Source organism: Nycticebus coucang, chromosome 6 (assembly GCF_027406575.1).
Source record: "Nycticebus coucang isolate mNycCou1 chromosome 6, mNycCou1.pri, whole genome shotgun sequence".
Classification (NCBI taxonomy): Eukaryota; Metazoa; Chordata; class Mammalia; order Primates; family Lorisidae; genus Nycticebus; species Nycticebus coucang.
In genome coordinates, this window is record NC_069785.1 from 33218581 (window position 1) to 33290093 (window position 71513).

General features: G+C 41.2%; 2 protein-coding genes and 1 pseudogene across 15 annotated transcripts; 2 read left to right on the forward strand and 1 right to left on the reverse strand.

The window, feature by feature from the left end:
• Window positions 1-36408: 36408 nt before the first annotated feature.
• Window positions 36409-38344, forward strand: RNASE1 (ribonuclease A family member 1, pancreatic). 5 transcript variants are annotated; one of them, XM_053594866.1, is made up of 2 exons: window positions 36409-36645; window positions 37600-38344. In XM_053594866.1, exons 1-2 carry the CDS (start codon window positions 36557-36559, stop codon window positions 38096-38098), a joined length of 588 nt encoding a protein of 195 aa, XP_053450841.1. In that variant the 5' UTR covers window positions 36409-36556; the 3' UTR covers window positions 38099-38344. The 5 variants fall into 5 exon arrangements, with proteins under 5 accessions (XP_053450841.1, XP_053450846.1, XP_053450843.1 ...); XM_053594871.1 differs by lacking the exon at window positions 36409-36645 and adding an exon at window positions 36811-36900; XM_053594868.1 differs by lacking the exon at window positions 36409-36645 and adding an exon at window positions 36840-36945.
• A 13431-nt stretch (window positions 38345-51775) lies between these two features.
• On the reverse strand, window positions 51776-55818 carry RNASE6 (ribonuclease A family member k6). 10 transcript variants are annotated; one of them, XM_053594884.1, is made up of 4 exons: window positions 53958-55711; window positions 53742-53767; window positions 53126-53231; window positions 51776-52735 (listed from the first exon to the last, which is right to left on the reverse strand). In XM_053594884.1, exon 4 carries the CDS (start codon window positions 52728-52730, stop codon window positions 52281-52283), a length of 450 nt encoding a protein of 149 aa, XP_053450859.1. In that variant the 5' UTR covers window positions 52731-52735; window positions 53126-53231; window positions 53742-53767; window positions 53958-55711; the 3' UTR covers window positions 51776-52280. The 10 variants fall into 10 exon arrangements, with proteins under 10 accessions (XP_053450859.1, XP_053450856.1, XP_053450852.1 ...); XM_053594881.1 differs by having other exon boundaries at window positions 53126-53340; XM_053594877.1 differs by having other exon boundaries at window positions 53126-53513.
• Window positions 54417-56360, forward strand: LOC128588638 (protein max-like; annotated as a pseudogene).
• Window positions 56361-71513: the final 15153 nt, after the last annotated feature.

Below are 71513 nucleotides of genomic sequence, written 5' to 3' on the forward strand. Positions count from 1 at the left end.
GCTGGGTTTGAACCCGTCACCTCCGGCATATGGGACCGGCGCCCTACTCCTTGAGCCACAGGCGCCGCCCAAAGTGCATGGACTTTTAAAAAGATTGATAAGAGACAGCACCTGTGGCTCAGTGGGTAGGGAGCTGGCCCCATATACCAAGGGTGGTGGGTTCAAACCCAGCCCCGGCCAAACTGCAACAAAAAAATAGCCGGGCCTTGTGGCTTGGCGCCTGTAATCCCAGCTGCTCAGGAGGCTGAGGCAAGAGAATCACCTAGGCCCAGGAGTTGGAGGTTGCTGTGAGCTGTGTGACGCCATGGCACTCTACTGAGGGTGATAAAGTGAGACTCTGTCTCTACACACACACACACACACACACACACACACACACACATAAAAGATTGATCAGAGTTTGACTTCCAGCTCTGCTATTCACCAACACATGATCTCAGACAAAGCATTGGTCTTTCCTTCTCTACCAAGGAAGCATTCAAGGTCTTTGAGAATACACAAAACTAATGAGTATGATGGTGGGTAACCTTGCATCCTGAGCACAAGTGAAAATCCATAACGTCTCTAGAATAGTGAAGTTGAGGGTTACCCCAGGGCAGTGCTATTGTGAAGTTTAGTGAAAATGCCTTGAGTGAAACAGATACACCCATGTGGTATTGAGTTCCTTCTTTATTTCCCATACTCAAATTCCAATGCATATATGTGGTGAGTGATGCTGAGATATTTTAGACTATATAGCACCTGTCAAACTAATCTTCCTCTTGGGTATATGGAGTTTTGGGTCCCTTGATCCTCTATCAGAAGAATGATAGGTATAGGGAAGGGACCTTATTAGAGACAGTCAAGTATGGGAACTATTTACATTATCATTTGGTGACTGAGAGGTGTCTTCTAGTGTATCAGCCAGTCCTCTAATCTAGATGGTCTCAGAGGCTTGAAATCTTCCATAGTCTTATGGGCTGATCTTTTCTTTTGCTCCATTAATTGACAGTTCTAAACAACAGACTTCATATCTTCTCAAAAAAAAAAATAAGTTTTTTTGCATAGTCTTAGAATAATGATGCAATACATACATAAAATAATTTTTATTTGAGATAATCATGCTTTTTCTCCCTAAATTCATAATGATTTAACAAATAAGATTTACCTAGACAAAATGATTACTGTAAACCAAACTTCCTGTACACTGTTCCCCCCACCCCCATGCACACCTATGTTCCTTAATCGCATTTCTAAATTGTCTGCTCAAAAAAAACTCCTAAAGGCACTTACGCCAAACTCCTCACTTTCCTGCTGAGGAAGAGTTAAGGATAGGATGATCTGTCAAGCTCACTGAGAAACTTAATGATAGAACTTGGTTATCAGAAAACATCTTTTTGTACTGAGAATTCTATTAGTACTATGTGACAAGTCAAAGCTGAGCTGGGTCTGGAGATCTAAAACACAGCAATATGGCTACAGTCAACCACACTGTATTGCACTTAAATTTGCTAACAGGCTAGAACTAATGTGTCCTGCCAAAAAAGACAAAAGAAAATGGTAGCTGTGTGAGGTGATAGATATATCAATAGCTTGATTGTGATGATTATTTCACAGTGTTTATGTCTATCAAAACATCAAGTTGTATACCTTAAATATATACAAGTTTTACTTGTCAATCATACCTCAATAAAGCTGTTAAAAAATGAGACAAGTCTCTCTATAATCTGTATAAATTTTCCGGAAAACCTGCTGGGCCAAAGTAGTGAGATGGGAAGAGAGGAAAAAGAGAGGGGGTGGAGATGGGCATATGAGGAAGCGAGTTGCTTAGAAGGGTATTCAGAGGAGTCAGGAGAGATGGATATGGGTGCAGGGAAGTACCGAGGTCGGGTATGGTTAAAGAGAGAACAAGTGAGACACAGACGCTCTACTCTTCTTTCGCCTCTCTAGATGGAAATATGACTCAGATGTGAACCCGTTTCCCATTCACTTCCTGGACAAGACTGCCTTTTTCTAGACTCAGTGAAGTGGACATCTCTTCAATCAGATCGCCATACCCCCCTTCCCCATCTGCAGTGGTCATGGGGAAGCTCTTGCATTTGGGATAAGGCATCCTCCCCTGACAAGGTTGATTTTCCATGCTCAGCAACATTCGACAGAGGTGACTGCTCCTTGCTCCTTGATGAGGCTGACCTGAGAATGAGCTTCTTTCTACAGAAACAGGATGGAAAGTATCATGAGATCAGTCCTGGCCCCCTCAGGCAGGCTGTCATGGGAGGGCGTGTGCTGGTGTGCAGCAAGGGCTACATCATTATTTCCCTACATCACTGCATTAATGTTCTCAGTCTCTTTCATCAGTGCTTCTTTCTTCTCTTTGGCCTCTTGGTGTTGGAGCTTCCCAGGGGCTAGTGTACTTTCTTTTCTATACCTATGTGCACTCCTTTCATAATCTTAGCTAATCTCATGTCTTTTCTTGGGGCCCACAGCTCTACTCCCCAGAGCATGGCACTTTGGCATGAAGGAGATTAGAAGGCCTCCAAGGTAGCCCCCAGACCAAGGTCTCTCTGCCTTCTCCTGCCCTGCCATCTCTTATTTTCCTCTTCTCCAACCCAGCCATAAAACCTAGAAATATTACTCTAACTTTCCCCTGCCGTTCAATGTGGAAGCTGGCCATGAAAAATTATCTGATTTTCTTCACCTGATTAGGTGATAGGTCATAAAACTCTTATTCTAGAGATGTCCCTCTCTATACCCAGGAGGAAGGATTGCTACACGGAGAGGACAAGAAAAATCTGAAGAATCAGTCCTTGCTGGGTTTCCCTCTCAGTTTATTACTATCAGATCCTACCCTTTTTGTTCATGGCCAAAACAGCCATTTCTACGTGGCTATCCATTCTTCATCAAAACCGTACAAATGGACAGTTTTCCCTTTGTCTTTGGTTTTTCATTTCTAAAGCTATTTAAAACGTTGCTTAAGTAAATTTGTTATGCCTTTCTCTAGTTAACCTGCCTTTTATTATACGAGATCCTTATGATGGGTGAGGAAAGGTTTTGTACCTTTTCTGCCCCTACAGTTGAAATACCATCAATTTTCTAACAATGTCCAAATCTTCAGCCCAGCTCTTTTTCCTGAATCCTATACTTATACAGCAACTTTCTATTCAATATTTCCTTTTCCACATCTAATAGGTATATCAAAAGTAACATGTCTACAGTAAATACTGACCATCTCTCCTAGTCTTCCTCCCAAACTGTTCTTCCCTAAGTATTCCTCATCTCCAGTGAAGGTAACTCCATTCTCTCTAATTCTCGAATAATATTCCTTTTTCCAATGTCCCCTATCCAATGTATCAGGGAAGTCTGTTGTTTCTACCTTCAAATCACATGCAGAATCTGACCACCTGTCCCTGCCTCTACTACCACCACCTAGTCTGAGCCACCATCACCTTTCACTGCGCTTCATGCTTCTGCCCTTGATGCCCTAAGAACAGCCAGAGGGTCCTTTGGCTGTTCTTAGATCATGAAAACATAGATGATGAAACTCTGCTCAAAATCTTCCAGTGTTTCTAAATGTCTCTTGGAATAAAATCCTTATAAAATCTCATGTGCTCGTATATAATCTATCTTCCCAAACCACTTGCTTTTCAGAAGCCTCTCCTACTATAACTCTTTGCTTAAAAGTCATTTTCTGAAGGAGACCTACTTTGACTACTATATATATAAATACATATACTATACTACTATATATAAATATATATGTTTATTTATGTATTGATTTTTTCCAGGTCGTCTCCCCAAGAGAGTATTCTACTTTATCTTAAAATGCTACCTAAGTGGAAATGAATAAACCTCACTGCATGGATTTCTAATCCAAAATTCCCTACAATCTTCTTCATTCCTTCTTTTTTTTTTTTATTTCAGGTTAATGTGAGGGTAGAAACAACTAGGTTACAATGTTTGCATTTGTTAGGTACAGTCCTTCTTATAGTTGTGTTCCACACCCAAGAGCTACAGTCTTCTTCCTGCCACCTTAGTACTGCCACTGAAGCTCCTTCTTCCTAAGTACTTGGTCTTTCTTATGTCCTAAGAATGTGAACGTAGTTAAACTGCCTTAAGCAATAACGGATTGTATGGCTTGATGAGCAGCTTATCAGAACCCAGATGATGAAAACAGTACCGGTTTCTTTCTATTTTCCTGTTTCTTTCTCCTTCATCATAGCTCCACCACCAGGCAGATGTTACTCATATATTTCTAAGATGACAGCAGTAATTCCAGCCCTTCTATTCTTTCGGTGTTAAGTCCATCAGAAAATAGCAACTGCTGCCTGTAGTCCCAGCGCTGGGGGAGGCTAAGGCAGGTGGAGTGCCTGAGCTCAGAGGTTCAACACCAGTATGAGCAGCAGTGAGCCAGAGTAAGACCCCATCTCTACTAACAACATCAAAAACAGCCGGACGTTGTGGTGGGCATCTGTAATCCCAGCTACTGGGGAGGCAAATGGGAAAGAGCATCGCCAGAGGAAGAAGAAAATGAACAACAACAACAAAAAAGAGTACTTCAAACGAAGAAGAATGAATAAGCAAGCTGAAATTAAAAAAAAGAAAGAAAGAAAGAAAATAGCACCTGCCTTCATCTCCCAGAAAGTGTCTGTGATTGGGTAAAGTGCCCATCTCAAGATGAGAAATGAGACACAGCCCCTTCTTGGAGCTAAGACCATTAGACTGAAAATTCCCGAGAGAAAGGAGCTATATGTTGGTTATCTTTTCATCCCATCACCCAGGTACATTCTAGCGCAGGGCAGCCATCCATAAATCTGTTATATGGTATTTTTTAGGTGGTCCTTCTTGATGGCTCTACTTCTGGTACTTGGCCTCTCTTGAACAACTGAAAACCAATTATCACAGGCCTTCTAGGACCACACCTAATTTCCATATTCCACTTTTCTGGTCTGTACCTCTAAATACAGTATTTTGTTTTCTAATAAGAAGACAACTATTTTAGGTCTAGTTTTGTTTTACTTTGCTTTTGTATGTTTGTTGACACTGTTACCAATCACGATAAGAGCACAAAAATGTAATTCATTTTTGGAAAGTCTGTTAGATCCCTTTCTACTTTCATATTTCAACTTTCTTGCATCTAGTCTTGTCCTATCCATGACAAAGATAAAGTTGGCCACCCCATGTTTATTGCCGTGAGAGTAATCCCTAGCCATCTTCAGGCTTGTGTTCCCCTTGCAAAGTGTAGAGTTGTTGCCGAGAATTGACAGCTCAGCCAGGGAGTGCAATTCCTGGGCCCAACCCAACCCCTTGAATACATTGGGGCAGGACATGTGATTGAAGTGTTCTCTATGGAATGAGAGTGGACATGACATATGACACTTGAGAACCAAGCCAGTGAAAAATAGCCAAGGCAGTTATGAAATGTGCTTGTCCATTTTTTCTTCTGTTCGCCAGCTAGATGTAGTGGACTAGAGAATGACAGAATCAGGAGACAAAAGCAGTCTGTGTTCCAGAATAAATACACAGAACAAGAGTGCCTGCCAACAAGGAGATACTGGACCTCATGCAAGCAAGATACTGATTTCTATTTTTTGTTGTTGTTGTTGTTGTTGAGACAGTCTCATTGTATTTCACCAGGCTAGAGTGCAATGATATCATAGCTCACAGCATCCTCAAACTTCTGAGCTCAAGAGATCCTCTTTCCTCAGCCTCTCAAATAGCTGGGACTACAGGTGTCTGCCACACCATCCGGCTAATTTTCCTATGTTTTTAGTAGAGATGGGGTCTTGCTTTTGCTCAGGCTGGTCTTGAACTCCTGACATCAAGGGATCCACCCACCTTGGCCTCCCAGAGTGTTAGGATTCAGGTGTGAGTCACTGAGCCCAGCCTGTTTTCTATGCCCTATTTACCCTGGTAGAACACAGTTTCTCCGAGTTGTTTTTAGTTTTTCTTTTGTTTTGTTGAAGGGATTCTTGGCTATTCTTGTATTTCTGTATATCTTTTAGAATTAGCAAGTTCCAAAAAATTTAGGAGGTATAGGTGTTTTTTTGTTACATGGATGAATTGTATCATTTGGAAGTCAGAGCTTTCAGTGTACCTGTCACCAGGCTAGTGTACATTGTACTTGACAGGTAGATTTTTATCCCTCTCCCCCTCTCACTGTCCTCTCTTCTTAGTTTCTAATGTCCATTACAGTGCTTTATGACCATACATATCCTTCATTTAGCGCCCACTTATCAGTAAGAACATGTGGTATTTGTTTGCTTTCTGAATACTTCACTTAGGATACTGGTCTCCACCCAGGTTGCTGCAAAAGACATTAATTACTTCATTCTTTTTATGGCTGAGTAATACTCTATGCTAACTATACATCATATTTTTCTTATCCATTCATCAGTTAAAGGGCACTTACCTTAGTTTCATATCTTTGCAATTGTGAATTGTGCTGCAATTAACACTGGGATGCAAATGCCTTTTATATAAAATAACTTCTTTTCCTTTGGGTAGATACCCAATAGAGGGATGGCTGTATTGTGTGGTAGGTCTACTTTTAGTTCTTTGAGGAATCTTCTTACTGTTGTTGATAGTGGTGTACTAGTTTACCTTCCCATTGACAGTGTAGAAGTGGTCCTTTTTACTGCAAATGTGCTAACATGTATGTTTTTATAACTTTTTAATGGCAATTCTGACAGTAGTAATGTGGTATCTCATTGTGGTTCTAATTTGCATTTCCATGCTTATTAGTGCTATTGAGCATTTTTTCTTATGTTTGTTAGCCATCTGTCCAGCTTCTTTTGAGAAAAATCTGTTTGTGCCTTTTCCCCATTTTTTATGATATTATTTGTTTTTTCTTCCTGATTTATTTGAGTTCTTTGTAGATCCTGAATATTAGGTGTTTGTAGGATGTGTAGTTTGTGACTATTTCTCCCATTCTGTAGGTGGTCTGTTTCCTCTGTTGATTATTTCCTTTGCTGTGAAGAAACTTGTTAATTTAATTAATTTCCATTTATTTATCTTTGTTGTTGCTGTGTTTGTTTTGGGGGTTTTACTCATAAATTCTTTCCTTAGACCAATGTCTAGATGAGTTTTTCCTATATTTTCTTCTAGAATTTTTGTAGTTTCAGGTCCTACATTTAAGCCTTTTATCCATCTTGAGTTAATTTTTGTAGATGGCAAGGGATAGGGATGGGGCTTCATTCTTCTGCATGTGACTATCCAGTTTTCTCCACACCATTTATTGAATAGGACATCCTTCCTTCTGTGTACATTTTTGTCTGCTTTCTCGAAAATCAGTTGTTCATAGCTACATGATTTTATTTCTGGTATCTCTGTTCTGTTTCATTGGTATCTGCGTTTACCTTTATACCCATACGGTACTGTTTGGGTTACTACAGCACTGCAGTATAATGCAAGGTCTAGTAATGTGAGGCCTCCCCTTTTTGACTGGGATTATATTGAATCTATAAATCAATTTGCAGATACATCTAAAATGGTGAGTCTTTATTCTGTAAACATGCTTCTCTATTTACTTAGGTATTCTTTGATGTTTCATATTGAAGTTTTCTACTTTTCTCCATAAAGTTCTTACATATTGTAGATACCAAGGCCCTTAGCTCCTCAAAGGTTTGCTGAAAAATCACTGACGTGAGATAGGTTGATTAATAGGAGAAAAGAACATACAGATTTATTTAATCTGTATTTAATCTCCATGTGCATACATGGGAGCCCTTCAGAATGAAGACTCATGTGCAAGAAGAAATTTGTCCTTTTTATGCTTAGATTGAACAAATTCTGGGCAGCCATGTAGAAATGTAACTGGACAAAAAGGGTATGATCTAACGTTAATAGATTGAGTGGGGGAAAGCCAGTAAGGCATACTGTTGAGATTCTTCTTGGCCTTTCTGAGCATGAATTCCTTCCTTTTGGGTGAGGATGAGGGTGCTCTCTGGAATGGGAGTCTTATGGCTTAGCAGGGGTGTCCAACCTTCAGCCACACAGACCTCATGCTGATTTTGTGAGGACATTTTTTGCTTATCTGTTGTGTCAGATATCATGAAAAGTATGCATGGATCTCTTTCTTTGCTAATCAGCTTTTGTTAGTTAGTGCTTGTGTTTTCAATGTGTGGCCCAAGACAACTCTTACTTTTCCAATGTACAGCAGAGAAAAGAAGTTTGGACACCCCTGCCTATGGTCAAACAAGGTACTGGTAAGTTAGATAATTTCTTTATGGCAAGTTTTTTATAGAGTAATTTTGCTTCTGAGGCTTTCATTTTGGGGTACTGTTTTTTGAGCCCCATCACTTACTGGTTTGAAACTTTCCCAGGAAGTTACTGTTTTTGGAGCCCCATCACTCACTGGTATGAAAATTACCCAGTCTAGAAATTGAATTAATGGATTGTCTTATAAACCATCAAACCCAGTCTCTCAGTCCTAAGAACAGGCCAGTTCCGTTAAATAGTTCTCATTTCATGCAGTGGTGTTGCTATGGGCTTCTATATGACATGAGCAGATAGTTAGTTAGAGGCATTTCTATGGCAATAAAAGAAAAACAAAGGTTACTGGTTAAACTATGAACTAAGATTTTAGGTCCAGAGGGTCCAGAGGGCAGCCAGTCAAGGAGATTTTTAGATGGTGTGTTTGAAACATCTTCAGATAAAGTGAGAGCAGATAGTAGCAATCAAACTGATTTTTCATGGTTTTCAGTTTGTTTCAGGTAGGTGTTCACGTGACCTTTCCAAGTTGTCTATATATCAACAAGTATGAAGATTGCTCATATATTAAATTGCCGTAGTGATTTTTCCAAAGTTTATATCAAGTTGCCTAACTTTACCTTACAGGGCATCAACAAAAAGCAATTTTATTTTATTATTATTTATTTTTTTTTTAGAGACAGAGTTTCACTTTGTCACCCTTGGTAGAGTGCTATAGCATCACAGCTCACAGCAACCTCCAGCTCTTGGGCTTAGGTGATTCTCTTGCCTCAGCCTCCCAAGTAGCTGGGATTATAGGCGCCCACCACAATGCCTGGCTATTTTTTGTGGCTGGTTCGAAGCCGCCACCCTCGGTATATGGGGCTGGCACTTTACTCACTGAGCCACAGTCACCACCCAAGAAAAAGCAATTTCAGTTTCAATGATTTCAAGTAATAAAAAATAAAAAAAAAATGGAAAGATTGGTTTGGAGACTTGTAGCTAGAAAATAATTTAGGATTCAGCCTAAATCATAGGCAGATAATAAAAAGTCAAAAACAGTGAATAAGGCTAGAATTCAATAACAGGTATACTATAGTTTCTTTGGAAACATAATATTTTTCTCTCCAGTTTCCCACTTCTATGAATCATAGTAGGATCAATTTATTTGCACAATATGTTTTCATCTTATCATACTTGGCCTCATTATTTGAGTAAGGTGTAGCAAGAATAGTTCTTGGCCATATAGCTTGTCTTCATAATCTATATGAATTGGGCAAATTTCTCTCTTCTTGAGGTCCCAAAATAACTTGGGGTTCTTGGGCCTGTCATAGAGTGACATTATTTACCTATAGGTCAGGAAATTTTTTATAGACAAGGTACTAGGCCAGTATAAGTCTGGGCATACCTGAAAACATTCCATTCCAGTTAAAGTGTTTGTAAAATAACCACTGTTCCAATTATGTCCTTATTAAAGAAAATAGAGGGCGGTGCCTGTGGCTCAAGGAGTAGGACGCCGGTCCCATATGCCAGAGATGGCGGGTTCAAACCCAGCCCTGGCCAAAAACCAAAAAAAAAAAGAAAATAGATTCTTATTGAACTTATGTAAATAACTGTATTGCTATAAATTAAGAATACTCATAAATAGTTTTTAAATTCTAGAGAAATCAAGTAAAGAGAAAAATAAATGCTTTAAATTTTGCTCAGAAAAATATACTTTGCCCGATTTGTTGTAAGGTATAAATAGCTTTAAAAAAGTTTTCTTAACTTCTGAAAAATAAAACAAAAGGAATGAGTAGTGTTTCAAACAAAAAGTTAAAACATTTATTTCCGTCCTGTATTAGTTCAGTTCCCTATAATTCATTTTTGTTCTGTTTGAGGTTAGGGTAGTAAGCCTCACAATGGATTAGCTTTTTTAATTAAAGCCTTGGAAGTTTATGTTTTTTAGTCAATAGTATGGTTACCAAAGTTATCAGAAATCCTATATTCACTAGTCATTGTTGGAGTCCTTTCCTTAAGTTTACTTAAAGAAGAAGCAAGTTTTACACTGCAGTCAATCATAGACTGCTTTTTGAGAAGAATCAAAGTAAAGCAATCATTTTCTGTGGATGACTCAAGTCTTAGGATAGCCATGATTAAAGAAACACTTGAGAAGAGAATTCAGTTATTTCTGTGGCACACAACAATTTAACATGCTAATCATAATTATTACTGAGGGTCTGGCAGAAGTAATGCCCTTTTTAAAGGAATATTTTATAAATAAACATAAAACAGACATTGGTGGAGAAATACAAAAAGACAAAAACCCTACCATTTCAACCATTATAACTATATGATGTTTTGGCATTGTTAGTAGCTTCTGTAGAATTTTCTTCCTGCAAATTGGTAAAAAAAAAAAAGGGTGGGGGTATTATTTATTCCAGACCTTGTATATCAAGACATACAGGAATTTTTAGGAATTTCATACAAGTTTGGAACACATATTCATAACACATTTATACAAATATAACCCAAAGAAAGTTAAATACCATTTCATAGCTGACAATGTTTTCCATATTTTAACAAATCAAATACACCTGAATATGTCTGCTTTGGACTTTCAGGGCCCTGATATTTAAAAAGCTAATTTGAGGTTAAAAGTGAGACCAAATTTTGAGCTTCAAAATTTGATGTTTGGAAAATTTGTCAAATATCAGAAGTTTAATATACTTGATATCACAAAAGAGTATCATAGGTCACTGTAACATAATAGTCATTCATGTAGACAAAGTGATAATTCAAAGATTTCCAAAAGCAAACACCTCATTCTTTGCCAGAGGGGAGACTCAGTCTCCCAATGAACAAGACCTAATAAAGGCACCATAAAGCAAGCAAAATCTGTCTCTTTCCTTTTTCTCCCCACCCTTTATTGAGGTTAACTCAGAAGGTAAACAAAAATCTTTTACTACTTCTTGTTTAAAAGATAAAACCAAATTTTATTTTTACATTAGTATATTATTAATGGTGAAGTTCATTTTAAGAAGACTTTATAAACAATTCCATTGAATTCTCAATCAACTTGGACTGCAAGGTAAGATCCATAAACCTCTTATAACATTTTGTAATATTTTCCACTATCTTTCCTTCTCAGTTTTTTATATCCATTCAGTTATACCTATCATTCTTTTTATTTCTTCAACTTAAAACAGTCCTAAAAACCTTTAAACTAGGCAAAATTACTTTCCCTTTAACAAAAATCATATATTTCTATGCCTTCTTTTAACATTGTTTGTTAAAAGGATATATTATTTTTCTTATACATTTTGTGTACATAATTTTTTCTCTTGTATCTAGTAGTTTTAATTATCTACATTAATTACAATGTTAACTCTTACTAACTAGAAAGTCAGCAATTTTAATTATGTCTCAAATACAAAGTGTAGGACAAAAGACAACGCCTGGAGAATTTAATCTTTTCCAGGATGGCCAAGAGGCACAGGTAGGTTGGGAAGGACAGGCCAGTGTTGTCTCTGGGCCTCACTAGGGCCTTAAGGCTCAAATTCAAAGATCTGAGTTTACAGACAAGTTAAGCAAGTATGAAATGTACTAAAGAAGCAACAGTTTTATGAACTTAAAATATCTGGCAGAAAATGTCTACACCTAGCTTACCAGTAGTCATAGACAAAAGTGAGATCTCAGTGGGAGGTCTGAGGCCCCTGGGGGAAATTCCACCATTTTTTTCTACCACATGTGGCAGAGGGTAGCTGGGTGGTGGTGGTGGTGGTGGGGATGGGGTATTGTTTAAGGGAAGGATATGGATATGGGGATTGGAGGGCAATGAGAATGGGTGGCTGATGGGAGGCTATAGAGGGAAGGCAGGTATCCATCCCACCCAGAGAAACTTTCCAGGTTTTCTGATTGAGAGAATGGAAGGATTGTAGGAGAGGGGTTGGAGAGGAGTAGCAGGGGCTGAGGAAAGGTATTAGGAGAAGCTGGTATTACAGGAGCCAGGAGACTCTGAGAGGGTTCACAGGACAAACACAGGGAAGGAATGTTTCGGAGTATAAGAAATGCCTGGATATAAGGGATCTTTGACCATTTGCCTAATTTTTGACAGTAATCATTGAGATCAGTGAGAATTGAGAGATGGAAGGTGCCACGTTGAGGCCACTGCGAGCCACTGTCAAGCTTTTACATAGGCCAAGCAATATGCCAGAAAAAAATGAGACATTTTGGTTTGAGATGAGGATAGAGCTTTAGAGGCTTGAGATTAGTCAAAAGGCAATGTAGAGGTGAAGAAGGGGGAATGTGTGACTCTGCAGGTAAAAGGCAGCTTAGAGGTAAATAAGGGGAAATTTGTGACTGAGCAGTGCCCATATTGAAAACTGGAGGTAGGAAAAGAAATGAGATTAAAAGGAGAATGTAGGAGAGGGAAGAAGAAAATCAGACCCGCAGGAAAAAATGGTGATCCAGGCCTCCAGAAGAGCCCAGGATGGGTGAGCTTGCCTCACAGAACTACTGAAAATGATCTAGCCCACAGTGGGGCAATGGACGAGCCTGGCTCATCGGGCTGGCATCAGGAGATTACCTGGACTCTCCGAGTATGACTTTGGTCATAAGAGGTCCTGGCCTCTGCACATGACATGAACCAGCCAGAGGGGTCTAGGCCCACAGTAGGGCAACAAAGGGGGGAGGCTGGGGAACCCACTGGAGACCAGGCCTACAAGAGGGTGTCCTCAAACATGAGGCACTGGGCAGGCAGGTGAGCCTGGCTCACTGGGGTGGCTGGGGCTGAGATTAGGAAGGCAAGGCCTCCACGCATGAAACCAGCCAGAAAATATAGGAGGCTCATCACCTGTAGCTCAGTGGCTAGGGTGCTGGCCACATACACCAGGTCTGGAGTGTTCAAACCCAGCCAGGCCTGCCAAACAACAATAAGAACTGCAACAAAAATAGCTGGATGTTGTGGGTACCTGTAGTCCCAGCTACTTGAGAGGCTGAGGCAAGAGAATTGCTTAAGCCCAAGAGTTTGAGGTTGCTGTGAGCTGGGACACCATGGCACTCTACCCAGGGCAACATAGTGAGACTCTGTCTCCAAAAAAAAAAGGAGAAGAAAGAGGAAAGTCTGGAGCTGAAATCGGGGACAGGTCCCCACATGTGAAACCAGTTGGAAGAAAAATGCCAGAGAAGGAAGTAAGAGACTCAGAGATGGAGGGAGAAGGAAAGAGGAAGTTAAGAGTAAAGGATGAGGAGTTTAAAAATGTTTAGAAAAGAGTGTTCTAGATGAAAAAGCTCACCATTAGATGGATGAAGTTAGGTAGGGTCGAAGAGGTTTCCCATTTTATTTCGTCTCGCCGGAAGAAGGGTCTATTTAGCTGGGTCCAATGGCGTACACTTTGGCCTACCAAAGGGGCTTCTCCCCATCCCGGGTTTGGTGCCAAATGAAAGGTTATGGAGCCAAACATGAACAATTATTCTGAGGTATGAGACGAAAGGAAAACGAAGGCCCAGTTTGTGCAATTGAAATGGGGTAAGATTTCCAACCTGGCTGGGAAGAAATCCACCCACCAAACAATATTGTGAGGAGATGGCCTTCTTGCCTCTGGGCAATAGCAGCCTATTAAGGACTGTGTCTATTCTTAATCCTGCCACCCTATTCCCAGACAAAAGAACGAGCCTTTGCAGTAGAGGCTCTAGAGGCTCAGATTAGCTGATGCCAGAGCCAAATTGAGAACTTTTCACTGATGGGAGCAGCTTTCTGGACAATGAAGGGCTGGTTATGTGGTGATCATGGCGGTGGCACTGACACCTGGGACTTTAGCCCAGAAGTTGAGCTGATTGCTTTAGTCAGAACTCTTCAGTTATCCAGAGGTAAAAAGGTAACTCAATATGTTTTTATGATTGTGCATGCCCCGGGTGCCACTTGGAAGGATTGGAGTCTCCTGGTAGCAGGAAATAAGGCTATTAAGTATGCCTTTGAAATGAGGCTCTGGCTGAGCCTCAGTGGGTGGCCAGCATGCACTATTCTGGTCTCCAAAAAGGGGAGACACTTATGTTGCAAAAAGAAAAAAGGCTGCTGGAGGTGATCTATTTCCTTGGGGACTTGATACCTCAGTTAAATTTAGAACCCCTTTTGAAAGTAAAGACTGGGGCTCTGGCCTTTGGGATGGCATAGCTAAATAGAGACAGAATTCTCATGGACTTGTTCTCCTACCTGAAGCTTTGGTTCAACCTCTTGTGAGGTTTCTACATGAATGCACACATTAAGGGTGTGATGCCTTAATGGATTTTGCTGGACCTCATTTGGGAGGACCCTATTTGCAATAAACTATTTATGTTCTTGGGGTGGTCCAAGGACAGGCAACCAGCTGCACAGGGAGCCCAAACTGACCAGCAGTTTCACTTGGATACCTAGGCTGGGTAGAGGTCTGTCCTACCCAAATGGAGAGAACATCTGAGGTGACCAGAATCCTTCGGAAGGAGCTCACTTTTAGATGAGCTCCTGCCAGGACCTGCTGGCCTGGGATAGGGACTTTGCTGAGTTCCTGTGCATGTATGCTGGCAAAGAACAATAAAAAGCCTTGGAGGATAATGGTATGATGGACATCAGCAGTCCAGGGAAAGAGGCCAAGCAAGCAGCACAGCTGAGCTGTAGAAGAGACTTGAAAGCTGGCACAAAGCCCTGGGGATTTTGACTACTCCAAGATGGTGTCCATTGGTATGTGTGCGTGTGTGGGTGACTTTGCTTCCCGCTATCTGTCTTTGGATATGTGCATAATGTCCTGTGGTTGTCTATGAGCTTCTTTGAGTGGATCCCTAGTGGAACCTGATGAATTCCACTTCTCTGCTTCAAGGAGCTGGACTTGGTGAACCCAAAAAGTAAGCAAAGTCCTACATTTAAAAGGAAATTAGACACATCTTGGAATTGACACAGAATACCCATCTCAAGTGGAATAGGGTGTTGCTGCTTGCCCTCTTCTGGATAAAAGTAGCTCCTAAAGGCAGGTTCAAGTTAATCCCCTAAGAAATAGTTTATGAGAGACCCTTCGAACACTTTGAGGTAAGTATGGTAATGTAACCATGAATAAAGAAAGCAGAATAAAGCAATAAATCAAATGATTTGGTGAGATACTAACCATTTTGTATGAGTTTGCCTCTTGCAGGTCCCTGCCCTAGTTGGAAGCAGAGAAGTGGAAGGGACCCTGTGACGTGCCTCTAACAACTTATATCTCATTGAAATTTTCAGAAGTGAAACCTTGGGTCCATCACACCAAAGTAAAGAGGTATCCCATGGAAGAAGAGGACCCAAAAAACCCAGTGGAAGGGCCAACCTTTGGGTGATCTAAAGTATCTGTTTAAGAAAAAGGAGAAAATGAAAATGTTGCTATTTTCACTAGTCTTTCTTTGGATATTCATTCTGTCTATGGGATGGACAAACAACTCCTTGGTGAAAATTTACCCAGGCTATTACCTCTTCTGTTGGTCTGTTTTGCTGCTGGGTTTGTCATCCTAGACCTTGTTTAGTGCAAGAATTCCTGTATATGATTTCCGAATTTGCAGAAGCCAGTCTCTTGGATCACCTACTGGGCATGACTAATAGCTCCATACTCGGAGGCCCCATGTTTCTTCATAAACCAGCCCCATATCAGACATTATATACAGGATGATAGCAAGGACTTACAGTCCCATTGATGTCTTATATACTCCATAGAGCCCATGTAAGGCCCCATGGTCTTATATTCCACATGTACCTCTTTTATCAGATATCCTGGTAATCTGTTGCATTGTTTGTTTTTATAAATCTATTGCTGAAGCTTTGCAATGATGTAAATAATTATAAACTTTCCATTTAAAACATCACCCCAATTTAGCAGGAAGTAGTTGGATGACTATGTCTCCTCCTCCCAGAGATATGGAAGGGTAAAACTGACAGGGGGGAGCATGTAACCAAGGAAATGGCCTGGAAAAAAGGAAAAATGTCTTATGAGCTATGTTTTTAAAAACTTCCCCCACTCTTTTTGGAAATTGAAGCCTATATCACTGCCTCAGGCCAGTGGTCACAGGGGCATGGGAGTGTCCTTTGTTCTTTATACCACAGGAAATGGCTCAACAGAACTGTCTGGGTGGAAGTTGTGGGACTGATTTCCCCAGAAATGGAAAGGAACAGAATTGTCAATTTTAAACAGCAAATAGCCTAAAGATGAACACTTCTCCCCTTAAAAGCTCTGTATTTCTGCTTTTAGTTAGAAAAATTGGTACTTTAATATGGGAGCCTGACATTTCCCCATTTGACAGAAAATTAATAAATCTCCTTTTTCTTCTCCTCATTCTTCTAATGCAGCCTTCGGGATAAGCGCTGAACTTTTGGTAACACACCTACTTGTGTTATGAGCTTTGCAGTTTAGCTGCACTGGAAAAGTGCTTGTTTATTTCTTGGACCCTATTATATCCCCAACCTCCTTCTGAAGACAGTGCTTTTATCCATAAGAGGGAATAGCCATTAGGTGACTATGTTCTCTACCCTGGGACTCCACAAAAATGGTGATACTTTGAACCAAAGGAAGGCACTTGACTCCAGGGCACCATCCATGGAATAATTAGCCAGGCCCATGAAGCAGACACCATGTCCTACCTGAAGTTGTTTCCCAAAGCTTTGTAGAATTACACCTATGTGACTCAAATGGGAACAAGTTTTGAAAAGTTCCTACATCAGTGTATAAGTATTCGCTATTGTGTGTCTAAGAGTCTTTGTCTAATAAATCTAATAAGAGAGACATGCCTCCTAAGTTTTATCATGTGTCATTATGTGATCAAGTAGGAATAGCTGGGCTGGGCATAGTGGCTCAAGCTTGTAATCCTAGCACTTTGGGAGGCTAAGGCAAGAGAATCACTTGAGGCCAGAATTGGAGACCAGCCTGAGCAATATGGCAAGGCCTTATCTCGAAAAGAAATAGGCCAGGTGCAGTGGCTTACACCTGTAATCCTAGCACTCTGGGAGGCTGAGGCAGGGGGATTGCCTGAGTTCACAGGTTTGAGACCATCCGGAGCAAGAGTTAGACCCTGTCTCTAAAAGTAGCTGGGTGTTGTGGCTGGTGCCTATAGTCTCAGCTACTCGGGAGACTGAGGCAAGAGAATCGCTTGAGCCCAGGAGTTTGAGGTTGCTGTGAGCTGTGATGCCATGGAACTTTACCAAGGACAACAAAGTAAGATCAAAAAAAAAAAAAAAAATATATATATATATATATATACAAAAAGTAGAAAAATTTGTCAGGCATTGTGGTGAATACCTGTAGTTCCAGATACTTGGGAGGCTGAGGTAGGAGAATCATTGGAGTTCAAGAGTTTGATGTTGCAGTGAGCTGTGATGACACCACTGCACTCCAGGTGACAGAGTAAGACTTTGTCTCAAAAAAAAAGAAGAAGCAAGAAAAGAAGCACAACTTCTGCAAGATTTCTACAAGCCTCTGTTTCTGAAGGGAAATTTAGAAGAGGGAGATTAGTGGGAGTGAACAAATTATAGATACCGTCACTGCAGTAGACCCCAGTCCTGCTTGTAGCACCCAACCCCTTTCTTTACTGTGCATTCTAATTTCCTCTCGCCCTCAGGTCTTAGTGGCTTACCTGGTGGCATGACCCAAACCTTCATTCTGAGAGATTAAATCCCCGGTAATCATATTTTTCTGAGTCTGAGGTTGGTCTGCACATACACACACAGCTACAATGGAACATGGGAATGTCAGGAAACACACCACATGGATAATTTGGATTCCGTTTTTCCTCTGCTCCCATTAGCGGAAGGAGCCCTACCTCTTCCTGGTAATATCAGGGTTACTTGGCCTTGACAGCAACGGTCTCTCTTCTTCTCATCTCTGGTTCTTAGGCACAAGAAATACAAACTATCTTGGCACCAGCTATAGCTGTAATTCCAGGGGACCTTTGCCATGTCATCTGGGAAGAGTGCATCCTCTTTGGGCATCTGGATCATTGACCCTGCAGAGCCCAGAGTTACAGAAATGAAAGCACAATATTTCCGAGGGAGTCACTGAGGTGATGGTAAGTGGAGCTACTCTTGGTTGGTGGATCTATGTATTCTTCCTCCTGGAGACACAGTATATTTAGAGTTCTCTAATTTTAATAAATGCACTGTATCCTGAAGAAAGATGTCCTATGCTTTCAGAATGTTGCCTCTGAATTGCTGCTTCAGCTGTGTTTTTAGAAAGTCTCACATGTCCCTTGATTTAGGCATTCGAGGGTTCCATGGGCCTGGGGCCGCTCGTCCCATGAGATAGCCTCCTAGCATCTTAGAGCTGGATGGACCTCACAGGTCATGAAGAGGCAGCCAGCCCCTGGGAAAGCGCCCTGGGGCCAGGAGTTCTGAGGGCTCTGTCCCTAATTTGCTTCTTGACCTTGGGCGACCCCTAGTGGGAAAATGTGACACACAGCATTCCAGCAAGGATGAGTTTTGCAGCTTTGTACCTGAGTTTGTGGATACATATGTCCTCTATTTAGTTTTGCTGCAAGTACTGGATAGCAATCCTGTCAGTATATTTTCTCATTGTGTCTTTATTTTTAGTTATTAAAAACAGGATTTTCTTGGGGAAAAAAAGAAAGTCTCACCCTTCCCTCCTTCCATTCTTCTTCCCTCTCTCCTTTCTTCCTTGCTCTTTTTTCCTTCCCCTTCTCTCTCTCTGAGCAATAGATTCTTTCTGTTAGTCCTCTAGTTTCTTCCAGAGGAAGATGATATTATTGAAGAAAACTTCAACAGTTGGGGAATGTCTTCTGAGTTTCTGATTAAATGGAGTGTGGTCGTTTACCAATTTTCTTTGGTTATCACCCTCTGGGATCTTGATTTTACTTAGGAAGCCAGTAGAGATTATTTGCATTACTTTTATTTTCATCTTACATTTCCCTTTTATCTTTCTCAGATTTGATAAATGGTTTGTTCATATATGATCCAGTGATGCAGACCACATGGGAAATACCAATGTCTTGGTGCCCAAAGGTAAGATCGTTCTTCTCCTTACAGTGTTCCTGGCTATTGTTGTGTTGTGAGTGGGCATTCACTGGGCTACCTAACTGCTGCAGTAAGGAAATGGTTTTCTTTTAGTTAAACTGTATCCCTCTGAGATAGCCTGGGACATGTCCAATCTTCATTTCCAAAACCGACAGATACTCGTATCATTAGTTATCATTTGTGGTAAATAGGCAACAACCTTATTAATTCTATAGATGTATAGCTCAGTATTTGGCATGTGCTTTATAATGATTATCACCAGCAAGGTATACAGAGGCAAAATTTTCTAAAATGCAGGCACATGTCCGTTTAGTTTATCACCATATATTAATATACAGCATTTAGCACAGTTCTTGTCATCTCTAAGGCACGCAGACGTGCCGGTGCCACCAAGTGCCAGAGAGGGCGTCGTTCTTAAAGGAAGAGACGCCTGAAAGAAACCTGAAGTGAAAAAGCGAATGCAGAGGGTGGAGCCTCCAACGAGCACGAGTTCACGAGGGGTGGTCTGTAGTTATGGAGATGAGGATTAAGAAAAAAAAAGCAACTCCACTTGAATTTGTATCTTTGAGGAGAATTTTTGCAACCTCACGGCACAAAAAAGAAAATGCGATGGTAGGAGAGCGTCCCCTGCCGTCGGACAGCTTGTGTTTCTTTGTCTTCGTTTCTCTGGCTCTGAGCAGGAAAGGGCGAGGCCCATTTCTGGCCTTGACCCAGTTGTTCCTCCTGCTGGACCTGTCCCTGGCTCCCACTCTTCGGTTTAGAAGACGCCGTAAACCTTAACCGGGCTGCTTCTCTTTCATTCTTGAGAGCATGGGGATTTTCACGGCCGCCGGTGTCACCCATATCTGAAGCCGGCTGAGGTTGCGAAGCTGTTGCGAAGCTGCCTCTCCTCGGCGCCTTTCCTCACCTCCAGCTTTGCCCTCAGAGTCTCCCTCCAGTCTCATTGTTTCCACCCTTTTAAACTTTCTTTTCACCAAATTTCAGAATGTCAGAAAACAGTGGGATTAAGTTTGAATGCAAGCACTTTCTGCTTTCTGCTCTGCAGCATCTGTGAACTGAATTAGAGGACCTGCCTCTCTGCTTAGAACTAGGGGCATAGGGAAAATACAAGAAAGAAATATTAATATCTCGGCAAAATAGTCTGCTTCACATAAATCTTGTAGTTTTCTTACTGGAAATTTTCTGAGCAGTGCCTCCATGCTTTTTCCAACCCAGGAACCAAAAAATAGGGGAAGAATATGAAGTTATCATAACTGAATGGGTATAATATCAAATTTACCTTGAACCTCAGTGTTAGATCCAGTTGTGGAGACTTAACAAAGGCAGTTTCTGCAAAGGTAAAGGAGTCCCTGGGCTGGGCTTCTCAGCTGGGCTTCTCAGCTGTTCTTTCCAGAAAGGAGGGCTTTGAAGAGAGCGAGCAGGCAAGAGAGAGAGAGAGAGAGAGAGAGAGAGAGAATAGTTTGCATAATAAGTATTTCTTAGTCTCAAAGAAATGGGGTTGGAGAAGTCTTATTGTGCAGTAAACTTTCTTTTTTTTTTTTTTCTTATTGTTGGGGATTCATTGAGGGTACAATAAGCCAGGTTTCACTGATTCCAATTGTTAGGTAAAGTCCCTCTTGCAATCATGTCTTGACCCCATAAAGTGTGACACACACCAGGGCCCCACCCCCCTCCCTCCATCCCTCTTTCTTCTCCCCCCCCATAACCATAATTGTCATTAATTGTCCTCATATCAAAATTGAGTACATAGGATTCATGCTTCTCCATTCTTGTGATGCTTTACTAAGAATAATGTCTTCCACGTCCATCCAGGTTAATACGAAGGATGTAAAGTCTCCATTTTTTTTAATGGCTGAATAGTATTCCATGCTATACATATACCACAGTTTGTTAATCCATTCCTGGGTTGGTGGGCATTTAGGCTCTTTCCACATTTTGGCGATTGTAAATTGAGCTGCAATAAACAGTCTAGTACAAGTGTCCTTATGATAAAAGGATTTTTTTCCTTCTGGGTAGATGCCCAGTAATGGGATTGCAGGATCAAATGGGAGGTCTAGCTTGAGTACTTTGAGGTTTCTCCATACTTCCTTCCAAAAAGGTTGTACTAGTTTGCAGTCCCACCAGCAGTGTAAAAGTGTTCCCTTCTCTCCACATCCACGCCAGCATCTGCAGTTTTGAGATTTTGTGATGTGGGCCATTCTCACTGGGGTTAGATGATATCTCAGGGTTGTTTTGATTTGCATTTCTCTAATATATAGAGATGATGAACATTTTTTCATGTGTTTGTTAGCCATTCGTCTGTTGTCTTTAGAGAAAGTTCTGTTTATGTCTCTTGCCCATTGATATATGGGATTGTTGGCTTTTTTCATGTGGATTAATTTGAGTTCTCTATAGATCCTAGTTATCAAGCTTTTGTCTGATTGAAAATATGCAAATATCCTTTCCCATTGTGTAGGTTGTCTCTTTGCTTTGGTTATTGTCTCCTTAGCTGTACAGAAGCTTTTCAGTTTAATGAAGTCCCATTTGTTTATTTTTGTTGTTGTTGCAATTGCCATGGCAGTCTTCTTCATGAAGTCTTTCCCCAGGCCAATATCTTCCAGTGTTTTTCCTATGCTTTCTTGGAGGATTTTTATTGTTTCATGCCTTAAATTTAAGTCCTTTATCCATCTTGAATGAATTTTTGTGAGTGGGGAAAGGTGTGGGTCCAGTTTCAGTCTTTTACATGTAGACATCCACTTCTCCCAACACCATTTATTGAATAGGGAGTCTTTCCCCCAAGGTAAGTTCTTGTTTGGTTTATCAAAGATTAGGTGGCTGTAAGATGTTAGTTTGATTTCTTGGTTTTCAATTCGATTCCAAGTGTCTATGTCTCTGTTTTTGTGCCAGTACCATGCTGTCTTGAGCACTATGGCTTTGTAGTACAGACTAAAATCTGGTATGCTGATGCCCCCAGCTTTATTTTTGTTACTAAGAACTGCCTTAGCTATACGGGGTTTTTTCTGGTTCCATACAAAATGCAGAATCATTTTTTCCAAATCTTGAAAGTATGATGTTGGTATTTTGATAGGAATGGCATTGAATAGGTAGATTGCTTTGGGAAGTATAAACATTTTAACAATGTTGATTCTTCCCATCCATGAGCATGGTATGTTCTTCCATTTGTTAATATCCTCTGCTATTTCCTTTCTGAGGATTTCATAGTTTTCTTTATAGAGGTCCTTTACCTCCTTCGTTAGGTATACTCCTAGGTATTTCATTTTCTTTGAAACTATGGTGAAGGGAGTTGTGTCCTTAATTAGCTTCTCATCTTGACTGTTATTGGTGTACACAAAGGCTACTGACTTGTGGACATTGATTTTATATCCTGAAACATTACTGTATTTTTTGATGACTTCTAGGAGTCTTGTAGTTGAGTCTTTGGGGTTCTCTAAGTATAAGATCATGTCGTCAGCAAAGAGGGAGAGTTTGACCTCCTCTGCTCCCATTTGGATTCCCTTTATTTCCTTGTCTTGCCTAATTGTATTGGCTAGAACTTCCAGCACTACGTTGAATAGTAAAGGTGACAGAGGACCACCTTGTCTGGTTCCAGTTCTAAGAGGAAAAGCTTTCAGTTTTACTCCATTCAGTAAAATATTGGCTGTGGGTTTGTCATAGATAGCTTCAATCAGTTTTAGAAATGTGCCACCTATGCCTATACTCTTCAGTGTTCTAATTAGAAAAGGATGCTGGATTTTATCAAATGCTTTTTCTGCATCTATTGAGAGGATCATGTGATCTTTATTTTTGCCTCTGTTAATGTGGTGGATAACGTTTATAGACTTGCGTATGTTAAACCAGCCTTGCATCCCTGGGATGAAGCCTACTTGATCATGATGAATGACTTTTTTGATGATAAACTGTAATCTATTGGCTAGGATTTTGTTGAGAATTTTTGCGTCTATATTCATGAGTGAGATTGGTCTGAAATTCTCCTTTTTGTTTGGGTCTTTTCCTGGTTTTGGTATCAGGGTGATGTTTGCTTCATAGAATGTGTTGGGGAAGATTCCTTCTTCCTCAATTTTTTGGAATAATTTCTGCAGTACAGGAATAAGCTCTTCCTTGAAGGTTTGATAGAATCCTGGAGTGAAGCCATCTGGACCAGGGCATTTTTTGGTTGGAAGATTTTTTGTATTTCTTTTTTCTTTTTTTTTTTTTGTAGAGACAGAGTCTCATTGTACCACCCTCGGTAGAGTGCTATGGCGTCACACGGCTCACAGCAACCTCCAGCTCTTGGGCTTACGCGATTCTCCTCCCTCAGCCTCCCAAGCAGCTGGGACTACAGGCGCCTGCCACAATGCCCGGCTATTTCTTTGTTGCAGTTTGGCCGGGGCTGGGTTTGAACCCACCACCCTCGGTATATGGGGCCGGCGCCCTACTCACTGAGCCACAGGCGCTGCCCGGTTGGAAGATTTTTTATTGTTTCTTTGATCGCAGTGCTTGAAATTGGTCTGTTCAGGAGCTCTATTTCTTCCTGGCTGAGCCTAGGGAGAGGGTGTGATTCCAAACATTGATCCATTTCTTTCACATTGTCAAATTTCTGGGCATAGAGTTTCTGGTAGTATTCAGAGATGATCTCTTGTATCTCTGTGGGATCAGTTGTTATTTCCACTTTATCATTTCTGATTGAGGTTACTAGAGATTTTACTTTTCTTTTCCTCATTAGTCTGGGCAATGGTTTATCTATTTTATTTATTTTTTTAAAAAACCAACTCCTTGTTTCATTAATTTTCTGAATGATTCTTTTGTTTTCAATTTCATTGATCTCTGATTTGATTTTGGATATTTCTTTTCTTCTACTGAGTTTAGGCTTAGATTGTTCTTCTTTTTCCAATTCCATAAGATCTCTTGTGAGATTGTTGATGTGCTCTCTTTCTGTTTTTCGAATGTAGGCATCTAAAGCGATGAATTTTCCTCTCAAAACTGCTTTTGCAGTATCCCATAGGTTTGGTAGCTTGTGTCTTCATTGTTGTTATGCTCAAGGAAGTTAATGATTTCCTGTCTTATTTCTTCCTCCACCCATCTTTTATTCAACAGAAGATTGTTTAATTTCCATGCCTTTGTGTGGGGTCGAGCGTTTTTGTTAGAGTTGAGTTCCACCTTTAGTGCCTTATGGTCTGAGAAGATACAAGGTAAAATTTCAATTCTTTTGATTCTGTTGATATTTGTTTTGTGTCCCAGGATATGATCAATTTTGGAGAATGTTCCATGGGGTGATGAGAAGAATGTATATTCTTTATCTTTGGGATGGAGTGTTCTATATGCGTCTATCAAGCACAGTTGTTCTAGGGTCTCATTTAAATCTCTTATATCCTTGTTTAATTTCTGTTTAGAGGATCTGTCCAGCTCTGTAAGAGGAGTGTTAAAGTCCCCTGTTTTTATGGTATTATCAGACATCATATTGCTCAGACTGAGTAAGGTCTGCTTCAAGAATCTGGGAGCATTTAAATTGGGTGCATAGATATTTAGAATTGAGATGTCTTCTTGTTGTATTTTTCCCTTGACCAATATAAAGTGACCATCTTTGCCTTCTTTTTGACTTTAGTTGCTTTAAATCCACATGTATCTGAAAATAAGATTGCAACTCCTCTTTTCTTCTGAATTCCATTTGCCTGAAAAATTGTCTTCCAACCCTTGACTCGGAGCTTTAATTTGTCTTTTGAAGCCAGGTGTGTTTCTTGCAGACAGCAAATAGATGGCTTGTGTTTTTTAATCCAGTCAACCAGTCTATGTCTCTTCAGTGGGGAATTCAAGCCATTAACATTTATTGAGATAATTGATAAGTGTGGTAGTATTCTATTCATCTTATTTTGTGAGAGTCCATTGCTTAGTTTTATCTTTTGCATCAGTGTGGGGGTTTGGTTTTGTCCTTTAATTTCTGAGTTCTTACTTTGCTGCTGATCCATTGTGGTGGTCAGTGTGCAGAACAGGTTGAAGTATTTCCTGTAGAGCTGGTCTTGTTGTGGCGAATTTCCTCAATGTTTGTATATCCGTAAATGATTTGATTTCTCCGTCAATTTTGAAGCTTAGCTTAGCAGGGTACAGAATTCTGGGCTGGAAATTATTCTGTTTAAGTAGATTAAAGGTAGATGACCATTGTCTTCTTGCTTGGAAAGTTTCATTAGAGAAGTCTGCGGTCACTCTGATGGATTTGCCCCTGTAGGTCAACTGCCGCTTACTCCTGGCAGTTTGCAGAATCTTTTCTTTTGTCTTGACTTTGGACAGGTTCATCACAATGTGTCTTGGAGAAGCTCGGTTAGAGTTGAGGTGACCTGGGGTCTGATAGCCGTCTGAAAGCAGTGTGTCAGAATCTTTGGTGATATTTGGGAAATTTTCTTTTATAATATTCTCTAGTATGGCTTCCATTCCTCTGGGGCATTCTTCTTCCCCTTCTGGAATTCCTATAACTCGTATGTTGGAATGCTTCATAAAGTCCCATAATTCTGACAGTGAACGTTCTGCTTTCTCTCTCTTCTTTTCTGCCTCTTTTACTATCTGAGTTATCTCAAAAACTTTGTCTTCTACCTCTGAAATTCTTTCTTCTGCATGGTCTAACCTGTTGCTGATACTTTCCATTGCATCTTTAAGTTCCCTGATTGACTGCTTCATTTCCTTCAGGTCTGCTATATCCTTTTTATATTCTTCATATCGTTCATCTCTTATTTGATTCTGTTTTTGAATTTCCTTTTGGTTAATTTCCACTTTAATAGCAGTTTCCTTCATTGTTTCCATCATTTCTTTCATTGTTTTCAACATGTGTATTCTAAATTCCCTTTCTGTCATTCCTAACATTTCTGTATAGGTGGAATCCTCTACAGTAGCTACCTCATGGTCCCTTGGCGGGGTTGTTCTGGACTGGTTCTTCATGTTGCCTGGAGTTTTCTGCTGATTCTTCCTCATGAGTGATTTCTTTTATCTGTTTCTTTGCCCTAATTTTCCTTTCACTTCCTCTTGCTCTTTAACTTCTCATGCCTGTGGACTAAGGATTACAGGACCAGAAGGGTGAGAAGGTTAAAGAGCAAAAAAAGGATGGAAGAAAGGAGGACCGAGTGATAAGAAAAAAAAGGAAAAATAGAGAAAGGATAGGGGGTGGGTAAAAGGAATATTGACAAAAAGAAGAAAGGCACAGAAAGAGGGAGACAGAGCAATATAAGTGTACAGTAGGGTACTTTGATACAACCTTAGAAAAAAAAACCACCTTCTGGGGTGCCCAGTTGGGTGGTTCCCTTGAGGTCAGCAGCTCTTTGCTAAGTTGATCAGACACAGTACCCCACCTCCACCAAGTAGAGAGGAAAGACAAAAATGCTATAAATCAAACCAAAACAAGCAAACAGAAAACTTTACGGGATAAAATTGGCTGGAAATACCAAATAATAGCGGTAGAAACACTAACAAAAATGAAGTTCTAATTATTGAAATAGGCAGCAATGGGAAATTATAATTAAACTAGAAAAATTGAGAAAGAAAAAGGATCTGTATGGAAAAGGTTGAACTTAAAAAACAAAACAACAATCTACAACATCAAAATAAACAAAAAAAACAACCAAACCAAAAAAAAAAAAAAAAAAAACACAGCCAAAAACAAAGCAGTATGTATATGTTATTGAATATTGTCTGGGCAACACGTGGTCTTCTGGGGTATGAGATGTTAATCACAGTTCTGATATGACTGGAGGCTGCTAGTTTCTCAAACCCCAGTAGGTAGACACCCTAAATCTCTCTTCAGCCCACTTAAAAGGCACTTTGAACTTGTTCACTTGCTGAACAGAAGCTTTCCCAGGGAAGTGCTTGTCACTGGAATCACTGCTGAAGTGGCTATCCACTTACCCTGTGTGCCAAAATTGGTCTCTCTCTGCCCCTGAGGGTTAGGGCTGCAAGGTGGCTCAGACCCCGCCCTTAGGCTACTTGGTCACTGGGTTACCAGCTCCCACCCAATTCTAGCTCTGCGACCCTGAGGGTGGAGCTTGCTGGGGCAGATCACTCACAATGGCTGCCTGTGACCCAGAGCCAAACACTATTAGCTCCGTCTGGCTCAGTGGCTCAGACTGGGGCCCTAGACAAAGGCCAACATTCTCCGCACTCCCGCTCAGGCTCTCCCCAAGGCAGTTCAGCTGAGTTCCAAGTCCAAAGACACCAAAACAGTTCACAGGTGAGGCCTTTCTGGTTTGCAGTCTCGCTGCTACTGAACTTACAGTTGCAAGTGGGTTTAGACGGGTTGAACATACGCGACCACTTGTCAGTTTTCCACTGTTTTAGTCCTCCTCTTGGGGTCCAGAAGTCTCTCGCTGACTCCCTGTATCCTCTCAGGGGTGATGATAGGCAGATCCCACCAGCCAGAGATGCCTGGAGTCCTATCTCCCCAGACTCACGGTGCCCATATGCAAGGAAGCTGTTACTTGGCTGCCATCTTGCTCCGCCTCCCTGGAAGTGTGTTTTTTTTGTTTGTTTGTTTGTTTTAGCTGCAGCAGGGGTTTTCTGTTTAAATTGTGACCAATGTTGGCTTCAGAAAATTTCACGACTTTTTCTCCACCTTACTTCTAGAAGGGCTCTTTCTGGTTTTTCCTCTTCAGTCTGCCGGCCTCCCGCCCTTCCTTCCCCTCAGGTCATACACCTCCAGTCCGTAACCCCCTTTATTTGCTCAGGGCCTCCGGGACTGCAGCCCGCCCTCTGTGCAGTAAACTTTCTGTGAGCTACTTTTTCTATTCATTGCCAAACAGTTAGAAGTTATTGTTGTACAGATTTTTGTTTGTCAGGAACAAGATAATTCTATAAAAAATGGAGTATTTCTACTAGAATCATTTAAAAAATAAATACCCTTAAACCATGGTTTTTGCTCTACTATGTATGATCATGAATTCACAAACACTCCCGTTATCCCTGAAGTATAGGTCTACAAACTTGAACATAAACTAAGATTCCCTGTATTAGCATTCTCTAGTAATCTGAAAGTCTGTTAGGTCAAAGGACAAAAGCATACGAAGGCCCACTAATAACATCCAAGCCAGATTATTGCCAAATTATTGTCTCTAGGATATCCAGGTCACTATACTGTGTTACAGACAGAGACACACGAATGCTGCAACAAAATGTAAGCCGTGGAGTGAAATAGGCCAGGGATTAAGAACTTCATAAAAGGAAGAAATGGAGAAAAACAAAGAAAAGAAAAGAAAAGAAAGAAGGAGGAAGGGAGGAAGAATAGAAGGAGACACAAATAAAAGCTCCAGAAGATGGCAGACACTTTCTTACTGCGCTAATGCTTGGCTGGGATACAGCGGTGCAAGGAGGCAGATGAATGTTCACGTCTACTGAATCCACTGGATGGGAGGCTCCCTGGGTCTTGGGTGTGTCTTTGCATCCCCAGTACTTTGTGTTGCCTAGAGTCTGTCCTCAGTAATTGATTGGTCAATGAATGGAGGTCATGTGATAACTGGTATGCTTGAGTTTGCTAAAAGTTATCAAATGCATGAATTAGGATTATACTACCTTCTATGTCTCAATGATCATCTGTGTAGGTTTCCTGTGTTGAACTCTAGTTGTCCTTTGGAACTAACCTGACACTATGACCAGATCCTACAGATCTAATCTGTCACTGGTGCTCTCCTGTGGGGCCTGAGGCCTGTTTCCCATGACCTCCAGCTGTTGACAAGGCCCTTCTCTCAATGGACTGTTCACTGAAACATGACCATAGCTCCCAGATGACTTATAGCATCAGCCAGTGCTTGAAACCCCTCTGAGGCACCTACTGCCCTACTGGGTTGGTTCTTCTAAAATTCTAATATCATTTCAAATGAATTGGACATTTTTCTTTGGTCTGTTGGCTGCCCTCCTTTGGTCAATCCTACCAACAACTGGCTGCTGCTTTCACTCAGTGTCCTATCTCAGGGGTTTCTGTGTAACCAAAAGTCAACCAGGGACCTGCAGAGGCAGCACAGAAAATGCATGTACCTTTTGTATCCTAATGAATCCTCTGGAAACTGGTGGTGTAATGGAATGTTTGATTCTAATCCATACTGATGTACAGCCACTGTAGTTAAGAAGGCTTTACAAAGGACACTAGGACAAATCTGAAAAGTCACTAGGACCATCCAGGAAAGTGAAAATGGAAACATCTCTCATTTGGTTTATACTTCTTTTCCTCTCCTGAATAGCAAATCTCAATGTCAGAAGATCAATATTGCAGGACTTCTAATCCCACAAAGCCCTGTAAAGGGGAGAAAGAGGTCAAGTAAGTTTATTGATTCACTTTAGTCTAGTAATTCTCAACCTTCCTAATGCCACGATGTATTTTCATTGTTACAAAGGGGTCATGAACCACAAGTTGAGAACTGCTGCTTTAGTCAATTAGGAGATTTAAAAGAATAATTAAAATAGTTATTAAAACTATTCATAAGAGCCTCAGCACCTGTAGCTCAGCGGTTAGAGTGCCAGCCACATACACTGGAGCTGGTGGGTTCGAACCTAGCCCAGGCCTGCCAAACAACAATGACAATTACAACAACAACAACAACAAAAATACCCAGGCATTGCGGTGGGCATCTGTAGTCCCAGCTACTTGGGAGGCAGAAGCAAGAGAATTGCTTAAGCCCAAGAGTTAGAGGTTGCTGTGAGCTGTGACGCCACAGCACTCTACTGGGGGTGACATAGGGAGACTGTGTCTCAAAAACAAACAAGCAAACTAAACTATTCACAAGTGGTAAAAGTAAATAAAGCCATCTCTTGTTTTTATTTCTGTTTCATTTTTCTAATAGTTTTTATTTCGGTTTCATTTTTCATTAGAAGGGTTTCTAATCTTCTTGTATCTTAGAGGACCAGTTTTGCAGCAGCACTCGTCATACTGGATGCTCTTTTGAGGAGAAAGTGTGGTTCCTCCACAGGATTTATTCAAAGAAGTCTAGGAAACCTTCTATGGAGTTGGCTCTTAGATATTTATAATTCATGTTAGAACACTGTAATGAGTGTTCCATTTAAATTTACTTTAACTCTGTAATGAGTTCCATTTAAGTTTACTTTATTCTTTATGCTCAAGTGTTTTTCCCATAACTCCTGATAAACTGTAGGAAATATTCTGGAAACATTTTATGATCTCCTTTGGGAACTGGAATTCCTTTCCCTCTCATGTTTGCTATTCAGTGTCAGTGCAATCTTGATGTCACACTGGGTAGTGAAGCTGAACATTACACACAGTTCTGAATGGAATTTATGATCCCATCAGGTCACAAGAGTCTTCCCAGAAAGAAGCTTTCAAATGCTGATTGAAAGGTGAAACCATTTACCTTCACCGTACAAAGACCCACAAAAATAACATGAAGAAAATTCTTTTCTAGCTTCCATTCCATAGGATAAACACAAAACCTTGCTCCTTCTCTTTTGCTAATAATAAAGGCCTCTATGCTTCTTCTGAGAGGGGTTGTCAGAATGAGGGGAAGAGTTTGAATTGAGTCCTCCCATCATTGACCATGCTTCCTAATAAGGCTGTCCTCACCTCTGCTACAGCTCTGACCAAAGTCTGGTCTACATTACAATCATTGAACTGTTCCTCCTTGCAGAATTCTCAACACTTAGTGGCTGTTACACAAAGTCCTTGATCTAATTGCCTCTCAGGAGGGAGACACAGTCTATGGCTATGGGTTCAGGCTTCCAGATCCCTCAGATGTCCTGTGTCATCTCTCTCTCTCTCTCTTTTTTTTAAGTAATTAATTAATTTATTTTTATTATTAAATCATAGCTGTGTACATTAATGAGATCATGGGGCACCATACACTGGTTTTATAGACCGTTTGACACATTTTCATCACACTGGTTAACATAGTCTTCCTGGCATTTTCTTCCGTTATTGTGTTAAGACATTTACATTCTACATTTACTAAGTTTCGCATATCCTGTGTCCTCTCTTAACAGCTGTTTTGTTTCACACAGGAGTCCTGGTCAATAATATCCTAGTGATAAGCTCTCAGAGGAGCTGTGGCAAGTGGGCTGTCCCTTGGGTAAAGAAGGAGAGGCACCACTGCCTGCCTGAGGGGAATGGTGGGGGTGGAGTTGGGGGAGGGGAATAGGGAAGATTCTCCTAAAATGGGTGAAATCAATACACCACTGAAAAACCTAAGCTGAAGGGTAAGTAGGCCTTCTGTAATCAGGAACCACAAACAAGTCTATGTTTCTTTAGACACCCTGGGAAATACATGATCTTCATTTTAGAAAACCCAGTGCTAGTACGTGGAGTATGAAAGGACATATGGAGAAGGAATCCTGTGCTTGGGGCAGTGGAAAACTGATGGTGTCGGGAAGCTGGGATGGTGGTGCCAAGGGAGGTGGGGCTCCCTCTGTGTGTTCTGGAGACCAGACTATTGACTACACCTGGTGGGCTCACAGGCTGGTGAGGGCCACCCTCTGGGAAAGTAGAACCTGTGCCTCCTGGGTTTCAGCCAAAGACTCAGGTGTCGAAACCTCCTCACCCAGTTCACGCTTTGGTGTGAGAGATGGAAAGTCTCGTAAAATGGGAATGGTGAGCAATAGTAAACACATGGCCTTGAAAGCTTTTGCCCTTTTATAGTTGGTTATTCACGTGAGGAAAAATGTTGGCATGTGGACAGGTGGCTGAAATTGGGAGATGATTGTGTAATGTCTCACTGGACATAGGGTTTCTTAGTTGAGGCCTTAGTTGAGCTTTGGGTTAGGCTTGAGGGGACACTCTGTCTCCTAAGAGCCTCCTTAGCTTCATAGGATGATACAATCTTCCAAGTTACTGAAATCCAAATTGACCTTTATCTCCATGAAGTTAAGTCAGGAAAACTGTGTAGATTGGGAGAGGGGTAGGTGTGTTACCCCACAGCCTATCTCTTAAGAGGCTCAATGAGGCCCAGAGTTCTTGGGTGTGGTGTAGTTATTCTTCTAGGGCTGGCTGATTTGGGTTTTAGGAGGATTTTAGGGATTAATTTCTAGGCACTCTGTGAAGTGGGCAAAAATGTACTTCCTTTCATGTTTCCCCCCAAGCCTAAGAGCAAGCCTTTATGATGTTCACTGGTCTCAGGAGGCTGCCTGAAGGGAATCCTCCCTTCAGAATTCAGATTGGGGACCTGGTTCTTTGTACCCTTAATGAATCCCCTCCCCCCCCAAAAAAAATCCTTACCTTCTACATACACTCTTCCTTGTTCTTTTAGAGATCTTGTGGAAATGAATAAAAGCACACAAATGAGAATAAGCAAAGGCTATTCATTCAGAGTCAGCTATAGAAAGAAGCATTCACCATCATTTAGGTTTGGCAGAGATAAGGGAGTGGGGGAGCTTTATGGTAGACACAGGGAAGGCTTCAGGATGCCTTGATGGGAGGCTGTGGCATGGGGAGCTGTAGGCAGGTTAACTTGAAGCAGGGCATCCTGTGTAGTGATTAGGGATGTGTATTTAGCTTTGTCTAGTTGGTCCTAATTTGGGGAAGAGGGAAGAAATATTAGGGAGGTTTTAGTTATTAACCAAGTCCTAGCTGTTTGGGGCCAGTTGCTACAAGAGTTGTTTGACTTCTTAGATTATTTGCTGTGTTTAGTCGGTTGGCTTCTTGGACTTGCTGTTGGAGATTATGGATCAGAGTTCTGTTTTTATATATGGTGGGTCATTATTCATTTATGTAGTCAGTCCTCCTTTTGGTCATTCTCTGACTTCTGAGAAGTTCCCTGACTCAAGGAAAGCTACAATTGGATCTTTACCACTCAGAAATTGTTCAGTCATTTCAAAGTCAACTGTATTGCAAGATCTTCTTGATCTTTCTGTTGTTCTGTATCTTTCAATCATCTGATGAGAGATGGCTGCACAGAAACATTTAAAACTAGGTAAAATTCAACAGACCAAGCATCATAACCACCGTCATAAGAACAAGAGCAATTGACAGTGCCTCTGAGAAGCTTTGAAACCAAGAACTGAATTGCTTAACTCAGGCCAAGAAAACATACCATGGGCCATGAGGGTCAACTTTAGATACCCAAATAGATTTTCCTTAAGGCAATATATGGCTTCTTTTACCTTGCCTGTGTCCTTGATCTAACTATCACAAGATGCATAAGCTTGTCACAGACACAATTGGAGTTCCCTTCCAATTGGGTGGAATTCTGAATCACTTCTTTAGCTGTGAAACACAAACTCAGGAATTGACTCCACAGAGTTACTCAAAAATCCAAGAAGAGAAAACCACACTCTTTTGCAGGAACTGAGCCCTGCCTCCACTAAGACTCTAGGATCCTGGAGTAAAATGCACCAGGAAGCAACCTCTGCTGGACCCCTGAGCTGTGTCCACTCTACAACAGAGAAAGACACTGGAAGTGAAATATGTGCTGAAGACAAGAGACTTAGGTCCCAGATCTGAGGGTCTCTCCTACCCCCAGGCCAGCTCCCTCTATACCCATAGATCTTCATGGATGGCTTCAGTCCGATGGACAGACCCTGACTTCAGGATAAGCTCAACTTTGTCACCCTGGAATGGCCCAGCCATAGGCGACTATCTCCCTGACACAGGTAAACAAATTAATTTAGTAGATACTGGCCACTTGCTCTGCTCTTCCTGAATTTTCAGAACCCTTTGTTTCTTTCCCTCTCCTATCTCCATCACTGGAGTGAAAGATAAAATACAAACCCCCTGTGTTTTCCAGTTTCTCATTTCTGTGGGGAACAAAGCTCTTTTGTTCACCCTTTTATTACGTTCCAGTTACCACCCACTAGAAGAGACCTTATGGCGTCCTTTCTTTGACTTTTGGAAAAAGCTACAAGTGATCCCTTAAGTGAAATAATGACCTATAGATGTGGTTTAAGCTTTGCCTTGCATAGCCTTCAGCCTATTAATGAGTTACAAAGAGTATTTCTGGTGGGTGGGGGGCATGATGAGGCACGTCTGACCTCTCTTCTCATGGACAGTGACTCAGCATTAGGGTATTTCTGTGGTCTTCTGGGCCAATAGGGAGTACATTTAGTCAGCTGGGAGGCTTAAATTTTTATTTTAGTTCACAGTTTTATGGCTTGTTGTGTGAAGGCCATTCAGGTGGTGGATGACACGAAGGTTAGACCTGCTTATTGAAATAGTATGAGGCAAAGATGACTACAAGCTCTGGTGGCATGTAGCAAACTTCTTTATATCTGACCACCTTAAGTAGCCAGTTCTGCACGTAGGCACTGTTAATCAATAATTACCCAATCACTCATAGGTATATTGTAAAAACAAATTAAACTTTTCCTGGAATCTACTAATCTACTGACCAATTGATATTCATTCTTTCTATTATATTTAAAATTAGTAGTCCCAGAAAAACACACCATTAGCCATTTTTCCCATAAACCGTTAAGCACAAGACCACGGTGGGGAAAAGGTTGATTGTTCTCCTGCTCTCTGGAGGCCCAAATCACCTAGGCCGAGACCTTATCTTACAAAACCATAGCCCGGAGATTCCTAGGACTTACCAATGGTGTGTTTGTATGCCCTACCCCCATGGCCAGCTTGCATGTGTTTGCACGCCTTAGCCCCATGAGCACTGGACTTTCACCTCCAAAGCACTCAGGCTTAACGGCCTAGTTAGAGTTCAGCCCCAGTTTCGGCCTGACTGTGCAAAGTAAGAATTTGTCTCTGCTCACTCTCAGAATGGTGGGCACAGAGGCATATAGGCTTTTTGCCTATAATGGCTAGCCTTGTAGAAAAGGGGTTCTGCTTTCTATGACCTGCCTTTTGGGAAAGAAGGATTCTAGTTTCTATGGTTAACCTCAGGGAACAATGAAGGGCCAGAGACAGGAGAGGAGGAGAAAGGCCAAGCGAAACTTGCTTCTGAGCTTCTTCTAAGGCCTTCATCTTAGGATATCATTTTCTGAGCTCCGACATAACTGAGGAAACATGAAACTGAAAACTCATGCCACATCATGTCTTCCTTACCCCTACGTCCACATCCAAATCCATACACATTAGCAAATAATGTGATTTTATTACTAGACAAAGGGGGTCCAGCCACCTGTCAAAGATGGGGTTAGGTCTTTATTTGTCAGAAGGCCAGGATTCTGGAGAACAGTGAGAGTAGCCTCTGTAAGACTGTTCTGTTTTTCCATTTTCAAAATTACAGTTTTATACATAAAAGTTTAAAGCAAAGACCACACCAACCCTTATTTTAAATAATAACCAGCATAACTCAGGGATCTATTATAACATTTCAATTCAAAAGTTAACCTCCTAAATCAATCCATATAAACTACTCAAGATAGGCATCTGTAGGGTGGGAGCTCAATTTATAAAACAGTAAGAATGGAAGACAGGGAGTAAAGGTCCTGCAGGACTTAAACTGTCCAGACCAGCTGTGTTATGTCTGCCCTAGCCTGACAGACTCATCTTATTCTCACTATATGAGAATGTTTTTGATTTTATTTGAACACAATATTGAAAAATGATATTAAAATTGTCCTTTAAAGAATTTTGTCCTTTCTACTAAATTCCCTCTTTTCTCTCATCTTCCCCTTTCATTCCTCTCCGGGATTTCAAAACTGCTATGTTCAACTCAGCTTTTTAGCAGTCACCTGATTCCACCAATATAAAAACCAATTCTAAGACCACCCCAGTATTGTTTGAAGATACTCCTTGGAGGGATCTCAACCCCACCCTAGGTGAACTATCTCAAGAGCTGACATCCACTGATGATTTCTTTATGCCAACCACTCCTCTAAGCCCTCCAAACATCTTACCTCATTTCACCCTAACAACAAATCTAAGAAGTACATATTATTATTCCCATTTTAGAGGTGAGAAAACTGAGGAACATGGAAATTAAATTCTATAATTTGCTCAACTCTTAAGGTATTAACGTGTTAAATCAGAATTTGAACTAAAACGGTCTGAATCTAGAACATGGAGTGATGTTTTGATAATTCTTGCTTCTGAGTTATCAAAATTATCATCCAGCAAAAGCAGGTCTCTTTCCAGGAGGACATTTTGCTGCTGGGAACTACGATGTTCTTTGCATTTTTTTCTCCACAAAGGATTGGGGGTTTTAGTTTATTTTTAGTTTCTTTACTCAACTCTGACCAGAGCAGTGGTTAATGTAGATAAGAACTGCCCTGCACCCTCAGTGTCTTCAGAGCAAGGATAGAGGATGGGCAAGAATTGGCCAGAGCTGGGTAAAGTCACCCAAGAGGTCTCCTCCTCTTCCCTGTTCAGGTACTCTTCCCCTCTCTTCAGGTCTTGGAAGCCTTTCAGCTGTGGGTAGCAGGAACCCCCTCCTGCCAGACGTACTATCTGTGAGATCTGGAATTCTGGCCAAAGCTGTTCTCAGACTGCTGGGGAGAGAGGGCCTCCCCCTGCTATGATTGCCTTCTGTGTCCTTTGTTAACCTCCAAGTCTACTGTGTGAAAATGGCCCACAAAGAGGAACCAGGTTTGCAAGCCAGCACTGAGTGGCTCTCTCTGCTCCTCTCTGTGAACCTGCAGACGTGGTCCACATGGTAAGAAAGAGTCCCACAGGCAAAAACTCACTCTTTCTTCCTCAGTGTCCTTCTGAAGGAGGTGGCCTGGGTGATTCCCCACTCCTCCCTGGCAATGCCACTGTTCATATCTGGGCTGAGCCCAAGATGCTCCTCCCACCTTTTCCCCTGGGAAGCCAACCCCCTTTGGAATCTGTATAAGGTCCACACCCCAGAGACTGAGTGACGACAGAAACTGGCCTTCTGTCTCTCCTGGACACCAAGCTGGAGACCCAGGTTAGCAGCCCAACAGGTGGTCTCAGGAGCTGCTTCCACTGGCAGGTTGGAGTGGGATGGGGGTCAAGGGAGCCAAGGAGAGGAGGCTAATGCTGAGATAGCTTGGACCAACACAAATACGAGAAAAATTTGGGCCAGGCAAACATTAGCTGAGAGCATGGGTCAGGGATGGGATGTGCAGGCTGCAGAGAACCCATGGGGCTGGAGAAGGACCCTCAAATGGGAGGAGGCTGGTATCTCACTTTGGAATACAATGGAATCATTTATGATGCCAGTGTCAGGCACTGGACTGACTTTCCCTTATGTTGTGAGACAATAAGTCCTGTCAGCTCGGTCCTAGATGTCAGGAATATAACTTGGCTCATGGTTTATTCAAAATGATCTTTGATGAGCCATTTGAGCACAGGGTATGAGTGTAATTTAGACTAAAGAAACTCCAGTATTCAAGGACAGTACTGCCAGGATTTTAGGTGACTAAAATCACCACCTACTAGGGAGGAAGGTCTCTCTCCCCTCTAGGAGAGGAAGTCAAACGCTCTTGGAGAAGGGTACACGTGAGTATCTCATTACTTGAAAAATGTCAGAAAGAGAGACATCCTTCTGGCTGAAAGGGAGACTATAAACCATGGAGGCCACAGATGGGAACTGCGATTCTCTTTCTAAGGGGATGCTTTTTCTTTCTGTTCCTTTTCCTGTTAGGCTTTTCCAGGAAAGTGAGATCACCATGGCTCTGGAGAAGTCCCTGGTCCCGTTCCCGCTGCTAGTTGTGGTTCTGCTGATGCTGGAGTATGTCCGGCCTTCCCTGGGCAAGGAAACCCCAGCCATGAAGTTCCAGCGGCAGCATATGGACTCCGGTGGCACCTCCTCCATCAGCAACCACACTTACTGCAACCAGATGATGCAGCGCCGGAACATGACCAAGGGCCGGTGCAAGCCAGTGAACACCTTTGTGCACGAGCCCCTGGAAGATGTTCAGGCAGTCTGCTTCCAGGAAAGGGTCAACTGCAAGAATGGACAGACCAATTGCTACAAGAGCAGCTCCAGCATGGACATCACAGACTGCCGCCTGACGAACGGCTCCAAGTACCCCAACTGCTCCTACCGGACCAGCCAGAAAAAGAGACACATCATTGTGGCCTGTGAGGGGACCCCGTATGTGCCAGTCCATTTCGATGCTTCTGTGGGGGACTCCTCCTAAGGTCAGCATGATGCATGTCTCCCCCCCATCAGTTCAACACCTGCCTCTCCCCAATTCCTTCCTTACCCTGAAAGAAATAACTCTAGTTGGAGCTCCCATTCAGCACACACAAGCTTCCTTCTCCTGAGTCTTGCTCCTGCACGGTCTGGGGGCGGGGGTGAGGAGTGGGCTGTGAGGTGGGCCTCAGGTTAACCCTTTCACTGCTTCTTTCAATAAAACAGTTGCAAACACCTGCTGAAGCTGTTCCATCCAGGTACTGTTTCTTTATTTACTCTCCAGCAAGGGGTAAGAACTCTGTGTCTCATTAGCCCCAGTGAGTGGTGAGTAGAGTAATTAAAATACCTTGCCTCTGGCTCAGCGCCTGTGGTTCAAGTACCTAAGGCGCTAGCCACACTCCTGAGCCGGCGGGTTCGAATCCAGCCAGGGCCACCAAACAACAATGATGGCTGCAAGAAAAAATAGCCAGGCATTGTGGCGGGTGCCTGTAGTCCCAGCTACTTGGGAGGTGGAGGCAAGAGAATCGCTTGAGCCCAAGGAGTTGGAGGTTGCTGTGAGCTGTGATGCCACAGCACTCTACCTAGGGCGACAGCTTGAGGCTCTGTCTCAAAAAAAAAAAAAAAACCTTGCCTCTGAATTGTGGATTTTAGTGGCTTAACAAAAGTCCTTTCTTTGTGGATTCCTTGATGCCAAATATAAAACTGTTAAGTGTGGGCTGTTTGGGACAAAAGAACTACACCTTTGGACACTGCCATTTGGGGTGAACGGACAAAGGGTAGAGCTCAAATACAAAGATTCTCTGGCACGGCAGGAAAGCAAGCACAACCTCGGGAAGACCCTGCTTAGTCTTGGGGTGGGGAGGAGGAGTCTAAGAAATTATGATCCTAAATTTCCATTTTCCTTTCTTTCGGAGTAAGCTTTTTAAGTCAGAAACGTAAATTTTAGAGCCGGAAGCGACTGTAGAGATCATATTGAAAGATAGTAAGTAGATTTTAGTTTGAGTACCAACTCTCATTAGAAGTGCCTGCCTAGAATGCAGGCACTTCTAGAAAAAAATTCTGAACAGTGATGTGGTTGAACAACAGCCTCTGTGAAGGCATGAGGGGCCCAGGTGTGTGTGCCACACATTTGCCATCCCTGACCTAATGTAAGCACTGCCTTTTCAGTGACTTGCACATGGCCTGCTGCTAGTTAGCGGTGCAGGTGAGGCTAGAATCCAGGTCTCCAGGTTTCCTGTCAGTGTTCTTTTTGTCACTAGAGTCTAACTCAGGGAGAAAAATTCCTTTTCCTTCGCTGAGTGCTGTGGAGTGGTATCTCTCCCAGGCTTTCCAGTGCACTCTTAGGGATTCTCAATGTCCTTGTCCTACAAAGTGGCTCAGTTCTTGGCTACCCTACCTGAGAGGCACTGAAAGACTAGACTCGGCCTCTGTCATCACTTCATCATTACATTTAATCCCCTGTTTATGGTTGCAGCTGGCTCTACACAAGGTCATAGAACTAGAGAAAGGCCCTACTTCCAACCAGTGTGGCCTGTTTTGTCACCATCTTTACATACTCCATTTATAGATGTTGGGAGTGACTGTGATTTTCTTATGAAGAGGGAATCCTTGGCCCTGGGACTCTGCATGAGGAAGACCTGCAGGGAAGAAGGGACCATCCCCACATTTCTGGGGCAATGGGGATCTCACTCCTTACTAAAAGTGAGAATGGAGGAGAAAAGGGGGAATCTTCAAGTTTTTAAATATGTCTTCTTTAATCAAATTTTTCCTGAAGTTTATCTCACCCTTGTTCCCAGCCCCAAACCTTCTCATCTTTCCCGGAACTTTAGTGGAGCATTTAAGAACAGCCACTTGGAGTTTTGCTGTGCCCCCTTGTGCACACTCACAAACGCTGGCTCCTGGCTTACCACACCTTCCCTGATACAGGACCTCTGGGGGCTCCATCTGAGAAATAAAGCAATAAGTGAAGAGAAAGAATATGGGGGATGGAAAATGCCCTGACTAGGAGGGAACAAGGAGAGGAAAGACCAAGACTTATCCAGGAAGGAACCAGGCATAATCAGAGAGAGAAGTCTCCTGGTTATTTGGGGACAGATAAGACACTTCTGTCCTCTGGGGAGACTATTGTTGCCCTACAAATAAAGGAATGCTAACCCTATCCAGGAGATAAATCCAGGCAATTAATCTTAAAATAGAGGTGTTAATATGTTAAGACAGGTGTTTGCATAAAAGAAGAATGACTATATCCATGATTCTTCTAAGAAGAGTGATGTTAGCTTTCAAAACATTTTTTAGAACAAACAAGTTTCAGGAATTCTGCATTCTCAGTGGACAGATAAACACGGCACAGGGGCCCAGCTCCTCCTTACCCCAGCTACGGTAAGTGTACTGACAAAATTAAATTGTCTCAGGTTTCTTTGACCTGCTGTTCCTCCCTCCTCTTCATCCTTTCCCTACAGTAAATTCTCCCTTTCCTTCCAGCAACCAATAGGACCCCAGCCTAGCACTATCTGACATCAAAACAGGCCAGTCATCTACAACTGAAATGAGTCCAATTAAAAGAGCAAATGAGGCCTGTCATAGTGGCTCATACCTGTAATCCTAGCAGCTTGGGAGACTAAGGTGGGAAGATCGACTGAGGTGGGAAGGTGATTTGAGCCCAGGAACTCGAGACCAGCCTGGGCAACATAATGAGACCCCCCACCCCCACAACCCCCAACTCCACAAAAAAATTTTTTTTCTAATTAGCTGGGTGTGGTGGCATGCCTACTTGGGAGAATGAAGCAGGGGGATTGTTTGTGCCTAAGAATCCAAGGTTACAATGAGCTATGATCAAGCCACTGTACTCCAGCCTGGGCAACAGAGAAAGACCCTATCTCTAAAATAAATAAAAGACTAAGTGATCATCACATCAGGTTCTTTCTTTCCATACACTGCCTCAATCAGTATTTTTGAGTTTTCTCTCTAATTATGAAAGAAAATGTTGCTCTCAATCCCCACTGTTTTTCCCTAAGGCTGACTTAGACCTCATGGAGCAAGCAGGAATGAATGCTCCTGGATAGCAGACTTCAATTCTGCTTTGGGGAGTGATCATGAAGGTAGCACAGGCCTCCACATGCACAATTCATAGTGCATGGTGGAGGTCCTAGACAGAGGGCACAAAATGAAAATGTGCCTCTTTAAGATGAGCATGGTATACCTGGAATATCTTGAAACTGTTTCCCAGTAGCCACTCTCTAGGAGACAAATCACAGAGTACCTCTGCAAGTTATTCAATGCATTATATGTACTGGGGGTTCTTCTGTGGCTTGCAGTAACCCTGGGTGGGAAGACGTCCTCTCAGTGTCCTCCCTCCATGCTCATCTTCCTTCCTATTCCTTTTTTTCCATCTACTTATTTTTAAAAATAAACTTAATTTTATTATTACTATTATTGTTGTTATTGGGGATTCATTGAGGGCACAAGAAACCAGGTTACACTGATCGCATTTGTTAGGTAAAGTCCCCCTTACAATTGTGTCTTGCCCCCAAAAGGTGTGTCACACAACGAGACCCTACCCTATTTTATTTTATTTTATTTTTTGAAATAGAGTCTCACTATGTCGCTCTCAGTAGAGTGCTGTGGTGTCACAGCTCACAGCAACCTCAAACTCTTGGGCTTAAGTGATTCTCTTGCCTCAGCCTCCCAAGTAGCTGGGACTACAGGCGCCCACCACAATACCCAGCTATTTGTTGTTGTTGTTGTTGTTGTTGTTTGGCAGGCCCGGGGCCAGGTTTGAACCTGCCAGCCCTGGTGTATGTGGCTGGTGCCCTAGCCACTGAGCTATAGGCACTGAGCCAATAAACCTTATTTTTTAAAACAGTTTTAGGTTCACAGAAATTATTATCTTCTTAATTATTAAAAAAGAAGTAATTTGAATGGATAAAGAGTCATTGGGCATGTTTTACTAGGGAGCATGGTGACTGTATTTTGAAGCTCGCCACTCCCATTTGTCATTCCCTTCTTTCTTCTTACTACAAGTCTGGGCAAGACCTACAATCAGGGTCAGTTTCCTTCCCTGAGTAAGCATTTGGGTGTGTAATCAGACCAGAGCATCCTGGTTTAGTTCTAGCCCTGCTTTCAGGGCTCTGTGCCCCAGGGCAAGTATGTCTGTCTGTCTGTCTCTCTCTCTCTCTCCCCCACCCCAGTTTCCTAATATGTAAAGCCAAGGGGAGAATCTTGGTAATCTCAAAGTCACCTTACATTTATGGCTTTCTAGATACGTGTCCACTCTCTTTATAGCAGCACTGACCAGTGGCATGCAGTTTCTAGACAGATAGTGGTAGGCATCTCTAGCAAAGTCAAGTTCCTGAGATCTGACTTAGTTCAGAGATATCCTGTCAACACAACCCACTTTTAGGGTCTGGATCATCCTAGCAGAATTCAGATGCTCTTGAAAGGCAGACTTTCCTCTCAGGCCATTTTAGACAGCCTGTGAGAGTCAAAGCTGGAAACTAGTCCCCTCATGGCTCGTTGGGCTTTCTGGGCCCTGAGTACCTGTGGGAGTTTTAGCTTGGCTCAGAGCCCACAGAGTAGGGAGGCTGATGCGGGGCGAGATGAGGGCCACAAGGAGAACACGGGAGTGGGGTCAGGAATTTCCCAGCCTTCACTGGACACACGTCTAATTAAGTGGAGGGCTGGGCCATGCTTCAGGCCAGTATGTCTGACAGACTTTCTTCTTCATCCCCCATTCCCTTTCCACAGACATCACCAAACATTTATTTAAAGGGTGGGCTCTGGAATAAAGGCTGTTGTAACACAGGGGAAAATCTGTTTGCATTTGAACATTAGCGTGTATGCACATGACCAGGTTTACATATGACTGTGTCTACAGATCTGTGGGATTAAGGAACCCCGGTGTAGGAAAGGCCTTTTGTGAAATGACTCTAAAACCTTCACCTCAAAGGTAGACACATCTAGGCATGAAACCAAGGTCAAGTAAGTAGTTAAGGGATTATTAAAAAAACAAAACAAAACAAAAGTCAGTGAAATCACGGATCTGGTTACAACCGTAGTAGTTACTATATCCTCTAACAAATCTTTCCAGTTCCCTAGTTCCTTGGATTTAATCTTCTTTCTTGGACCTTTCTCTGTGCCTCACCCTCTCGGTCCCTCTCATCCTCTAAATAACCCACCATCAGCTTATCATACCCCTTGCACTAGAGAATTGGAGCTTGCTGTTAGTGAGGACCGAAGGAAGGCTCTATCCTTTCCTGCTTCATCCCAGGAATGGAAACAAATCGATGAGGCTTACTTCCAGTTTATGGCCTTCAGAGTGGAATTGTGGAAACCTCCCATGAGAATGGAAGGAAGAAATCAATCCAGGTTATCAGGCTCTGGAAATGAAGGAGGCCCAGTTCTCTGAGCACCCACTGAGTACTGTTGAGCTAAATCTCCCCAGATTCCCTGCAATGAAGGTCTTAGCTCCATCATTTAAAAGGTTTTAAGACTATTAATTTTTCTTCTTCTGTTGCCACTGCCATTTCTAGGGTGGTTTACATGAATGTTTCCCCTTCTGCCAATTTTGAGACTTTAGACAACCAAGAGAAATCCTATGTAAACATTCAGCTGTCCCATGTTGTATTATGGACATTCCTTCTCTACTAAATTTTAATTCAAGAGACTACAGCTGGTAACAGTGTTATAGCCCAAATGGGTCCCTTGCCCACTGCCCACTGAAGGGCAAAATACTGAGATAGCAGGTGTTATGGTGGAGAAAGAGTTTCATTGTTGAAGGAACCAGGTGAGGAGATGGGAGTAATTTCTCAAATTCGTCTTCCTAAGAATTTGGGGGCTAAAGTTTTTCAAAGTAGTTTGATGAATTGGGTCTGCTGACCGGCAAGGGATGAACTCATAGGGTTGGGATGCAGAAATTATTATATCTTCTCCATTGGAAGATTTCCTCCGTAGAGAGTCTCAAGCTGTTGGATCTGTTCCCACACCTATCCATGGGTCCAACTGATGTCAGAGGGTCCTGCCAAAATGCAGAATCTGAAAAATATCTTGGGCTTTAAAATAGCCCAGTAATGGGGACAGGGAGGTTCTGGGTGAATAGGAGAATCAGTGTGGACAGATGGGCAGGTGCCACTCCCTGGGACAGCTGAACAGATGGGGAACTTTAGAAATGATAAACAGGTCTAAGAAAACTGGTCCTGCCTCCCTTCTGAGGTTGTGGAAGGGGGGTGGGGGGGAAGGAAAAGGAAAGGCATGAAAGACCTTGGTGAGATGTGAAGTCACTCTTAGTGTGTGCTTGACCAAGTTGTGTGTGTGCTCTGTGCATTAGGTATTTATTGAAATACATAAATACATATGTATTCCAGCTAGCTGCAGCATCCAACAGTCCTCATTCTTCCTCTGCAACTTCCCCCCAACAGCTGAATTCTGATGTGTTTGTGTTCTCAGTCACATGCTTAAAATATGACATAATGCAGAAATTCTCAATGCATTATTAAAGAACATAGAGAGAATAATGTATTGTTCTACCAAAAAACATCTGCCTCTTTTCAATCCGGGGAATGCCTGAACATACAAATTCTTAAGTTGAAGGAACGTTTATCTAGCATTTGTGAAAGAAGGAAGGGGTGAGTGAATATGGAGCTACAATGAGTGGATTATTCTTTATGAGTATAGTCTGGACTCAAAAACCTGAGAAAGGGCAACAGCTCTAAGTATCTGTTGTCCTTCTATAAAGTGGTAATAATCATAGCACTTAACTAAAAGTCCCGTGGTGCATATAACATTCAGGTAAAGTGCAGTGTTCAGTATTTGGTAGACACTCAGAGAAAGTTAGCTGCTGTTACAAAGGTCCTGTGGCCTAGTGATTAAGAGCCTTGACTCTGATGCAAAACACACTTGGTTCACACTCCGCACCTGCCACTACAAGTAGTGTGACTTCAGGCAGGCAGCTTAACTTTCTTAACGTTAGGTTCCTGATATAAAAAATGCTGACAATCATGGTGTCACAGGAAGACAAGAGAAAGAGAGGGGGCTTTATCTCAGCCGGCGGAGCCATGGCAGACTAGAGACCAAAAATGGCCATGCTCCCCAGCTGGCTCTGTGTTTGCCCTTTTATCTCCAGCCAAATGTTCTTGGTCCACGGTACCGTTCTCATTGGTCAGTTTGAATCAAGCTGGAGAAGGCTGCACAGGCTTTTACGAAGGGCAGGCTTTTACAGAAGTGAAAGCAAGCGTTAGTTTCAACATCCCAGGAAGTTAAGTTTCTACAAATTCCTAAGAGCTAAGTCATCACGGGGAGGATTTTGTTCTTTCAGACCTCACTTTTCCCAGGTATCCTATCTCAATGGTACTAGCTCCAGGGACTTCTTGAGGATTAGTTGAAGTCATATATATAAAATATGTAGGACAAAGGCTGGGCACGGTGGCTCACGCCTGTAATCCCAGCAGTCTTATCCCAGTGGATTGCTTGAGCTCAGAAGTTCACAACCAGCCTGAGAGAGACCCCTTCTCTAAAAATAGCTGGGCATTGTGACAGGTGCCTGTAGTCCTAGCTACGTGGGAAACTGAGACAAGAGGATCACTTGAGCCCCAGGAAGTTGAGGTTGCTGTGAGCTATGATGCCATCGCACTCTACCAAGGGTAACATAGTGAGACTCCATTTCAATAAATAAATAAATAAATAAAATATGTAGTACAATGTGTGATACATAGTAAAAGCTAGCTACTATTCTTAGAATCAAGAGTCACATATCCCATTCTTTCACTTGTATGTCCAGTCCAGATTATAAAGGGAGCAAAATTGACAATGCGTCACTGAACTTCTCAGTGTTTGTTATTCAAGGTCCAATGTATTATCTTAGTTCTCCTGAGGGCCACACATAAGGGAGGGGCCAGGAACATTAGAAACAGAACTAAAGAAATATGAGTTCGGTCAGCCCAAGAGAGGGCATAATTAGAGATCTAGATAGCATAGGTGATCATGCAGAGACTGTAGAGAGGCCTATGCTTGATTTCAAGAACAGACTCTCAAAAGAGTGAGTATAAAGTCAGAGGATAGACCAAGTGCAGTCATGAATCACTTAACAACAACATGTCAACATTATGTGGAGAGTGCACTTACACAAACCTAGATAATACACGCACAGCCTATTGCACACCCAGGCTATGTGGTGCAGCCTATTGCTCCTGGGCTATAAACCTCTACAGCAGGGATCCTCAAACTGCGGCCTGCGGGCCACATGAGGCCGTGTGATTGTGTTTGTTCCGGTTTTGTTTTTTTACTTCAAAATAAGATATGTGCAGTGTGCATAGAAATTTGTTCATAGTTTTTTTTTTTTTTTTTTTTTAACTATAGTCTGGCCCTTCAATGGTCTGAGGGACAGTGAATTGGTCCCCTGTTTAAAAAGTTTGAAGACGCCTGCTCTACAGCATGTTACTGTACTGAATACCATAGCCAACTGTGACATAAAGGTAAATATTTGTGCACCTAAGCATAGGAAAGGTACAATAAAAATAGGGTGTAAAAGATAAAAAATGGAGCCAGGTACAGTGGCATGTGCCTATAGTCTCAGCTACCTAGGAGGGTGGTTAGAGGATCCCACCTGAAGACTAGCTTGGGCACTGTACCAAGACCCTATTTCAAAACAAACAAACAAACAAAAAAAAAAAAAATGAAAAGAAGGTCCATATTTACAGGGTACCAAACCACGAAATAAAGCATGAAGTGTAAGAAGTTGCTCTGGGTGAGTCAGTGAGCAAATGGTGAGTGACTGTAAGGATGATCAGTCTTTATAGTGAAATAATAGAAAAATTATTAACTTGTGGTTTTTAGTAAGGACTAAAATCAATCTCTTTCTCTACTTGCTTTCTTTCTCTGCCTATCATACTTATTAACCCGCCCCCCGCCCCATGTGGACGTGGATTTACTGTTCCAAAGCTGAAGCCATTGAGGAGCCCAATAGCATAGAAGCGAATGTAAATTTTCTTTATAATTGCTAGACCTATTTACTAAATATGCTCTTTAAAATTTGTTTCTATTGTCTCAAGTGGTTCCTGAAAATCTCCTAGACAGACAATGAGATGTGAACATCAGGCCTCAAGATCAGAAACACGAATTACATTCTATCTTTAGCCTTAGTGGAGGAAAAAACAGAGCATCCACATTCACAACGCCTTGTGAGTCTGGCTGCAATTACCTTTTTCTCTTCATCCCCCTTAAATTCACCACTTGACTGCAGGGTGGTAGTAGCATTCTTCCCTTCTTTCTCTGGGATGCCATACCATCTCCTGCCTCTCTTTTCTCTCCCTCTGCCCACACTCTCTTTCCCTTTCCCACTCCCTCTGTCCTTATAAAACATAGAATAAACTTATACTTTTATATCTTAATCTTGGTCTAGAGAAATTCTTTTCTCATCCCATGTGGAACGCCTACTGAGGTTTCCACATTAACGATGTCTATGAAGGCCTGGGACATTACCATCTCCTACCCTAGTCTTTACAAAAACTATGCACTTAGATTATAGCGAACTAATTTTCAAAATGTTCTTTCTTCAACAGTAAATTAACTTACTTGATTGTAACTTTTTCTAGTTCACATACTTTTAACTTTTTGAGCCGTAAATAATAACACTTAGCTTAAAACACATGTTATAGTTATATGACAATATTTTCTCACTTTCTATCCTTATTCTGTCAGTTTTTTTCTATTTTTAATATTTTTTATTTGATTTTTCTTTTTATACTTTTTTTTTGTTAAAAACTAAGGTATAGGCCAGGCATAGTTGTTCATGCCTAATAAGCCCAGTGTTTTGGGCAGCTGAGCCAAGAGGGTTGCTTGAGGCTAGGGGTTCAAGACCCACCTGGGCAACATAAGGTGATCCCATCTCTACAAAAAAACTTAAAATATTAGCCAGGCATGGTGGTGCACACCTGTGTACAGCTACTTTGGCAGTTGAGGCAGAAATATTACATGAGCCCAGGAGTTCGAGCCACTGCACTTCAACCTAGGTGGCAGATCAAGACCCTATCTCTATTCAGAAAAACTAAGACACAAACACACATATTAGCCTAGGCCTACACATAGTCAGAATAATCAATATCAATTTCTTCAACCTCTACATCTCGTCCCACCGTAAGGCCTTCAGGAGCAATAACACATGGAGATCAGGATAACAGTGCCTTCTTCTGGAATACCTCCTAGAGGACCTATCTAAGGCTATTTTACAGTTAACTTTTATGTGTGTGTGTGTGTGTGAGAGAGAGAGAGAGAGAAATATGCTCTAATGATAAGAACTGTAGTACAGTAAATAAACAAACCAGTAACATAGTCATTTATAATTATTATAAAGTATTATGCACTATTCTACTGTACACAGTCATATATCCTAGGCTTCGATAGGACTGGTAGTACAGTGGGTTATTTACACCATCATTGGGCTATGTTACCTTAGTTGCGGTGTAACAGGAATTTTTCAGCTTCTTTATTGTCTTACGGGACCACTGTTGTACATGTAGCTTGTCATGGACAGAAACATAATTATCCAGCATATGACTGAGTATGAATGAGGAGGATGGGCTGGCAAGTGGAGAGCACCACCAGGATGCTGAAGCTCAGATGATTGGGTCAGTGCAGGACAAATAGCTGAACAATTGGAGATGAGCAACCAATCAGTCTCGGGGGGAGAATCTGACAGAGAAGTAGATGATGACATTTTATGGGATGGTAATTAAACTATCTTGGTTGATATCTTTGTATTGACCCCTGAAAGAAGTATGGTTAAATATATTCTTAAGGAAAAAGAGAGAAAGAAAGAAAAAGAAAGAGAGAAAGAAAGCGAGAAAGAGAGAAAGAAAGAAAGAAGGAAGGAAGGAAGGAAGGAAGGAAAGAAAGAAAGAAAGAAAGAAAGAAAGAAAGAAAGAAAGAAAGAAAGAAAGAAAGAAAGAGAAAGAAAGAAAAAGAAAGAGAGAGAAAGAAAGAAAGAAAGAAAGAAGGAAAGAAAGAAAGAAAAGAAAGAAAGAAAGAAAAGAAAGAAAGAAAGAAAGAAAGAAAGAAAGAAAGAAAGAAAGAAAGAAAGAAAGAAAGAAAGAAAACTACTGAGAGCGGTGTGGAAACTGGGATCTAGGCAAACAATTTTGAGAGTTAGGAGATAGGATGTGACTATATTAGTATCAGGCAAAGTAGATGTCAGGGACTATTATCAAGGATTAAACAGTGTCATTTCATATTCATAAAGGGGACAATTTATTAAGAGAACATAACAATCCTAAATATTCTATTAGGATTATAGAATAATCCTAATATTATAGAATGGTTGTTGGTGGAGCGAGATCCCACATTTGGTCATAGAAGTCTTTCATGTTGATGATTAATTATTGTTGGTGTTATGAGTGAGAGAATAAAAAAAACTGAGTTTGTGTTTTTGCCATCTCAAAATGATACCTAATAACAGTGCTTCAAAATGCTCAACACAAAACCTGATAGAATTTTCCAGAGAAATAAGGTCATTATCCAGGACCACCAAGACCCACTCTGGACACAACTAAATACTTATGGAATGACAAAAGGCTCAATTCTCAGAAATAAATTTAATAATTATGTCATGAGTCACGTACAACTCACATGGTGTAGAGTGTCAAAATTTATTCTAGTGCCATGAGTTGCATATAACTCATGCACAGAAAACAATTAAAAAAATTTTTTTTTCATTAAATTAGAAAGGATCATTTTGCTTTCAAAGTTTTTATTCTATTTTTGTAATAAAATACTGTGGCCTTAAAGAAAAATTTTTTCTTCTAGGGTGGCAGTCAATGTGTTAAAGGGATACAAGTCATACAAAATACAATAGTCTCCCCTTATCTATGAACTGACAGTAATAACTGTCCCGCAACAGCAATGATGCCTCTCATCTCACAGCAAACAGCAACATTTCTTCAGAGAAGTCATCCCTGACCCTCCAAACTTATTCAGAGTCCTTCTTTCTTATTTTTTTAAATAAAACTGATAATATAGCAATAATATTCATGTCTAATCATTTTTGTAAATAATAATTTAGACTAGAACATATAAAATAATTATCATAATGTTCAGATTAGGAAATAAAAATGAAAATGTTAACAGAAATTATGGAACAAGGAGATACAAATTATAGCTGATGATGTCAGAATTACATTTAAATTCTTTTAATACCCTGGACTTCCAATTTCTAAGTGCAAAAATTAGTTGCAATGTACTATGTGATACAGCCACAGAAAATACTCAAGTATTCCCCCACGTCCAGATGTTGTACACATGACATTATTGTGAATTGTGGTGTTTGTTTACCCTTATCTTGTAGATTCCCTTGGTATTTAGCACTAGAGGTAAATTTCTATCTCTGTAGTCAGTTTATAAGCTTCTTTTGCCACTTCCCAAATTGCACTATTCCGTCTGTCAAAAACAGCTGGGCTGAGTAAGAAATAATACTAGTCTATTTTAAAAAATGCAATCCAGAAATGTGAACTATTTGATTACACTAAAACAGAAAGTTTCAACTAATCATTTGCTAATCTCACATCTTCTCTGAAACAGCTTTTGATGAAAAAGTTAGCAAAAACATCAAATTTGTGGGTGCTGAATGATTTGTTTGCTGGGAAAACATACACAGTATTTTGTAAATGTGATGTTAAGTAAACTACGTTTGATTTCAGTGAAATTATTTTGGTTACAAGAGGGATTCTGCATAAATACTCACAAACTGATCTCAGTTCCTAGAGTCCTTCTTAACAGTCTCAGACTCTGTATATTTTTTCTTCCTGATTTAAATACAGTGCTTATTTTGATTAATATCTATTTCCCCCATTAGACCCTAAATTCCATGAAAATAGAGACCATAACTTTTTGTCCATAATTACATCAGCAGCACCCAATGCAATCTGGCACAAAACTGTCACTCGGTAAATTTTTGAGTGAATACACGAGTGATGAATAAATTATTAAATTATAAGTATATAAAACTTACAACTGTCTTAAAAACACTGGTGTGCTTTGAGCTATCCTACTATTTGAATATATGTTTATAATTATTTGAAAATATTAAACAAGTGAAAACGTAATATTTATTTGAGTGGTATAAAGTGCTTTGTATTTACCTGCACTATTTAATTTCTAAAAAGTAATTAATCCCATTAAAAAGGAAATGAGCCCATGAGAGAGGGCAAGGAAAAGACTGTACAAAATCCAAGAAGGTTAAAGAGCTCTAGAATTCCCGTCCCCGTGAGCTGTTTCACCTTTCCTGGGTTCTCAGTCTTTGCTGCCCCTTACAATTACATGGAAATCCTTTTAAAAACATCCAGTTTTAGGCATAGTGGCATGCGTACTCCCAGCTACTCATGAGGCTGGGGCAGAAGGACCACTTGAGCCCAGGAGTTGAAGGTTGCAGAGAGCTATGATGACACCACTGCACTCACAAACCAAAAATATCCAGTAGTGCCCAGGCCTCACCCCCATAAATTCATTTATTTGTTCATAAAATACCCAATAGATAATGGGAGAACTAACTCTAAGATTCAGTGGATTATTATCCCTACTACTATGACATTATCTGCTTAAAAACAAAATCAAATAGGAAAGATCCAGGACCCTCAGTTGCCAATATTGGAATCTATGTGTGAAAGTATCACCAGCTGTCTGAGTATCCTACTACCACCAAATAAAGACAATGGCTTCCAGGGAAATACATAAAGTCATGAACTGATTTGGAAGGCATGCTCCAAAGTCCCAAACACTCCCCTTTCCTCCCAGTAAGGAAGTGGTAGAGGCCCCAGGGAGGGACTAAGGCCAGAGTAGTCCTCCTTTGAAAAATAATAGGCAGTGATTTGAAAGGGGATCTCAAATACACTCACACTCACTGGAATGCAGCAGGAAGTGGTTTTATTGCTGTGAATACAGAGCAGTAAAGCCTGGCAAAAGTTGCAAGGTTAAGAGATCTGGAGGTCTGAATTCTTCTTTGTCCTCTTCCCTGTTGCCTTCCCTCAAAACACACGGAACTCCAAAGCAGAAGAGAATTGTACTTTTGTCCCAACTCTGGTCCAGTATCCTGTGCACTTTCATTGTCTCTTTCTTCTTGAGAATAAGGAAATTAACAAAAGAAAAAAAGAAGCAGAAGAAATTGTAAGACAAGCTGGTGTCAAATGAGAGGAAAACTGATGGCGACCTTAGACAGTACTATCTAAGTGTACAGGAACCAAATGATAGGGAGGGTCAATCTTCTGAGGGGGGTCACAGGCAACAATGAAGAATTTGTATTGGGTAGAGTCCCTGTAGCGGCACTGAGGATACTTTCCTGAAGTGAGTCTGCAGAAAGTCATGTTGACAGGCTTGGGGCTCTCGTGGCAGTTGTTCTGACCGTTTTTGCAGACGATGTTGGGCAAATCGCAGGTAGCAGCCACGTTCTGGAAAGAGTCGTGCAGAAAGGTGTTTTGAGGTTTACAGTGCCCTGTGTAATTATTGACGCCATTCATTGCCCTGTTGCACTGGAGAGGATTTAGCTGTATATGCTGAATTTCAAACCACTGAGCCTTGGTGAGATGCTTAGGCAGAGCACAAAGTGGGGTTATGGGTCCCCAGAGCTCCAACAGGAATAGGAGAGGAAAACATAGCACCATCTTTTCTGTATGGAAACAGGGAAGATAATTGTAGTAGAAGAAACAATAAGAGCAAAATTATTAATTGTAACTATTTAGATTTTTGTTCTGCCTTTTAAGATTTCATAGCTCTTAAAACAAACAAAAAAGCCAACCAACCATCTCCTTTCACACATACGGTCTTACAATTCTATGAAGAACCTGAAGGCCAGTAAAGAGAAAAATGAGGTTAAGTAGAATTTTTCTTTGATTGGCAGATCCCATCCTCTTTGACCAGTATTCATGCATCTGATGACCCTCATGTCAGAAACTTGGTTTTTCCCTAAGCTTTCCTAAAATATTTATCTTTTATCTATTTGACCACTATCTCCCAGCCATCTTCACTGCCTTATTGCCTCAGCCCTTGGAGTTCTTACCTGGTCTCAGTGTTGGAGGTCCCACTGAGAATGGAGGAGGCTGTGGTTAGTTTCAGGCTCAGAGGCTTTTGTCTGCCCTTTTTATCTCCAAGCCTTCCAGCGCTGCCTGGGCAGGGCAAGGGAAGAAACGTCCTGAACTCAACAAAGAGACCTAGGGCTCAGCAGATGAACTTCTTGTGCAAAGTGGGGATTAGACTCTTTGACTTTTAAACCTGCTGTTTTAAAAACGGTATTATTATCATTGTATATACAGAAAGGGCAAGCTCACTTAAAGAAACAGGATGACACAAAACGCAGTTTTAAGGAACTGATCGCTTCCTGATAGGGGCTGCCTGCTTCCTTCCTGATCTGTGACTTCAGTTTTTTTGAGGCTGTATGATTTTAGTTCCTTAAAAGAAAAGATACCTTGTAAATCTGATATAATAGCTGCCACATACTTGGTAATGTTGTGAGTTCCAGCAACTGATGGGAATGAATTATTCATTTATGTGTACGTTTATGGGGCCAGGTACTGGGCTACACAAATTCAGGAGCTCATGATTTAATGAAAGCAACAAGACACAGGTAAGTAAATAGACAAATACATTATATGTTAATAAACATAAATAGCACTCACAGTGTGGTGGCAGACACAACAGGAGACTGTGGGGAGAGAGTAGAGGGGAAGGGTTATTGGAGGCCATAGCATCTGAACCTAATTTTGAGGAACAATTAAAAGTTAGGTGAAGGGAATTGTGAGGGCCTCCCCAAAAGGGAATTGCATGTGAAAAGACTCATAAGCATGAAGTAGAAGGGCAAATTTAGGGTATTTGCCTCTTGAATCTGTTCTTACCTTTCTTTTGATGCTGTAATACCCTTATTCAGAACCTTACTGTGCCATCAAGGGCTCACATAGAAGCCTTCCACGTGGATTCTCTACCTCTAGTTTATTTTCTTTCCAATCCATTCTATGTATTACTTCCGGTTTGGTCTTCCTTGAACATATAATAGTACAACACTCTTGCCCCATGCTTTTAATGGCTCCGAATAGCTACAGGGTAAACATAATGTCTGTTTATAACAAGATTGCAAGACATACAATTTATATATTACATAAGTCAATTGTTTTCTTATATACTGGCAATGAACAATGGAGTTTGAAATTTAAAATGGAATACCATTTACACTGCACCAAAGAAAAATTAAATAGCTATAAATCTAATGAATTATATAAAGATTTATATGAGGACAAATATAGAACTCTAATGAAAGAAATTGAAGAACTAAATAAATGTATAAGTATTCCACGTACATGGGTAAGAAAACTCAATATGTTAAGATGCCAGTTCCTCCCAATTTGATCTACAGATTCAATACAATTCCATCAATATCCCAGTACATTATTCTGTGGATAATGACAAACTGATTTTGAAGTTTATATAAAGGTAAAAGATCCAGAATATTCAATACAATCCTGAAAAGGAAGATCAAATTCAGAGGACTGGTTTGAGCAGACTACTTGAATTCAAGATTTATTATAAAGCTACAGCAAGCACCTGTAGTCCCAGCTACTCAGAAGGCTGAAGCAAGAGGTTCAGTTGAGCCCAAGGGTTTGAGGTTGCTATGAGCTATGATGTCATAGCACTCAACCTAGGGCCACAGAGTGAGACTCAAGTCTCCAAAAAAAAAGGTGAAAAATAGACAAATACGTTAATGGAACAGAACACAAAGTCCAGAGGTAGACCCACACAGATACAGAGAACCACCAGTTTTTGGCAAAGGATCAAAGGTAATACAACTGAGAAAAAAAAAAAGGTCTTTTCAACAAATAATAGAAGTGGACATATGTATGCAAAAAAAACGTTTATTTCTAGACCTAGACTGTATACCTTTCAGAGACCTATACTTTATGTCTTTCACAAAAATTAATTCAGAATGGACCATACACTTAAATGTAAAACTATAAAAATTCTAGAAGCTAATGTAGGAGAAAATTTAGGCAACCTTGGGTTTGGCAATGACTTTTTAAGATATAACACTTTAAGCACAATTCATAGAAAGAAATAAATTGATAAGTTAGACTTTATTAAAATTAAAACCTTCTGCTCTAAGAGGGACTTTGCCTAACAATTGCAATCAATGTAACCTGGCTTTTTGTACCCTCAATGAATCCCCAACAATAAAAAAAAAAGAAAGAAAAAACAAACAAAAAAAACCCCTTCTGCTCTGCAGCAGACACTGTTAAGAGAATAAGACAAGCCTAAGACTGGGAGAAAATACAGTAACCCCCATAGTTGACTATCTCCCTAAATTGACCTAATTTTCGTGGACCTGACATGCACTTCATGTACTATCAGTACAGTAGGCTTAGTTTCTTATGTTGACCACCTCTGTATGTTGACCAGTTTGTTACAGTCCCGCAGATGGTCACATTGCAGAGGTTCTACTGTATTTAGAAAAATATACCTGATAAAGAACTGTTATCCAAAATATACAAAGAACTCTTTAAAAACTCAACCATAAGAAGACAAATAAACCAGTTAGAAAATGAGCAAAAGCGAGGGAGGAGGTGGTTCTTACCCGTGTTGTGTGTGAGTGTATGAGTGAGAGTGAGTGTGTGTGTGTGTGTGTGGGGGGGTACTCAGCTTGCTGTTGTCCGTTTCATCCCCTCCCCTCCACTCCTTCCCCTCCCCGCTGCAGTGGCCGCTCCCTGGGCCGCAGGAAACAGCGACAATGATGACATCCAGGTGGAGAGCGACGCTGACAAACGGGCTCATCATAATGCACTGGAACGAAAACGTAGGGACCACAGTCAAGACATCTTCCACAGTTTGCGGGACTAGGTCCCATCACTCCGAGGAAAGAAGGCATCCCGGGCTCAAATCCTAGAAAAGCTGCAGAGTATATCCAGCATATGCGAAGGACATGCTGGATATCCACACACACCAGCAAGATACTGACAACCTCGGGCGGCAGAATGCTCTTCTGGAGCAGCAGGTCTGTGCCCTGGAGAGGGCGAGGTCAAGTGCACAAAGCAGACCAACTACCCCTCCTCAGATAGCAGCCTCTACACCAGGGGTCCTCAAACTTTTTAAACAGGGGGCCAGTTCACTGTCCCTCAGACCATTGGAGGGCCGTACTATAGTTTAAAAAAAACAACTATGAACAAATTCCTATGCATATTGCACGTATCTTATTTTGAATTAAAAAAACAAAACGGGAACAAATACAATATTTAAAATGAAGAACAACTGAAGTTAAATCAACAAACTTACCAGTATTTCAATGGGAACTATGGGCCTGCTTTTGGCTAATGAGATGGTCAATGTCTGGTTCCATATTTCTCACAGCTAGTGGTAACAAGTGATGCAAGTGTGCATCAGTTAGTCCCGCGACTGAGAGGAGTCGAGAGACAGAGAGGAGGGGACTTGGAGAGTGCCGCGCACATTCCGCACACGTGCGCTGTAGCAAGACAGGCAGCGGTGGCAAAAACACCCGGGGGCCGGATCGTGTCCTCCGGAGGGCCGTAGTCTGAGGACCCCTGCTCTACACCAAGGCCAGGGGCAGCACCGCCTCTGCCTTCGATGGGGGCTCTGACTCCAGCTCGGCGTCGGAGCCTGAAGAGCCCCAAAAGAAACTCCGGAGGGAGGCAGCTCAGCTACCCGGCAGGCCAGCAATAAAACTGTCCATGGTCTCATCCTCCTTTTAGTTCATCGCTAGAACAGTCAGAACCATTTAAGAGACTCTTTATTTTTCTCTTTCTCCCTATTAAAAAAATTTTATTTTGGCGGCGCCTGTGGCTCAGTGAGTAGGGCACCGGCCCCATATACCGAGGGTGGCGGGTTCAAGCCCGGCCCCGGCCAAACTGCAACAAAAAAATAGCCGGGCGTTGTGGCGGGCGCCTGTAGTCCCAGCTGCTTGGGAGGCTGAGGCAGGAGAATCGCGTAAGCCCAAGAGCTGGAGGTTGCTGTGAGCCGTGTGACGCCACGGCACTCTACCGAGGGAGGTACAGTGAGACTCTGTCTCTACAAAAAAAAAATTATTTTTACGTAGAAGCTCTTGGACCACAACTCTCGCTCTTCTTCCCCAATTCCTCTTCTTCTTCCTTCTTCTTCCTTCTTCTTCTTCCCCTTCAGGGATTCCCTGTCCCCATCAGGAATTTTTAAACCAAAACATCCCAATGTGGCAGCGTTTTCTGTGGAGGACAGACTGCGGCTGTACCTCTGAGCACCGAGTGTCCTGCCCACCCCACCACCTCCTCCAGCTATTTATCATTCCTGTTAAAAGACCGGATCCTTAAAGAAGTTTGTGGTATATAAGGACAGTGGGGGCAGATTTGCAGAGCCGAGTCTTCTGTGTGCTTCCCTCTTGCTTCTCTCAGCCAGCTGTTGAAGCCTGCAGTGCCAGCCTGGCAGAGGACTGCGTGACACTCTGGGGTGTGCATGGGAGGGGGCCGTAGTGCCGGGCAGCCTCCAGGGAGGGAGCGTGCGGTGGGGTGGGGTAGAGGTTTTGTATCCAGGGCCAGTGATGATGTTTTGATATCAATGTCCTGCTACTGAACTTTGAATCTGAGTGAATTGTCTCTATTTCAGATGATGACAATATTGAAAAGCAAGATTCATAAAGTAATGATTAAATCTTCCTTTCTTTTCATGTATATTTCTAAGAATTAGAGCCAACTGATTTTGAATGTAAATACCAAGAGCGATTTCCCAGGGACTAAACCCGTACCCCAGTGCGGACCCTGCCCTGCCCTCACCTCACTTCCTTTCTTGCTGCCCTAGAACGTGACTCCAATGTGTGATCTAGCCCTGGTTCTGGTCAACGGATTCCAGTGAAGGTTCTTGCATGTTTAGGCCTCATTTCTTGTTGTTTTCCTACTCCATTCCCAGTATTTGCTGATTTCTGGTGTATACACTGTAGTCTCAGCCCGTGTTTGATTCCATTCCATAGAAACAAAAAGTATGTTGTACATACTGCCAAAGAATCATCTTCCTAGTTAAGGCTTCCCCCTTTACTGTAAGACTATAAATAAAAACTTATTTTATCCTAAAAAAAAAAAAAGAAGAAGAAGAAAGAAAGAAAGAAAAGAAAATGAGCAAGGTATCCAAACAGCAAAGAGAATTTTCCCTCTCCTCTGAAGGTTCACATCTGCTGAAATGCAGTGATAGATTAAAAGGAAAAAAGGCATACAAATTTATTAATGTGCATATATGGAAGCCAAATAAATTATGAGACTCAAAGAAAGGTCAGATGGCTGGGTATGGTGGCTCAGGGCTAGAATCAGCAATTCAGGAGGCTGAACCAAGAGGATCTCTTGAGCCCAGGAGTTTGAGACCAGCCTGGGCAATATAGTGAGGCCCCATCTCAAAAAAAAAAAAAAAAAAAAATATATATATATGGTTTGTGGTTTTTGGCCGGGGCTGGGTATGAACCTGCCATCTCTGGCATATGGGACCGGCGCCCTACTCCTTGAGCCACAGGCGCCGCCCCCTAAAAATATTTTTAAAATAATTAACCAGGCATGATGACAGACACCCATAATCTCAACAACTCAGGAGACTGAGGCAGGAGGATCCCTTGAGCCCAGGAGTTTGAAACTGCAGTGAGCTATGAACATGCCACTGCACTCCAACCTGAATGGCAGAGCCAGAGTGAGATCCTATCTGAATAATAATAATAATAATAATAATAATAATAATAATAAAGGCCAGTGATTGAAGCTCTTAGAAGAAAAGAAAGGATGGAGGGGGAAGTGTAGGCAATTTTGAGGAGTTGTAAATGTTTTTCAGGGGAATGGGACCAAAAGAGCAGATAATAGTTTGTAAATGATTCTTTTTGAAATGGAAAAGTGACAAATAATGGGAAGGTAAAAGGTAGAACAAAAGATCTATGTACAAAGGTTGTCTTATTACAGAGATAAAGTCTCTTAGCTAATCTCACAGAGTGGCTTGCAGAAGAATAGATGAAAAGTCTGTCTGGGTATGGTGTGAACTTTTAGTCTCTTTTCTGGTAGTTAATATTACCTGGTTATTTGATGAGATTCCTTAGGGGGAGGAGTGTCTTAATAAAATTGCATTTCTTGGAAGTTTTCCTCAATGAGAAAAGGGAACTTCTAGAGAAAGCCATTCTCTGTGCTTGGATGTGGGGGAGAGAAATAAGAAATTAGAAAGTCCTGGGTTCTGAGGCAGCTTCTAAGAATTTCCAATTTTCTTTCATTCAAAAAATGCTCAGCATGCCAAAGCATCCTACTTTGTGATATCATTCTTATATCCCAACAATAGACATTTCACCAAAGAAGATACACAGATGGCAAATAAGCACATGAAAAGGTGCTCAGCATCATATTGGTGGGAGGAAAACATTTTCTCTGTCATTTTGGTTTGACTGGCAGTAAGAAGGGAGCTTGAGAATTAACTGAAAAAAAAATTAACAGGAGAAAAGACAAAGTTTATTCACACACACAGAGAGAAATATTATATAAGGAGTAATTCACTGAATAGTCCAGGGTAAAGATTATAAACCAACTTAGCTGAAGGGTTTTTTTTTTATTATTTTTAATGGCTTCAATGGAAAACTATGGAAGGTTTTATTGGGCTTTTGGATGATAATGAGAATGAAAAGTCTGACTTCCTGGATGGATGTTTCCCTGTATCCAGATTTACAGCAGCTGAATTCACACTTCCCCATGCTAAGGGGTAGTCTTCTTTCAAACAGGAAAATCTCTTGGAGGGGGATAGCAGCTGAATTCTCAGGAGGCTCTACTTAAGTTTACATAGTGTTTCTTTCTTCAGTGCTATTCAGACATTTTTAGTTTAAACTAATTTTCATATGACTTTGGTGGGTTGTTAAACCCTTCGATGTATTATTAGAGAATTACAAATTAAAATAACGAGATACTACTACACACTTATTAGAATGGCCAAAAAAGAACCTGACATCGCCAAAGCTGATGAAGATGAAGAGCAGAAAGAATGCTGATTAGTTGCTGGTGTGACTGTTTCTGGAGGCATATTTTAGGGTGATGTATTCTGGTCTCCCTCAAGAGAATTTGATTAGCTTGGATCTCATAACCACCCCTTGGCTCAGCGGAGCCGGGTGAGAACCTTTATGGACAGCTGCACTCGTACTGTACATAAAAGAGGAAGGTCCCTAAGGGAAAACAATACACAGATATCTGAAAAAGGAGTGGACACTGGGAAAGCCAAAGCAACAACACGAAGCTATCATGCTAATTGCCCTTAAATCCATTTTTCTCCTCTATCGTAAAGAATGAGCTCTGACATTTTTTCTTTGTTCAAATTCTAAAGGGCATGGGGATCATGCTTTACAAGCCATAAAATCTTGTTAAACAGGTGTTTTAGACCCAGTATATTGTGGCTTATTTTTAAACCACTTGACAGATCCCCTTTCTAGTGACTCTGTGGTTTTAGACAAATCTTAACTCTTTCAACCAATTGCCAACTAAAGAATCCCTAAACCTACCCATGATTTTGTTAATGGGGAAAAAAAAAACCTCTGTAAAATAATTTAAAGAGGTTTACTTTGAGCTAATTTGTGTGACTGTGGCCCAGGAAGCCTCACCCAAGAATTCTTGAGCAAGTGGCCCAGAGTTGATTGGGTTACTATTTGGTTTTGTACATTTTAAAGAGACCAGTATTTTCAGGTAAAATTTATAAATCGATACCTGGAAGGTGTTTGTTGGTTTGGCCTGAAAAGGCAAGACATCTCAAGTGGGGGCTTATAGGTTAAGGGCAGGTTCAAAGATTCTTTTATTTATAGGCTGTAACAATGCCTTATTTAAAAGCTTGAAGGCTAGGTATTGTGGCTCATGTCTGTAATCCCAGCACTTCAGGAGGCAGGCAGGAGGGTAATTTGAGGTGGAAGTTTGAGTCCAGCCTGAGTGACATAGCAAGATAATGTCACTACAAAAAAATTTTTATTTTTTAAAACTGGCCATGCTATCATGTGTCTGTAATCCTTGCTACTGAAGAGGCTGAGGCAGAGCAATCACTTGAACCCAGGAGTTTGCAGCTTCAGTGGTCTATGATTGCATCACTGTACTCCAGCCTGAGTGACAAGAGTGAGCCCCTATCTTTAAAAATTAAAAAAAATAAAAGTTAAGGCTTTGGAATGTTTTAAATTAAAACAAAGAAGTCTATTAATCAGAGCCACATTATACCATTCAAATAATCTGTTAAGGAAATTGATGGTGTTACCCTGCAACTGATTTCTACTGCCCACTGCACAGAAGGAAGGCAAAACACTGAGACGCAGAGGTTACAGTGGAGAAAGCATTTATAGGGTGCTGAGTGAGGAGATGGGAGGAATTTCTCAAATCTATTTTCCCAAGAATTTGGGGGCCTGGGTTTTTTTTTTTTTTTATTGGCCGGGGCTGGGTTTGAACCCGCCACCTCTGGCATATGGGACCGGCACCCTACTCCTTGAGCCACAGGCGGGCTAGGGAATTGGGTCTGTTGATTTGCTGATGATGAACTCAGAGTTAGAGAGCAGAAATTGTCTTCTTATGCTGAGGCAGCCCCTGGGTAGAGAGCAGCAGGACCCCCTCTTGAGTCAGTTGTCACGTATGGCCACTGGTCTGGTGGTCAGTTGGTTCCTCCAAATGCAGGGTCTGGAAAATATCTCAGAGACTAGTTTTACAATAGTGATGTTATCTATAGAAGCAATTAGGGAAGTTACACATCTTATGACCGTCAGGGACACATGACTCCTAAGCAATAAGAAACTACGGGAAAGCAAGTGATGAAAAAATGCTGGTTAAATTTTAGCTATGCCTATATACTTCTGTAGAAATCAGACTTCTACCACAGTTCTTGCCTAATGGCTCTACGTTACTTTTTTTGTTTGTTGTTTGTTTTTGAGACAGGGTCTTGTTCTGTTGCCTAGGCTAGAGTGTAGTGGTATCATCATAGCTCACTACAACCTCAAACTCCTGAGCTCAAGCAATCCTCCTGTCTTAGCCTCCTGAGTACCTGGACTATAAGCATGTACCACTATGTCTGGCGAATTTTTCTATTTTTCTCTTTAGAGATGATGTTTCATTATGTTGCTCAGACTGATCTCAAACTCCTGGCCTCAAGGAATACATGTCTGGGCCTTCCAAAGTGCTAGGATTACAGGCATGAACCACCACAACTCAGCCCCTACATTACTTTAATATAGGCAGTTTCAATTGCTTGCAGATGATTTAAGCTTTGCTATGCAAGGTCTTAGGTCCTTCACTATTTTATTGTCCAACGTGTGTTTGACCTTCTGTCCCTTCATGACCAGGAACTCAGTTTTAAGGTTTTTCTGAATCCCCTTGTTGTCAATACCACAAGGGATATTTGGTCTAGGTCCAGTGCTCGCTGCACAAAGATCTAATTATTGAGATAGTAAAGATTGCCAAGGAAAAAAGGAATTTTTTAAAATTTCAAGTTAATGTACAAACAACTACATTGCAATGTTTCGCTTGTTAGGTAGAGTCCTTCTTGTAGTTGTGTCCTGTACCCAAAAGTGTGCCATAAACCCTTACATTGTGCCCATTAAGTGGGAGCACACCAATCCCCTCCCACCTCCCTAATCTCTTCTCCTTCATTGCCCTCCCCTCAACTGGAATTGAATTGAGTTTTTCTCTTATGTGGGTGTGTATTAGATCATCTACTGGCTTCATATTAGTATTGAGTACATTGGATACTTTCTTTTACATTCTTGTGATACTTTACTAAGAAGAATGTGTTTCAACTCCATACAGGTTAATACAAAGGATGTAAAGTCTGTATCTTTTTATGGCTGAATAGTATTCCATGGTATACACATGCCACAATTAGTTAATCCATTCCTACGTTGATGGGCATTTAAGTTGTTTGCACATCTTGGCAATTATAAATTGAGTTGCAATAAACAATCTAGTACAAATGTCCTTAGGGTAAAATGATTTTGTTTCTTCTGGATAGATGCCTAGTAGTAGGATTGTAGGATCAAATGGGGGATCTAATTTTAGTTCTTTGAGGATTCTCCACACTTCTTTCCAAAGAGGCTGTGTTAGTTTGCCATCCCACAAACTGTAAAAGTGTTCCCTTCTCTCCACATCCGTGCCAGCATCTGAAGTATTGGGACTTGGTGATGTGGGCTATTCTCACTAGGGTGATGTGATATCTCAGGGTTTGATTTGCATTTCTCTGATGATTAGGAACAATGAAAACTTTTTCATGGGTTTGTTAGACATTTGTCTGTCTTCCTCAGAGAAGGTTCTGTTCATGTCTCTTGTCCAGCGATAGACGAGATTGCACGTTGTTGATTAAATTTGAATTCTCTGCAGATTCTAGTTATCAATCCTTTGTCAGATTTTTAACATACAAATATGTTTTCCCATTCTGAAGGTTGTCTATTTACTTTAATTGTTGTGTCCTTAGCTGTGCAGAAGCTTTTCAGTTTAATTAAGTCCCATTTGTTATTTTTGTTGTTGTTGTGATTGCCATTGAAGTCGTCTTCATAAAATCTTTCCTCAGGCTGACATCATCAAGCGTTTTTCCCATGCTTCTAGAATTTTTATCATTTCATGTCCTAGATTTAAATCTTTTATCCATCTTGGATCAATTTTTAGTAAGTGGTGAAAGGTATGGGTCCAGTTTCAGTGTGTTACATGTGATTATCCAGTTCTCTCAGCACCATTTATTGAATAGGGATTTTTTTCCCTAGTGTATGCTTTTGTTGAGTTTATCAAAGATCAGATGGCAATCAGAGACTGGGTTTCATCTCATGATTTTCTTTTGGTTCCATATGTCTATGTCTCTATTTTTGTGCCAATACCATGCTGTTTTGATCATTGTGTACAGCAACATAACCTAATTTCTGGTAGACTGATGCCTCCGGCTTTGTTTTCATTATGAAGAATTGCCTTGGCTATACGTGTTTTTTTTTTTTTTTCCATACAAAATGAAGAACTATTTTTTTCTAAATCTTTAAAGTATGATGCTATATTTCATGGGGATTGCATTGAATCTGTGATTGCTTTGGGTAGTACAGACATTTTGGCAATGTTGATTCTTCCTGGGCAGGAACATGGTATGCTCTTCTATTTATTAATGTCTTCTGCTATTTCTTTTCTTAGGGTTCTCTAATTCTCTTTGTCAAGATGCTTCACCTCTTTTGTTATGTATATTCCTAGATATTTTATTTTCTTTGAGGCTACTATGAAGGAAACTGTGCACTTGATCTGCTTCTCAACTTGGCTCTTATTGGCATATACAAAGGCTACTGATTTGTGGATATTGATTTTATACCCTGAGACTGTATTTTTTGATCACTTCTAGGAATCTTGTGGTTGAATCTCTGGGGTTTACTAAGTATAAGATCATACCATCAGTAAAGAGTAAGAGTTTGACCTCGTCTGCCCCTATTTGGATGCCCTTTATATCCTTCTCTTGCCTGATTGTATTGGCTAGAACTTCTGGAACTATGTTGAATAGCAGTGGTGATAAAGGACATCCTTCTTCAGTTCCATTTCTAAGCGGAAAAGCTTTCACTTTTATTCCATTCAGAATATTAGCTGTGGGCTTGGTGCCCATAGCACAGTGGTTACCGTGTCAGCCACATAAACCGAGGTTGGCGGGTTCAAACCCAGCCCAGGCCAGCTAATTAACAAAGACAGCTGCAAACAAAAAAAAGCTAGGCATTGTGGCAGGCACTTGTAGTCCCAGCTACTTGGGAGGCTGAGGCAAAAGAATCATTTAAATCTAAGAGTTGGAGGTTGCTGTGAGCTGTGACACCATAGCACTCTATAGAGGGCAACATAGTGAGACTTTGTCTCAAAAAAAGAAAAAAAAGAATATTAGCTGTCAATTTCTCACAGATGGCTTCAATCAGTTTAAAAAATGTACCTCCTGGGCAGCACCTGTGGCTCAGCACCGGCCCCATATACCAAGAGTGATGGATTTGAACGTGGCCCTGGTCAAACTGCACCAAAAAGAAAAAATAGCTGGGCATTGTGGTGGGTGCCTGTAGTCCCAGCTACTCAGGAGGCTGAGGCAAGAGAATTGGCTAAGCCTGGGAGCTGGAGGTTGCTGTGAGCTGTGACGTCACAGCACTCTACTGAAGGTGATAAAGTGAGATGCTGTTTCTAAAAATAAAAAGAAAGAAAGAAAGAAAGAAAGAAAGAAAAAAAAAATGTGCCTCCTATTTTCTTAAGTGCTCTTGTTAAAAAAGGATGCTGAATTTTATTAAATGTTCTTTCTGCATCTATTGAGAGTATCATATGGTCTTTGTTTTTGGTTCTATTGATATGGTGAATTGCATTTATGGATTTATGCATGTTAAACCAACCTTGTATCCCTGGGATAAAGACTACTTGATTGTGATGAATAATTTTTTTTAATGTGTAGCTGTAATCTATTAGCTAAGATTTTTATGAGTAGTTTGCATTGATATTCATTAGTGAAATTGGTCTGTAGTTCTATTTCATTGGGAACTTTCCTCATTTTGGTGTCAGGGTGATGTTTGCTTCATAGAATGTGTTGGGGAAGGTTCCTTCCTTCTCCATGTTTTGGAATAGGTTCTGCAGTATAGGTACAAGCTCTTCATTGAAGGTTTGATAAACTGGTGTGAAGCCATCTGGTCCAGAGTTTTTGTTGTTGTTGTTGTAAGTTTTTTAAATTGTTTCTTCAATCTCAGTGCTTGATATTGATCTGTTCCAGAGATCTATTTTTTGTGGCTAATGCTAGGGAGGTGGTGTGCTTCCAGATATGTCCATTTCCTCCACATTGTCAAATTTCTGGGCATAGAGTTTCTTGTAGTAGTCAGAGGTCTGTATCTGTGTGTCTGTTGTACAATCTCTTGTATCTGTCTGATATCTGTTGTTATTTCCCTTTTCCTTTTCTGATTGAGATTATTAGAGATTTTCTTTTCTGTTTCTAGTTAATCTAGCAAGGGCTTTATCAAATTTATCTTTTCAAAGAACCAACTTTTTGTTTCATTAATTTTCTGAAAATTTTTTTGTTTTTGATTTCATTTATATCTGATTTAATTTTGGTTATTTCTTTTCTTATGCTAGGTTTGGGATTGGATTGCTTTTCCTTTCACACTTCCTAGAGGTGATTCATGTGTTGATGTGCTCTCCTTCTGTTTTTTAGATGTAGGCATCTAGTGTGATAAATTTCCCTCACAGAACTATTTTTGCTGTGTCCCACAGGTTTTGGTAGCTTGCAGCTTCATTGTTGTTATATTTGAGTAATTTAATAATTTCCTCTTTGACCCAGCTGTCATTCAGCATAAGTTTGTTCAGTTTCTATGCCTTTGTATGGGGAAGAATATTTTTTTTGGAGTTGAGTTCCACCTTTATTGCCTTGTAGTCTGAAAAGATACAGGGTATAATTTCAATTATTTTAATTTTGTTGAGGTTTGATTTCTGTCCTAGGATATGATCTAGTTTGGAGTATGTTCCATGAACTGATGAGAAGAACATATATTCCTTAGCTTTGGGATGGTATGTTCTGTATATGTCTACTAAGCTCAATTGTTCTGTGGTTATATTTAAGTCCTTTGTATCTTAGATGTTTAGTTTCTATTTAGAAGATTTGTTCAGTTCTGTCACAGAGTGTTAGAGTCCCCAGCTATTATGGTGTTATAGGACATTACTTTGCTTGGACCAATTAAGGTCAGCTTCATAAATCTGGGAGCATTTCATTTGGGTGCAGCACTGGGCCATTCTCCCTTAGGTCTCTTTAGTCAATCAAAAATCATAAATCAGGCTTTGTTCATGACCTTGCTGGGGCTCAGAGGGTTTGTACCTAGAGATGGGAGTATGATGTCTGAGCTCACCTGAGCCTGAAAAATGGGGGTTCCCTGTCCAGCCCTGAGTGGGGAAATCCTGTATCAATGTTACATCTCATAAAATGTCTCTTATTTGTAAAATGTAATAATTTGGTTGTTTAAATTGTTGGGGAAACTGAGTCTTTGTCAAAGGATAAGATTCTTGCCTTTTAAACCTTCTAATTATCAGTTTGGCTGAGTGAATGGGTGACTTCATAGTAAATCAGCATCCTGTTTTTTGGGAAGTGAGTTTTTGAGAGTAAGAGAAATTAGACAGAAAGGAGAATGGCATTGTGTAAAAAAAGAATGTTGTGTGATAAATTTTGTCCTGAAACAGAATGGTTGTGAAAGGCAGGGCAAAAGTTAAAGAAAGTTTAGAATGTTTGTAGATTGTCTGTGCAGGTTAAATGAAGCTCATAAAAGAGAATTTGTGAAAGAATTCACATGTGATCCAGTTTACTGTGTATTTCCTTTAAAATCTTTTGGCTTGTAATCTTATTTGAACCAATGTTTTAGGTCTTTGATATCTGACAAACCTTCTCAAATCAAAACTCTAAATTTGGGGCTTGGTGCCTGTAGCGTAGTGGTTGTAGCACTAGCCACATGCACTGAGACTGGTGGTTTGAACTTGGCCTGGGCCAACAAAAAAACAAAAACTAAAACAAAAAACTCTAAATTTGGTCTTCTTGAAATATTAAGACCACTGAAAGTCATAAAAAAATCAAATTAAACTTATTCAATTTATTAAAAATGTGTTGGAAACATTGTCAAATATGAAATGTTGATTAATTTTGTGTAGGTTATCGTTATATTTATGTTCCAATATTGTAAAGCATTTGTCTGTCCTAATGTATAAAGCATTGGTCTGTCCTCACTTATAAAGCATTGGTCTGTCCTAACGTATAAGACATTGGTCTATCCTAATATATATTGTCAGTAATAATTTTAATTCATCTAAAAAAAAGAAAGTGTTTTTTATGTAACTGGGTGAGTTCAAAGTTTATCCTAAAAAGAAAAAGAAATATTAAGAGAGGCTGACAAATTTTCTCAAATTCAAATTCCTGATGTCTTTGGAAATTGCATACCTTCAGACTAAAAGCAGATTTTTAGAACTTTCATTGGAAAGTTAACATGTCTATGAATATTGCTAACCTAACTTCAAACAAAACAGAAATCAGTTATGTGGAACTGGGCTAGTTTGTTATGGCTTTTTGTTTGAAATATTATTCATTCTGTCTATGTTCTGTTTTTCAGAAGTCAAGAAAACCATCTTCTGTCTTTTGAGCTATTTATAGCTTTTCAAGCATGGTATGTACTTATGAGCAGAATTTGAAACATGAATTTTTTTCTCTCTCCTGATTTCTCTGGAATTGGAAAGCCATTTGTTGTAAGTATTCTTAATTTCTGACAGTACAGTTATTTGCATAAGTTCAATAAGAATCTGTTTTGTTCTATAGGACATGATGAGGGCACTGGTTATTTTACCAAGGCTTTGGCTGGAATAGCATTTCCAGAGGTGTCCAGACTGCATTAAGGAATTCAGGTTGACTTTATAAGACCAATAAAAAAAGCCCTTTGGAAAACTGGCCAGATACCCAATCAGTAACATTTCCTGATCTGTGGTAAGTAATGAAGGTCACTTGCTGATGGGTCTGGGAATCAAAATATGCTTGGGGACCTCGAGAGAAGAGGAATTTACCCAATGCATACAGGTATCTAATGGCACAGATGAAACCTGGGCTCATGAAAGGCTTACATGAATATCCAGCCTGGGTGGCTCCTGCTGCTCAAAGGAGTAGGGTACCAGCCCCATATACTGGAGGTGGCAGGTTCAAACCTGGCCCTGGCCAAAAACTGCAAAAAAAAAAAAAAAAAAAAGAATGCCCAGCCTGAGATTCCTTATAAAAGGTTCCAGCAAAGCCAATTTTAAAGGAAAGAAGAGCCTAGATGGCTAATAATTAATTATTCTTACTGCACTTTATGCAAATAATCAGACCCAGTATACTGAAGGTACAGTTTATTTTGGCAACTAAGTTCTGCTATACTTTGTCTTTAGTAAAGAGAGAAATTGGAAAGAGAAAAATGATTCAAAGAGAAAAGAGGCTGTGGCCCACCTGTATTAAATCCCAGCCTTGTCTGTACTGTCAACTCATAAAATAAGACATAACTGTTTTACTAAATTGATCTGTTAAATGGGACTAAGAGACTGGCGAAAGAGTATAGAATTACATACAGTAATTATATTTACTCTGAAGCCTTAAGACCCAGCAAAGATTGCCTGTTGGCTACATTGGAAAAAATTTGTGTAGTATTAAATGTTATCTACTGTGTCTATATAGATACCTCAGGAAAAATTAAAACCTAAAATGAGAATTCCCCAGTAAATGGTGTAACTATAACACTGCTTACTACTGTGCCTAATCCATATACTCTGTTGAGTCTGCTGCCATCAGAAGCCAAGTGGCCCACTTGCCTGGACTTCAAAGATGCCTTTTTCAGTATAAGGCTGGCTCTGGGAAGTCAGAGGCTGTTTGCTTCCCAGTGGGACAAACCAGACATGGAAACTGTGATCCAGTACACATGCACCAGGTGGCCACAGGCGTTCAAAACACCCACAATTTTTGGAGAAGCACTGGCTCGTGACCTTCAGAAATTCCTGGCTGAGGAATTAGAATGTGTGCTGCTCCAATATGTTGATGACCTCCTTTTAGGGCACCCTACCCAGGAGGGCTGTGCCTAAGGCATGGACTGTCTTTTATGACATCTAGAGGTATGTGACTATAAAGTGTCCAAACAAAAGGCCCAGATTTGCCAGTGGCAAGTACCTTATCTAGGATTTACTATCCAGCAGGGGTAGAGGTATCTAGGCATGAAATGAAGGCAGGTCATTAATCACCTCCCCACCCCCATGAGCTGAACGCAGGTTTGGGATTCTTAGGCACGGTTGGCTTTAGGTACAGTCGGCTTTTGTTGTCTTTGGATCCCCAACTTTGCTGTCTTGGCTAAGCCCTCATATGAGGCAACTAAAGGAGAGGAAGGCCAGCCCTAGAGAATGGGGAGAAGAACAGGAACATGCCTTCTCCCAGCTAAAGATGAGGCTGATAAATGCACCTGCATTGGGACTGCCAGACTTGGCCAAGCCCTTCACTCTGTATATCTCAGAGAGAGGAAAGATGTCTGTAGGTGCATTAACCCAGCTGGTTGGGTCCTGGCCAAGTTCTTTAGCTTACTTCTCTAAGCAGCTGGATGGAGTAGCAAAAGGATGGCCACTACGGGCTCTAGCTGCTACTGCTCTCCTGTGCAAGAAGCTGGTAAACTGACTCTAGGGAAGGATCTCAGAGTGAAAGTACCCCACCCTGTGGTCACTCTAATGAATACAAAGGAACATTTTTGACTCTCTAATGCAAGAACACCCTGAACCCAGCCATGCTCCTTCCAGTCAGTGGAAGAGAGACTGCGCATGACTGTACGCAAGTTATAGATAATGTGTATTCTAGCAGACCTGACTTGCATGACCAGCCTCGGACAGTTGCAAACTGGGACTTGTATGTAGACTGAAGCAGTTACATGACAGCACAAGGTGAGTGGTGGGCTGGGTACGCAGTGGTTACCTTAACAGAGACTGTACAGGCTAAGCCCCTACCCCAAGGAACCTTGGCTCAGAAGGCTGAGTTAATTGCCTTTCCTCGAGCCTTAGAACTAAGTCAAGGGAAAAATGTGAATGCTTTTCTGACTCTCCAAGTATGCGGGGCATTGTACAAGAAGGGACTATTAAATTCTGGAGAAAAGGACATTAAGTATCAGAGGAGATACTTCAGTTGCTAGAGGCAGTATGGAAACCCTGGAAGATGGCAGTGATGTACTGTCGTGGACATCAAGGAGATGCTTCTGCCATCACTAAAGGGAACACTAGGGTCAGTACTGAGGCAAAAAGGGCTGCATCTAAACCAGACCAGGTGTCGTGAGTGGCTCCTCATCCCATGGGTTCTGGAGCTCTCACCTATCTACTTCCTGGGAAGAGAAGGAACAATTGGCAGTGGAGAGGAGCCAGGAAATGGAAGGAGAATGGATAAAGATGCCAGATGGATGAGTAGCAGTCCCCCAGGTTCTAGGAGCCACCATGGTGACAGGAGCATTTGATGAAGTTGCTGGGCTGGTACCTCTACATCTCCCACCTGGCAGCCCTGGCCAAAACTGTCAGTCTACAGTGTGTCACCTGCAGCCAGTTCAACACGCACCAAGGACTGACAGCGCCCCCAGGAATCCAGTTGTATGGAGCAATGCCCTTCGAGGACTTCCAGGTAGACTTTATTGAAATGCCCAGGTTTAGAGGGAACAAGTACTTGCTGGTGATGGTATATCAGACTTGAGATAGGGAAAAGCCTTCCCAACTGGGATAAAAAGGACTCCTGAAATAGTAAAAGTGTTGCCCAGAGAAATTGTCCCATGGTTTAGGGTACCACTCTGGTTTAAATTTGACAATGGCCTAGCCTTCATAACAGAACTAGTGCAAATAATAAGCTAAAGCTTTGAATAACTTACAGACCTCAAAGCTTAGGCAAGGATGGTGGCGCCTGTGGCTCAGCGAGTAGGGCGCCGG

What these genes read in the sequence shown, in the direction of transcription:
- RNASE1 (XM_053594866.1), top strand. Translation starts at nt 36,557, where the DNA reads ATGGCCCACAAAGAGGAACCAGGTTTGCAAGCCAGCACTGAGTGGCTC. An exon ending in CTGCAGACGTGGTCCACATG is followed by an intron (nt 36,646 to 37,599) that starts GTAAGAAAGAGT and finishes TTTTCCTGTTAG; the next exon opens with GCTTTTCCAGGAAAGTGAGA.
- RNASE6 (XM_053594874.1), bottom strand. Translation starts at nt 52,730, where the DNA reads ATGGTGCTATGTTTTCCTCTCCTATTCCTGTTGGAGCTCTGGGGACCC.